A 72089-nucleotide genomic window follows, 5' to 3' on the forward strand; every position below is an offset into this window, starting at 1 on the left:
TCTGTTTACATGGGAGCTGCTTTTATGTCACTACTATCAGAATCCATGATTTGTTCTTACCATGGCGTACCTATCATGTTACATATACGGATTAGCTGGCAAGTATGCAGGTCAGGACCAGGCTCATCCCCTGGAAGGTGAATGCAGTTATGCTGTGTCATTCTTTCCTGGATACAGCCAATAAGTATCCAGGATGCTTAGGCTGTTTAACTGTTGGGCTCTAGCTCCCCCTACATTCCACCCCTTAAATGGCAGGTGTCTTAAGCGCTCACCACCACAGGGCCACACCCAGGGCCCAAAAGCCATGGAAACAATATAAGGCACAACAAAACATAACTAAGAAAGTTACAAAACCAATGCCATTTCCAACCTGATCCAAGATGATCCCACCACACTTTTACAGGGTCATCTGCCATGTGTTGTATGTTTAAGACCTAATGGTCCATTTCTTGCAAGACTGAATACATGGATTTTTGATTATCAGGTATATATACACAACATTGAACATGTATGAGAGCACATGTACCCCCATGCAGCTGTAATTAAATCTGAAGCCATCTGATTTTATAGAATTACCTTTTGCATTTGTGTGGTTTCATCCATTAGCAAAGCTAATGCATGTTCAGATTGATTGAATGCCTGTGTAATATGCTTAGCTAAAGCTTCTACCTCTAACTCTACCTTAATAACCCCTCCAAGTAGGAAAAGAGCTAGTGGGTAAAATCACCATGCTGCCCTTTTCTCCCAGTGCCAGCAATGGTATACCATATCCCAATCATGGGGGACTTCTGGGAGAGATTTATGCACATATACGGGGATCTAGGGCTGTCCCCATGTACAACGTCCAGTCCAATCGGCAGGCAGGTAATGGCCACCCATAATGCCCACACACCCATAAATATCCAGAGGGCAACCAATGAGTAGGTTTGGGTCCCAGGTATTTGGCACCATTCCACCAATTCCCAGTTCATCTACTGACTACAGTATGATTACAAAGAAACCGAGGGGTCCATCTTGGTATTCTCTTGGAATCATTGGCACATTGTTCAGGCACTGGGGTGTTACTTCTCTTAATGTTACATGTTCAGCTAGAAGCCACCCCCACCCATTATAGATAGCATAACCTACAGGGGGCAGGTATTGTCCATATCTCTGTGGAGCAGTGCTTCTACTTGTCTTCGTATTGTTTTCCACTAGGATGTGGACCAGTCAATTGTCTGAAGCCACATCCAATTAGCCTCAGTTACCAGGGCAATGGTCCACAGAAGGCCTTCTGCTCCTTCTGCTGGCAGGTCAGTGCATACGCAGCACTGGGTTATGTTGTGAACACAGGCATAAGTATGAGCCCATGACAGTACAGTATTGGCTACTGTTAACCTGGGTGGAAAGACAGTAGAGCCAAAGATACCATGAGAGGTAAATTACATCCTTCAGGCAATATACATATGACCTGTTCATCTTGGAACAATGGTGGCAGGCACTTGTGGCCACCTGGTCTGGAATACCATACCTTGTCTCCCCACACTAAAGTGGATTGCAAGGGGATATCTCCACTGGGAGTGATGGTATGGGCCACAGCTGTAAGACAAAAGTTCCCCTCAGAAGGGATCCCCCTGAGTTTTCAGCCTGTGCAACAAATACCTCAATCAGCCATTTACAAATCCATGGCATCACAGTCAATACCTTCTTCATGCCATCTCCATATGGTAACAGGACAGCTCTCCAAGTGGGGACTTCAGTTACAACAGTCCATGACCCTGCCCACACTGCTGTTTGTCCTGACCCCCAAGCAGTGGGGACAGGCAATAACAAAGTTCCATCTAAAACTTTAGGAAATGCAAGAGAGTCTGAGGTATTCATTATTACATGTAAGGGTAAAGCATGTCCCTGTACAACCAAGTCTAGGGGTGACTGCCCCAGGCAATGTGGCTGCTCATTTGGAAGGCTTACTGCCCATGGCAGACTGGTAGCCCACCCCTGCAAGGTCAGCTCCTTTGGAGATGTCATGCATAATTTGTCCTTTAATAAACCATTATAGCATTCAATCATGCCTGTAGCCTGCGGTCAATATGGAACATGTAAATGCCTACCAATGTCTTCATTTTTTGCCCAGGTTTGCACGTTGGAACTGTGAAATGGATGCCTCTGTCACTCAACACTCCAAAGGGATGCCCATACTGGGCACTTAAAATATTCAATGCTACAATTGTACTGTCTTGGGTGGCCATTCAGAATGGAAGGGCAAAAACTAAACCTGTATTTGTATCCATTGCTGTGAATAGGAACTTATATCCTTTATCAGAGGGCAGGGGTCCACTACAATCTACCTGCCATACCTGTACATGTCTATCTCCTCACTTTACAACCCCTTCTTTTATGGATACCCAATATCTACATGGGTGTTGTTTAGCACATAGCTCACAGGCTGTTACCGTGTTCACTGTATCTGCAGTTGCTAAAGGGATGCCATATCACCTGGCTATCTGCAGAAGGGTTCAAGCCCTCACACGTCCCATGTGCCTATGGAACCAGGCAGCCTATCCATCCATCGGACAGTATAAAGCTCTTAATTATGCTAGACTAGCTGCAGCATCAGTTCCTGGCTTATGAGAGGTTTATGACCAGCACCATGATAAACATTATGCTGCATTTTTGTCCTTTGTACCCCAAGTCCTTCCACAAATTTTGTTCCCAGAGAGTTCTTTTACCAATCCTCCATTCTTGCTGCTCCCACTGGGGCAGCCATAAAGTTAGTCCTTTGTACATGGCCCAATTATCTGTACACACAGTAAAGGGGCCAGGTTCATGCATTGTAATGAGCCACACAGCTCAGTTCAGCCCATTGGCTGCTTTGACTAAATTCGATTTCAAACCAGATATCTTCTGTATCCACTTGGATACCTACAGTGGTCCAAGACATCACCATGTCTTTGCTGGACCATCTGTATACCAAGCATCTGCTGGTATAGTGCCTGTTCCATCTTGTATGGTCTAGGCTCTAAAGCCCAGGGATCAGGAAGCCCTCTGCCTGAGGGGCTAACTTGACATTCTACCAGTCCTAACACTTCCTGCAACTGTGCAGTCAGGGGGTTAGTACTTAACATTGCCCACTGTTTCAGAAATGCACCCCACTTGGCTAATGTGGGCATCTGAGCCGCCCCAGTCCCCACCGCAGTCCTGGGGACATTCAACCATGAACATACCCATCCTGCCACAGGGAGGGAGATTCGTACTAGGACTCGTTGTGGTCCTGTAAGCACTTCACATGCCTGAAGAGCAGCATACACTGCTGCTAACTGGTGTCCAATGAGAGAATAGTGGGGCTCTGCCCCTTCCCAGAGTTGAGACCAGAAACCGATGGGCACCCTGCATTTCCCATGGTTCTGCCAAGGGCCCCAGCGATACCTGGCATCATGGCAAGTGACATCAAGTTGGAAAGGCAGAGAATGATCAATAATTTGCAAGGCCTGAGCCTGACCAACTGCCTCCTTGGCAGCTTGAAAAGCATGTTTATGGGTGCCAGTCCAATCCCAAACGCTTCCCTTCTTCTTGAGGGCATACAAGGGGCAGAGTATCTGCACCAAATGCGGTATGAACACTCTCCAGTATCCTAATAGGCCAGTAAATGCCTGTAGCTGTTTTACAGTAGTAGGTTGGGGGCAAGTTTGTACCTTATCTATTACTGTCTCAGAGACAACTTTTGTCTTACCTGACCAAATAACTTCTAAGAATTTAACAAATACTCCAGTACCTTTGCTTTGTTGACTGCCCAACCCCATGTCATCAGCATATCTCATAGGTTCTTTTTTTTTTTTTTAAGATTTATTTGTCACCCCTTCCCCCTCCCACCCCAGTTGTCTGTTCTCTGTGTCTATTTGCTGCATCTTCTTTGTCAGCTTCTGTTGTTGTCAGCGGCATGGGAATCTGTGTTTCTTTTTGTTGCGTCATCTTATTGTGTCAGCTCTCCGTGTGCACGGCACCATTCCTGGGCAGTCTGCACTTTCTTTCACACTGGGCGGCTCTCCTTATGGGGCGCACTCCTTGTGCATGGGGCTCCCCTATGCAGGGACACCCCTGTGTGGCATGGCACTCCTTGTGCGCATCAGCACTGCACATGGGCCAGCTGCAAACGGGTCAAGGAGGCCCAGGGTTTGAACCACGGACCTCCCATGTGGTAGGTGGATGCCCTAACCACTGGGCCAAGTCCACCGCCTCGTTGGTTCTTAACTGCTTCTTCTAAATCTGAAAGAGAATCAGAGGTTAACATGACATCATCAATATAATGAATAGATGAATATAGGGTTTATGTATCCAAGTAGAGAGATCCTGTGCAATCAAACCATGACAGATGGTTGGGCTATGAATATACACTTGAGAAAGCACCAAAAAGGTCCACTGGTGGATTGTACTTGACTCTGGTACATATCTACAGAGAAAAAAACCTTAGTCAAATCCACCACATAATGATATTATCCCAACACATAATAGCTGATCCATAACCTCAATCACTGATGGGGCTGCTGCAGGTAAAGGCGGAGTCACTTTATTCAGTTCACGGTAATCTATCGTCATGCACCACATTCTGTCAGGCTTCTGGACAGGCCACACAGGGAGTTGAAAGGACTATGTGCAACCTCCGGTCCTCCGACTTCCGTAATCGGGTGCCTTGGCCCATTTGTCAATTTTCATAGACATTGTCCTCTGGTTCTGCCTGTAAAACATCCTGTAAAAAGAGAGGACATCCCTTTAGTGGGGGCTATCCCCCCCACAACTTTATGTACTGCTGTTCCAGTGTCAACTCCTTCCAGAGGGCTAATAGCATCTCATTCAGGGGCTGAACTATCTTATCTGGATCCACACCAGCAGCAATGAAGTCTGCCCACATTTGTAGTCAAGACACTATCAGTAGCCCCAAGGACTTGCTCTCCTGGGCCCGAGCTGGGCTGGTCTCTTGCCCCTTTATATAGCCCCCTGTGCTGCTCCAGAAGAGGACGGGACCTGTTGGCATATTGGCCTTACTCCATGGTCCCACTTTCTGATCTCTCCATCCCCTAATTGGGCTAAAGCTATGGTTACTTCGTAGATGTTATGATCCATGTATGGGGCTAAGAAGCCTGGTAAGGAACCAAAAGTACCTGGTGGAGCTGAAGCCAGAATCATGTCCTTCATATGGGTGGAAAAGAGTTCACTGCCCGGCCCATATAATCTGCATTCATTTGATGCATTCCCATGTCACAAGCAATCTGAACCAGGTCCATATAAGTGGCCCACTTACTAATATTCTCAGGGAGCAACTCAGCATTGTGCCATATCATCCAACAGAGTCATCAGCCAGTTTAAAATGGAGCAATCATGGCGGCGGACTTGGCCCAGTGGTTAGGGCATCCGTCTACCACATGGGAGGTCCACGGTTCAAACCCCGGGCCTCCTCGACCCCATGTGGAGCTGGCCCATGCGCAGTGCTGATGCGCGCAAGGAGTGCCCTGCCATGCAGGGGTGTCCCCCGCGTAGGGAGCCCCATGCGCAAGGACTGCGCCTGTGAGGAGAGCCACCCAGTGCGAAAGAGAGTGCAGCCTGCCCAGGAATGGCGCTGCCCACACTTCCCATGCTGCTGACGATAACAGAAGCGGACAAAGAAACAAGATGCAGCAAAATAGACACAGAGAACAGACAACCGGGGGAGAGGGGGGAATTAAATAAATAAATAAATCTTTAAAAAAAAAAAATGGAGCAATCACCCTGTATGTTATGAGTTGGCATGGCTGAATACGCTGCCACAGCAAAGGGTGGGTGGTGTTAGTGCTCAACTGCTGTAACTCACCACTAGATAGGAAGATGCTCTCAGTGCCACCATCGCAAAGGCACAACAACCAAGTGGGTACAGTCTCAGAATATTGCTGACAAACCTTCTTAGCCAGATCCCTCTGCCCTTCAGGTATATTCGGCATATACATAGTTTGTTGATGGACCTGGGAAGCCCCCACCACTTCAACCAGCGCAAGTGGTTAATTATGCTCTATCTGCTCTTTCACAATAGGTCATGCCTGGGGATTGTGCAAGGACCCCGCCAAGGACCCATTGCAAGTACTCAGAGTACCACTGGCCTCTCTGAGAGCTGTCTTTTCCTCCAACGCAATCAGATGGGCCTCCAGTCCCTCCTGCTAAGTCTCTGCACACAGGCTCGCACAGCTAAAATTTCCTTGTGCTGCTCACACAACATAGTCAGGAACAACCAGGACACTTTTCCAGCCCATTCTTTCTGGGATGGGGGTAATGCGGCTCCCAAAGATTCTAACGCCTTTGCAATAGAATCTGAAGTGGGATGAACCATATCCCAACTCCCCGGGGGTGGGGGGGCCATTGCAAGAAAATTGCCACCAGAGAATACCAAAGACCCAAAGGGGGCCACATCCTGCCCCCATCATACACTGTCAGGTCCACTGGGGCTGGAGATCCACTCACCATGCTCTGAGATTCCTGCAGACTACACCAAATGTCAGGTCTGAGTTCTTCAGCCAGAGTGGGGGGTCAGGGCCGTTGGTGAAGAAAAAGGCATGCAAAGCCACAGGAAGTTTATGCATATTGAGTTTATTCCATGCTCTTTTCCTTTTCCTTTGTTCTCTCTGCCTTTCTGTTTACATGGGAGCTGCTTTTATGTCACTACTATCAGAATCCATGATTGGTTCTAACAGTGGCATACCTATCATGATACATATACTGATTAGTTGGTGTGTGTGCAGGTCAGGACCATCTCCCAGAAACTGAATGCAGTTATGCTGTATCACTATTTCCTGGACATGGCCAAGATATAGCCAGGATGCTTAGGCCATTTTACTATTAGGCTCTAGCTCCTCTTACAGATGGTATGCCTTAACCCAATATGGCTGAAGTCCTTATAAGCAAAGGAAATTGAATGTGGAGAGAAGTCATGTGGAACAGCCAGAAGCTAGAAGTTCATGGAACCTGGAAGAGAAAGAAGAAGCTTCTGCCATGTGCATTTTCATGGGACAGAAAAGCCAAGGAACTCTAACAATTGCTGACAAACCAGAAGATACCAACCCCAGAAGGAAGTAAGCCTTCTAGTCTCTGAAATTTTGAGCCAATAAATTACTATTGTTAAATCAGCCCATTGTGGGACATTTGTTTTTGCAGCTAGGAAATTAAAACACCAAGGATGTAGAGGAAGTATATATGGAAAACCATGAAACTTTGCTAAAAGAACTCAAAGAAGACCTAAATAAACAGAAGGACAGTCCATGTTCATGGATTGGAAAACTAAGTATTGTTAAGGAGTCAATGGAATATTATCCAGCCATAAGAAGAAATGAAGTTCTGAACATGGATGGACATTGAAGACATTATGTTGAAATGTTTATGAAATAAACAGGACACAAAAGGACAAATAATGTAATGAACTCATATATATATGAAATAATTAAAATATGCAGATTTGTAGAATTAGAAATTAGATTACAGGTTATCAGTTTCAACGGTAGGGTAGGAAATGGAGAGTTAATACTTAATTGGTACAAAGCTTTTGAGGTATTTGAAAACTTTCATTAATAAATGGTATCGATGGTAGCAAAATGTTGTGAATATAATTAACATCACTGAATTATATAATAGAAAGTGGTAAAAATTATAAATTTTATGCTGTATACATGTTACCACAATAAAAAAAATTTAAATATAGTAAAGTATGCCACAAAGAATGTATCCAAATGTAAACTGTGGACTATTATAATAATATTATTTCATCAATTATAACAAAGGCATCACACTAAAGCAAAATGTCAGTAACAGGGAAAATTGTGTGCATGAAGTGGGTATGTCAGAACACTGTACTTTCAGCACAATTTTTTGTAAATCTAAAATTTGCTTTAAAAATTTTTTAAATATGAATACGCACAGGAAAATATATAGTTTATAAGGACATATGTAAAAATGATATATACATTTTTTAAAAATAAAAAATGCCCTACTAAATACTTTCTCAGTGTTTGGACAATGTGTAGTAACTTGTCCTTTATATTGGAGCATATGTCCCAGCGTAACTCAGATCACCTGGTCCCCAAAACCTTACTCAAAATTCCAGGACCCTGAATATTGGGTTTCTTCCCATGCATGGTACATATCAGATTACATCTCACTTCCTGGTCACCCTAACTGATTAATATGATGTTACCAATATATCAGACCAACTTGATATTCTGTTGAATGTTGAGATAATCAAGCTCCCTTCACAATACACCTTGGCAGGGAGGATAGGAATTAACATAGCCCTGAGGCAAGATCAAGAATCAAACGGTTGTCCATTCCCAGTGACTGAATTACTTTTGAACATTAAGTGAAAGTTCAAAATCCATTCCAAGGAGGGAGAGGGAAGAATAGGTATAACATGGAAAAAAATAACTGTTACATTTTTGGGACATTGGAATTGTCCTGCATAACAGTGCAATGATGGATAACGGCCATTATATATTTTGTCATAACCTATAAAATTGTGCAGGGCAGAACCAGCAAGATGGTGGCAGAGTAAGGAACTCCTAGAGTCAGCTCCTGCTACAGGGCACTTAGAAAACACCCTGGGCTCTCTGGACCTAGGGAAGTACCTGTTTGGGGGCTCCAGGAGACCAGAAGAGCATCCTGCAACATCCTTGAGGAGCGGAAGGAGGAGACTGCCCATCTGCAGAGAAGACTCCTAAGCAGAGTGCTCCATGCCACAGAGGCCAGTACCCATCCCCCACTGGAGGTACAAGCCACCTCAGGAGCTGTTCCGTGGCTGGAATTGAAAGCTCCACTTCCCCAAAACAGGGGAGGAAGAGGTGGTTGGGCACCAACTTCAGCTACTGATGAGGAAATTCAGTAGGCTACAGTATAATCCTGAGAACCACCAAAGTTTGAGCCTGTCCAAGTCAGAAAGAGGCCAGGAGCTGCAATCTTAACTTTGCACCTGGCACAAGGGGAAACAGGGCGTACTGAAAATCCCAGTGCAAGTGGGGACCAGTTTCTTTCCATCCAGATCATATTGCAGGTCTAGCCTAGGCCCCAGTGCCAACTCCAGCAGGGAGGAATCTGCCAGGACCTGCACCAGCCTCTCCAGGAAATTACCGGCCAAGCTGCAGAGGCCAGTGATTATCCTGTTCTGGCAAAGTGAGCTGCCCCAGGGGCTATTCTGTGGCTGGAATTGGAAGCTCCATTTCCAAGAAACAGGGGAGGAGACAGTTGGCTGCTGATTTTGGCTACTGATTGGTAGACTTGGTTGGCTAAGATATAACCCTGGGAACAGCTGGGGTTTGAACCAGACCAAGTCAGAAAGAGGCCAGTAGCCGCCATTTTGACACTGCCCCCAGCCTGAGGGGAAGCTGGGCTTACTGAAACTCTCAGTGTCGGTAGGAACCAGTTTCTTTCACCCAGATCAGCCTGCAGCCCTAGTCTAGTCTTCAGTCCTGCCTCTGGCAGGGAGGAGGCTGAGGAGCCCTGCACCAGCCTATACAGGTAACTGCAGGCAACTTTGGCTGGCATAGACTGAAAATCAGAAGTCTACCAGGGCAACTGCAGTTATCTTGGACCCAGACTGCATAGATTGCTGCCCACACCTGCAGCTCCATCCCTGCCACAGATAGGGGAGAAAGGGATGTGAAGCTTCATCAGTATCTCTGGGCAACTACAAACTAGGCCTGAGCTTGGATTATTCCCCACAGCTGTGACTCTGTCCCTACCCCTGGCAAAGGAGAAAGTTGGAAGAAGCTTCATTCATCCCTGGTGCAATGAGGGCAGCATGAGCCTCCACACCTTATAGCACCAACTACATGCTTGGATCCTACTGCACAACCAGCAAGGGAGAGAGGATAGGAAGCCCTAAACGAAAGAGAAAATCTGCACCCAGAAAAAATACTCTAGTAAGCCAGATGCAAAGACACCAACAAAAAATTACAATCCACACCAAAAAACAGGAAGCAGAAAGTTATAGCCCAGTTAAAGGAACAAGATAAGCCTCCAGATGACATAAAGGAGTTAAAACAACTAATCACAGATGATCAAACAAATCTCCTTAATAAATTCAATGAGATGGCTGAAGAGATTAATGATATTAAGAAGACATTGGAGGCGGTGGACTTGGCCCAGTGGTTGGGGCATCTGTCTACCACATGGGAGGTCCACGGTTCAAGCCCTGGGCCTCCTTGACACATGTGGAGCTGGCCATGTGCAATGCTGATGTGTGCAGGGAGTGCCGTGCTACGCAGGGGTGGCCCAATGGTTGGGGCATCCATCTACCACATAGGAGGTCTGCGGCCCATGTGCAGTGCTGATGTGCACAGGGAGTGCCATGTCACGCAGGGGTGTCCCTGCATAGGGAGACCCACGCGCAAGGAGTGCACCCTGTAGGGAGAGCCACCCAGCACAAAAGAGTGCAGCCTGCCCAGGAATGGTGCCACACACACGGAGAACTGACACAGCAGGATGATGCAACAGTGGTTCATAGGATAATTTAAAATTCTTCATTGTATTAGTCAGCCAAAGGGGTGCTGATGCAAAATACCAGAAATTGGTTGGTTTTTATAAAGTGCATTTATTTGGGGTGGGAACTTACAGATACCAGGCCATAAAGCTTAAGTTACTTCCTTCACCAAAGTCTATTTGGAGCAAGATGGCTGCCAATGTCTGCAAGGGTTCAGGCTTCCTGGGTTCTTATGTTCCTGGGGCTTGCTTTTCTCTGGGTTCAAGGTTCCTTTCTTCTTGTGGCTGACTTCTCTTTCCTGGGCTCAGGGTTTCTTTCTTCCTCAGGCCTCTGTTTCCTCTGTGACCTTACGTTCCAGAGGCTCTAGCTCAAGTTTTCAGCCTCAAACTCCAACATCAAAGTGCCAACATCAGAAAATCCTCAACTCTTGTTCTTTGCCATGTCTTTTATCTGAGTCCCCACCCACCAAAGGGTGGGGACTCAAAGCCCTAATCATAACTCAGTCATGCCCAGGTACAGACCAGATTACAAGCATAATCCAATATTTCTTTTTTAAATTCATCCTGAATAGGTTACTTCAGTTAATTAATGGCCCAGGGTGGGTCTTAATGTTCTTACTGGAGTCTTTTATAAACAAGATGAAGAAAGAAAGAGAGAGAGAACTGTGGAAGTAAGAAGCTGAAAGCAATGGAACCCAGAAAAGAAGGGTGAAACCTGAAGACACCACAATGTTCTTTGCCATGTGACAGAGGATTCCAGGATTGCCAGCAGCCAGACATTAGGAAGAAAACATTTCCTGATGAAACCTTGATTTAGACGTTTTTCTCAGCTTCAAAAATCTATTAGCCTTGTAAGATAATAAATTCACACTGTTAAATGCCCATCCACTTTATGGTACCTGCTTTCAGCAGCTAAGCAAACTAAAACAATAACAAAAATAAAACATGTCAAACTTGTGAGATGCAGCTAAATCAGTTTATAAAGGAAAATTCATAACCTTAAGTCTATGCATTAGAGAAAAGAATCAGAAAATTATTGAACTAAACATCCACCTCAAGAAGTTGAAAAAAGAATTACAAATAAATCAAAAGAAAATAGAAATAAAATAGAGGGACTCACCAAGGCAAATAATTTGTTATTTCAAAAGGCTAATAATGTTGATTTAGGAAACAAAAACTGAGAAAGAAGAAAAGAAGGTGAGTGAGAGAGAAAATGTGAGAGAGGCTGAGAGAGAGAAAAGAATAAGGAGGAGGAGGAGGAGAAGGAAACGGTGTAGGAGAAGAGAGAAGAGAGAGAGATTTCTTTATAACACAGGAAATATTAGAACAGGAACCAAGAAGCATGTCTTTCAAGAACCCAAGCTGTGGGCAAACCAAAACTGGTTTGTGGGGGATGTCTTCTGCTTGTGTAACTTTTCCCTCTGAGCTTGTTTAACATTAGCATGAACAGAAACTGACTCTTGTCCTTTAGACAACCTTTGAGACACCAGGAACAAAAGTTACCTCCCTTGAAACTAAGATTATAAGGATAAGGAGACATCAGAAGCAAATCAAATGTGAGTGGTCCTTCAAATAAGGAAGATTTAGCCTAAAATTCACTCTCTGGACAGCTCTATTATCAACCAGTTGAACTATGCCTAGTCAAACCTCACCATGTCTGTCCCCACTTTTCACCTCCCATTCCCATAAAATCCCTCTTAGCTCTCAAATCAGAAAGCCTTGCCTCTTGACTCCTTTCTGGTTGACCTCACAATAAAACTATATCTTTTCTCAAAATCCTGACGTCATAACATTGGCCTCTGTGCATATCAGGCAGTGAGCCCCTGTTCAGTAACAGAATTATAGATAAATGTAGATCACCATGTTCATTTACAATATTTAGTGTTGTTTTGAATATAAAAAGAGAACAGTTTCTTAACTTCAAATGGGTTGCCATTTATAAATTAGTTTCTAATATCTGAAATTAATCCAAGAATATTTTGTGAACATAAACAGAAATCCATTTTATAAAATACTATTATACCTTAACACAGTAAGATACTGTGTTTGGGGTAGTAGGTGTGATTCAAGCAATTGGGAACCTCTCCCACATGAGAGGTCTTGGGTTGGGTTCTCCATGCCTCCTAAAGAAGATGCTACAACGAGGCACATCAAGCACCAGCAGAAGTGGCTCAAGCAGTTGGGCACTCACCCCCCACATGGGAGGTCCCAGCTTCGGTTCCTGGTGCCTCCTGAGGAAGACGAGCAGATAGATGAGGGAGCCATCTCAGGGGTGGCGGGGGGAATAAAAATTTTAAGAAAACAAAAAACAGTAGTCATTAGAAAGTTGAAAGACAAATTCTCATATTTAAGGGCTCTTGAGTTTCTACTGTACTCTGAGTCACATGGATGGTTTACAAATAGGGCCATCAATGAACATTTCTGAATTTTGGCAAATACTAACTGGTGTCAGGAAAAAAAAAATAGTTCAGCCTCCAAAATGAAAAAAAAGCATCACTTAAATATAGAAATAAAGACCCTTTATAACTATTTTAAAATAGTCTGGTGCAAAATACAACATAAAAAAATTTGGAAAATGTGTATGCCACTTTAGCATAGTGTTGATTTGGATATTTTCTTTCTAAATTAAAGTTTAATTGAATTTTTATGTTATAAAAGTAACATATTCCCATTATAGACAATTTAGAGAAAACAGAAACGTAAAAAAAAATGAATTGCACATATTTCATCTAGAGATAGCTATTATTATTGATTAAATTTTCTTGATAATCTTTCTAGTTTATTATTATTTGGGGGGAATTTTGGAGGGTTTAGTGCATGGTGATGATTGTATTGTTTAAATCTTTTAATGTTCTTTTTACCGCCTAGGTTTTTCCATGTTAGTTTTTCATAATCTTTAATTATGTGGCTTCATATTTCTTCACATAGTAAATATGCAACAATTTGATGAAGCATTGCCCTATTGTGAAATTTTTAATTTGTCTCTATTGTTCTCTTTATGCCTTAAAGTATTTTTTAATTTATTGAAATATATCACTCATGCATAAACATACATAAACAATAAAAGTATATTAGCTGTGAACTTACAAAACAAACATATATAACATCAAACAAACACATAACAACTCACCCTACCACCAATAACTTGCATTGTTTTTATTTTGTTGTTGGTGGTGTTTTTTTTTCTTTATTTCCTTTTTTTTTTTTTCATTTCTCTCCCCTTCCCTGCCCCAGTTGTCTGCTCTCTGTGTCCATTCACTGTATGTTCTTCCGTGTCCGCTTGTATTCTTGTCAGCAGCGCTGGGAATCTGTGTTGCGTCATCTTGCTGCATCAGTTCTCCATGTGTGCAGTGCCACTCCTGGGCAGGCTGCACTTTTTTTGCGCTGGGCGGCTCTCCTATGGGGCGCACTCCTTGTGTGTGGGGCTCCCCTACGTGGGGGACACCCCTGTGTGGCATGGCACTCTTTATTTTCTTTTAAAAGTTGGGTTTTCCTTAGGATGAATTTTTAGAAGTACAATAAATGAACAAAAGGGTGCAAATATTTTGAAGGCTCATTTTCTGTTGCCAATTTGATTTCATAAGGCTTGTACCAATGATGAATCACTTTTGATCATCCCCTCACCAGAATAATTTTTAATAATTTCTAACTGGGTAGTGAAATATAGTGAGATGTCAGTGTTCTGTTTTTCCATTTCACTAATAGGTGCTGGCTTTGTTAGAAAAAAAATTTTAAGAGCTTTTAGATTTACTTTTAATATTTGCTAATTTGGTAGTGAAATACAGTTCAATGTCAGTGTTATCCCTCAGTTGGCTTGATAAACTACTTCATATTAAAGAAAAGTGTTGAGAAAAAGCCTAATCATTTGAAAACAGGCTTCTTCTACAGGACACAGGTTCAATGCCCCGACTAGAATTTGCTCAAAAGTTCACTGACTGCCCTCAGTTAGACATTTAAATAGTCCAGATCCTTAAACAACTTTTGCAATTCATAAAATATTCCAACGATTTTAAGGAAAACACACATTGTTTTTGGTTCTGACTGCAAAAGCCAACAGTAATTATATCAATTGCAAATATTTTCCTCTGGTATGCTGAAATTGAAAAACCATTATTTATATGCTTATTTATAATACTTTTATTCATTTAGGTTATACCTACCTATTAATAAATTTTTTTTCCAACACATAATTCAAAGCCATGTAAAGTTTCTATTGTCCTTAACTGCATCCCATAGGGAAGATAACTATCTTGTTCTGTGGCAAAACAGCACATTATGCAGTTAGCATAACCCAGGTCTCAAAAGGATCCTATGAACTATTACACGTAAAATCTGTTTGCCTCCATTTTATGAGCACGCACCTGTTTTCATTTGTTTAATTGCCAAAATAAAATACTACTCAAATGATAGTACACTTTCAAATGAGACAGAAATGGTTAAACCCTTTCTTTTAAAATTGAAACTTGACATCTTTATGTGCCTTAATGCAATCATAGAAGAAAAGAAATTTCCTCCACTTACATTCAATAATATTTTATAGTAATAATTAGTCATCTTGAATTGGAATGGGTTTATGTGTGCGGTGTGGATGGCCAGCATGTATTTTAATCCTGTTTCCTGTATAAACAGTGATTCAGATTCTATGACAAGGAGGCAATATTTCTGTAGCTGCCCAGGTACTGAGCATGGTGTTCGCATAACCTCTGCACGTATCCTTCTTGGAGGGAGTACATCTCTTCCTTGTCTCATTAAAATGCAGGAAACGTTCTGATGTAATTTTGTCATTCCCTGGAGTTTACCTTCTTAATTGATCCAGACCGCTTGAGCTTTTCAAAATTTTAAGATTTTTTTTCATCCTGCATGTCCCAGTTTATTTTTCTTAGTTATTTGTGTATTTTCCTATCTGATGCATTTTTTTTTTAATAATCAAGGTGGACGCTGACAAAGATGGCGGAGCGAGACGCTTCAAGGCTCCAGCCTCACAGCAGCTTTTGAACAACAAACAAGAACAGGTTGAAACATCCTGCTCGAAGCTCCAAAAACCTGCGGTAATGAGGCGAGCACTGAATCGAGTAATAGCCATCTAAAAGCGCCCCCAGCCCGCCTCCCCGTGTCAGCTCCGCGGGGATCTGGCCCATAGTCACGGTGACGATCCCTGGTCCCGGTTCAGGTGGGAACAGAGTAACCTCCAGGCACGTACTGGAAGTAGGTAGATGGAGCCCAGTCTGTCTGGTGGTGAGGGTCTCGCCTCCCAGAGTGTGACCTGCCTCAGGGAACTGAAGGCAGCTCAGGGAACTCACCTACGGCATGCAGTGGGAGCGCACTCAGGTTGTGCTGCCGGGACAAGGGATTGCTGGCTATAGGACAAACAGGGCGGTGCTCAGAACAGGAGGAAGCTGTAGCCTATGCAAGAGGAGACTTTCAAATCCATGTAAAAGAGAGAATTTCTAGGCCTTTAGTGGCCTGCTTAAGAAAGGAGGCATGCGCAGAAAGCAGCAAGTCCACCCCTCCGCGTGGCCTGGAGCTATTCTCTAAAGGCCTTGCAAGCATAGCTCTAGTACCAGTCAACCTGGAAAGACTGGGAAAGGTGTTGTTTTTCCCTTTTGTTGTTGTTGTTGCTAGCTCCTGGCATCCAAGGAAAGCTATGCCATAACACTAGCTGGATACAAGCCTAAGGAACACATGGCTCCCTCCTAAATTCCAATGATAACACGACGAAGTATCAAAATGTCCAGGTTTCAACAAAAAAATTACAAAATATACAAAGAAGCATGACATATGGCTCCTTTGATGTAGACTTGATAATAACAATAATAGAATTATTGATTAAAAACTTTTCCAGGCTAAGTACTATGTTATCTGATGATGATTCGTTCAGTCATCACTACTCCCAAGTCAAAGCCACCGCTTTTCTCCTGCAGACTTGTTAGCCTCCCTCTCACCCCTACCACCTCTATCCCTGGTTAACCTCCTTCTCCCCCTGCCCCCCTACAGGCTATTGCCCGTTTGAAAAGAACAAATCAAGTCATCCCCTTATTTATGTAAATCCCTCCAAAGGTTTCCTATTATTACACTGAGAATAAAATCTCATCTCCTTACCCATGGCTAGCAAAGCCTAGGAAGTCCTGCTCCATTCTGCTTTCTGCCCCTCTCCATTTCACTTACCAAAAGGTGGACACTCTTGCCTTGTTGCTCTTTCTCAAACACGTCAAATGCCTTTCATCCAGATCACCTCAGAAAGACTCCCCAGACTACGCCATTTAAAATGGCTCCCCATCCTCCTCTCCCTGCACATGCACACTCCCTATGCCCAGTCCTGCTTCATTTGTCTTCGCAGGATTATCACTACCCAACATAGTATATGCTTATTGATTAATCGTCTATCTTTGCCCCCTACTAAAATAATCTTCCTAAGGTTATAAGATGGTTTTGTTCATCTCAGTATCCCCACTGCCTAGAGAAAATGCCTAATAACAATTATGCTCCCTGCAAATGTTTATTGAACAAATAAATAAATTCCTCTTGCATAATACTCACAGTTCTTTTAGCTATATAATCCTTGAAGGAAGACACTGGGTATTATTCATCTTTATAGCACCAGTATTTTAATAGATGATCTATAGCATATTGTGAAAATTTTACCAAAGTATAATAAATAAATAATTGATGTGCAGAAGTAGGATTATCCTCATTACATAGATGAGGAAACTGGGAATTAGAGGGTTTTCTTCAAGAGCCAGGAATCTGTAAGACTCTTCCACTGTGCCGTCCTCTCTCCCATCTTGACATCATAGCACACCCAAAAGACATTGCAACGAGGATGAGCAGATAGATTAGAATGGTCATGCAATACCTTTGACTACCAAAGAGCCCTGAAGATGAATCAGAATCCTTAGCTCCCTAAATTTCTGAGGGAATGTCTTTTCCCCCATTCTCTACCATTTGGTAACTGTTAGGGAGAAAATATAGCTACTCATTTGTTCAATATAGTCATATGCTCTTGTAATAATTAGGGAGAATGTTTCATGATGTTTTAAATTGCATTAAGAGATACTTTTGATTTGGGATGGTGATTTAAGTGCAGATGTTTAAGTCCTTGTCTTCCAAGTTCCATTGAAATGACAAATGCGAATATCTAGAAAAATTCTATATAAATCCTGGAAACAAGGGACACAGGGCCATATACATCCTAGGCATTTTGGGGAATTTCTGCTAGAAATATCACAGGGATGTCCAGATTAAGGAAATTGTAATTTACCTGTGATTCAGAACATGTGAATAAAAGGGATATATAATATAGGTATAAAAGGATTCAAGATCAAAGAGGAGCAATGTTCAAAGAAGAAAAAAAAACTCTAGACAGAAGATAGAATTACAGTCTCAGAAAAAATGCTTTGAGTCCAAAACTAAAGTCTTTCATTTTGTTTGTTTTTAATTGCGAAGTAAATTTAAAAATAAACTCTATAGGTGGCCGACTTGGCCCAGTGGTTAGGGCGTCCATCTACCACATGGGAGGTCCATGGTTCAAACCCCGGGCCTCCTTGACCCGTGTGGAGCTGGCCCATGCGCAGTGCTGATGCGCGCAAGGAGTGCCGTGCCATGCAGGGGTGTCCCTTGCATAGGGGAGCCCCATGCGCAAGGAGTGTGCCTCCTAAGGAGAGCCACCCAGCGCGAAAGAAAGTGCAGCCTGCCCAGGAATTGTGCTGCACACACAGAGAACTGACACAAGATGACTCAACAAAAAGAAACACAGATTCCCATGCCACTGACAACAACAGAAGTGGACAAAGAAGACACAGCAAATAGACACAGAGAACGGGGGCGGGGGGAGAGAAAAATAAATAAATATATCTTTTTTTAAAAAAAATAAATAAATAAACTCTACACACTTCCAAGCAGAAGGGAAAATTTCCCCTAAAGGAGAAGAATCAGTTTAGCATTAGAATTCTCCTCCTTACAGAAAAGGCAAAATGCTAGGAAAGAATAGGACAATGTTTTCAAGAATGTGCCACCTGCCTAAGAGATCATTTGTGAGTGAAAGCAAAAGGAAAAACAAAAAAAGAACCGTTATAAAAATGCTCATGAATCACAAAGTTGTAATATGGAAAATAGTGATGAGTAATAAAATTAATAAAACTAAGAGCTATATTTAGATTGTTCTTAGAACAGTTAGAAAACAGAAATTTCCTCCCAAAATTCTATAAAGAAAAGAGGCTCTTTTATAAAAGAAAAATCCAAATCTTGACATCATCTAGGAAAAGTGTTGAATAATAGGGAAATTATTTGCCCTCATCTCAATGGCTTACCTCTACCCTGGTTTGCTCTGTATTGCAGGGACAGATTCCTGCAGAAAGGTTTTCTTTCTAGCTTCAGCCAATTAAAGATGCTGAAAGGAGAATGGAAGTTTGGTTAAAAGGAAAAGCCAGGAAGTTTCTCCCTCCTCTGGGGGCCTTGAGTGTATTCTCCCCAGCAGCGCATTCCCTCCAGGGCTCCAGATCCCTCTCCCCCAACAACTCTGGCTTAGCCAGGTGACTAGGGCAAAATAAAAATATATTAGAGGGAAAAGATGGAAGGTTACCCTATTTTCCAAAAATGTAATTATCTAGATTTTTTAAATTCTGGTTCAAAATTAAATATTACATCTGTAAGTTAGTCATATCAATATAGGATATTAGATTTATTGCTGGCATTTTATAAAAGCTCTCATCCTAACAGAGTCTTCTCTTAGATTTTTATCTCTTATAACAAAATTTATCATATTTCAGATTATTTTTACACTAAATTAAACATTTCTCTATTAATATTTGTCTTATCACATTAGTTCTTGGTTTTTGCTACTATGAAAAATAGTATATAATAATGCAATAAGCGTCCTTGAGTACATATGTGTATGTGAGTGGACAGATCAGCACAGATTATTTTATTTTATGGCGTATATTTCCAAGGCTGGAATTGTTGTATCTAAAGATATATATATGGGGACATAGATGTGGCTTAAGCAATTGAGCTCCTGCCTACCACATGGGCAGTCCAGGTTTGGTTCCCAGTGTCTCCTAAGCTGACAAAACAAGAGACACAAGAAGAAAAACATAATGAGAGACCCAACATGGCAGGGAGTGGAGGTTCTCGGTGCATCCTAAAGAGAACGAGCAAGACAGTGAGCTGACACAACAAGATGATGCAACAAGAGACACAAGAAAAAAAAACACAATGAGAGACACAACAAAGCATAGAATGGAGGTGGCTCTAGTAATTAGGCACCTCCCTACCATATTAGAGGTCCTGGGTTCTGTTCCCAGTGTCTCCTTAAAAAAAACAAATAAGGAAGCCAAAAAGACATAGAAAGTGCAAACAACTAGGGGGGTGGGGAGAAATAATAAATAAATAAGTCTATTAAAAAAGATATATATAAATATAGGGGTGCAGATGTGGCTCTAGAGGTTAAGTGCCTGCTTCCTACAATGGGAAGTCCAGGGTTCGGTTTCTGATGCCTCCTAAAAACAAAACAAAACAAAACAACAAGCAACTCAGGGGAGCTGATGTGGCTCAGTGGTTGATCACCAACTTCCCACATACAAGGTCCCAGGTTCAATCCCTGGTACCTCAAAAACAAACAAACAAACAAACAAACAAAAAATATATATATATATATATAAAGTTTAACAGACATTGCCAGATCATTTTTCAAAAAGGGCTGAAATTTTTCACATTACCATCAGTAATGAATGAGAATATTCTTATTTTTGTAAGTTTGCAGCAATACGCATCATACTTTTACTTTTTGCCAGTTTTATGAGTGTAATATCCAATTTTTACTTCAATTTGTATCTATTTAGAAATCCCAAGTCTTTTATTAGAGAAGTGGTAGATTTACATAAAAATCATGCATAAAACATAGAGTTCCCATATACCACACTATCATTAACACCTTGCATTAGTGTGATACATTTGCTCCTGTGGGCTTGCTGGCAGTGATTAGCGGCCCACGAGGTCCGGGCAGCCTTCCACGGCTCGGCGGGAAGCCCCTAGGCCAGCGCGTAGGCCTAGGTTCTCCAGGCGTGGGGGACGCGCGGTAGAAACCACGGAGACAGCCTGAGCACAGGAACAAGTCTGCTTTATTGCGGAAATACACTTGGTTATATAGGGTTGGGTAGAGGGAGGGGCAGGAGCTGGGGCGGATTAACTACGGGGCGGTAGTGGATAGGCGGAGTTGTGCAGGCGGCTATGAGGTAGGCAGTAGCCAGGGAAGAAGGCAGATTATATGTTGGCAACGTGGGCGGGACTGGCGGGAAAGACAGCAATGGCTGGAGGAAGGAGATAACAAAGGCTGGGGGAAGGGATGCAGCAACAATTGCTCCTTCTGTTTTTTAAGGGAAAGTAGATGAAAACGGAGTATCTCTGGGGAGGACGAGGGGTGAGGGGGCAGAATTGACTGGCTAAGGGCAAATGACATAGCATTTGATCAGGATGCATGTATAGCCCTTAGGGTCGGTATGCGCTAGTGCTAGATGAAATATCTAACCTGATGTTGCTTTTTGGGGTGGATAGCACTGTGGCTAACTTAACTGCAAAATTTCTCTGACGTATAGCAATAAAGGGGGGCGGGGGGTGCACCCAAGCCCTTTACGCCGAGGGAAACAAACCCGTGCCGGCGGCTACAGTCAGGGAGTTCTACAGTAAGCAGCTTACAGGCAGGAAGTACGGTGGGAAGGGGGGCGAGGACGTGGTCGAGATTGAGGAATGGAATCAGAAGCAACGAGACGTTGGTAATGGATTTGGACAAATGAGGAGAATACATTGTCAGCATGATCTTTGGCAAGGCGAATAATTCGTCGAATGGCCCAGGGGCCAACTGTGAGACCTAGGATGATGAGCAGAACTGGGGTTAGCAACGGGAGGAGATAGGGGAGGAGGGGCTGCAGGAAGCCCCAGGGGCCGGCATTTTGGGCTCGTTCAAGTCGGCGTTGGTTGAGACCTTTTTCAAGTTCTTTTAAGCTAGAGTCTACTAAGCCGGTATAGTTAGCATAAACGCAGCATTCTTCTCCTAGAGCAGCACATAGGCCACCTTCTTTAAGGAGGAGGAGGTCAAGGCCTCGGCGGTTTTGCAGGACAACTTCAGAGAGAGAATTAAGAGAGTCTTTAAGGTATTTGACTGCATCACGGAGGTAGATGATATCAGAGTCTACTGCTTGTCTGAGGTTTTGGAGGGCGGAGGTTTGTGTGGCTAGAGCTGCAACACCAGTGGCAGCTCCAGCTGTAGCTAGGAGGGTAGTGACAGTGAGCACAGCAGTAATAGGTTCGCGTTTGTGGAGGTAGATAGCTTCTTGCGTGTGATCAAAGGCTTCAAAGAAATGTAGAGGAGTGCGATAGATAACTCGAGGCGTGAGAAGGATGAGAACACACGTTTCTTTGGTTTTGTTAAGTGTGGCAACAGATAAGCATGGAGTAAGTCCCGTGGAGGAGCAGAGCCATTGAGTGGTGTTTAGGGGAACTAAATATTTGGCAGAGATGTGTGGGGAGGTATAGTTGGCACAGACGGTAAGGCTAGGAGTGTGGGAGGAACGGGGGTGAATGCATATACCCTTGGAAGAGATGTGCGTAAAAGTGAGTGAGATATGAGTAGATTGATCCCAATTGCAGGAAGAGGGGGAATCATCGGTGGAGGAAATAAAGAGGGGCGCGGGAATAGCAAGTGGATCATAGAGGGGGAGGCTGGGGGAAAGACATAACCAGCAAGAGCGAGTGAGGTTGGGGTGGGAGGAGTTTAGAGAAACGTATGAAGCTTTAATCAAGTTGATGAGGGGGTTGGAGTACTTAGTGGGAGGCAACTGAAGGCTGACAGGCGATGAGGCGCGAAACGATGAAGAGGGAAGGGGGGACGCAAAAGGGGTGGCAGACGTAGGAGGTGGTGGGTTGAGAAACCGGTTTGGGCCGATGTTTGCTGGGCGACTGGAGGGGGGTCTTTTCCGGATTGTGAAAAAGGCTCCTGAATCGTAACCGGTCATGTATAGATGGATTCCTCATGTACGACCCACGAGCCAAGTGTCTGCGGAGGGGTCTTTGACGAGGAAAGAGACATTTGGGCGTTGGGGGGACAGTTGTCTACTGAGCAGGTAGAGGTTAGGATCTTTGTTAGAGGGTTTAGCCCAACCAACAGCCATGGTTTCACATCCCCATGAGGGACAGAAGAAATGCGCGGGGTCGTGGCAGGAAGTGGAGGAGGAAGCAATGGAGGAGGGGCAGATGTAGTAGCCAGAAATAGGGGGGCCCTGAGGGCCGGCAATGGCGTATGCTCCGCCACCATAACAGCCCTGGCCCTGGCATCCTGGATAGCAGTCAGGAGCTTGGCCAGTCAGGCTACAAAGGTGGAGTGAAAAGGAGGGTGCCCCTGCAGTGACATTGAAGGCGAGAACTGCATCTGATTTCCAGTCAGAGAGGGTCCAGTTAAATGGCTGATGGGATGAATAGCTCTGGGCAGAGGAGGCTAGGGACAACATGAGAATGAGGAGATGAATGAGACGAGGGAGGGTAGGGGAACAAGGGGTGGGTGTGTGAACAGAGCGGGCCTGTCGGAGGAGCTGGAGAACTTGGCGTTCGATGGGGTCATCACCTTCAAGAGAAAGTCGGCTTAGGCGGCGGGCAAAGAAGCGTTGTCGACGTCGTTCGCGGCGAGAGAGAGCTGGTGTGGTCCCCATGGGCGACGGTGTTGGGGTAGTAGGCTCAGATGAATGTACTTGGGGGCGCATAGTGGTCATGGGAGAAGGACTACAAGAGAGATGAGGATAGCAATTAGAAGCAACCAGGCAATAGCGAGGAGAAGACGTTGACGAAGGTTCCAGTCTGTTGGGGCTGTGGCTGCGAGACAGACAGCTGAAAAGATTGTTAGAAAAATGAAAATTGCAAGAAAAAAGCAAAGTAAGAGTGGGTGGGAGGGGAGCTTGAGGAGCATTTGCACGGTGAGTTCCCTTTATTGATAGGTTATAAGGCACGTTTTGGTGAAGGTCAGGCACTTGTCAACAGCGGGTTGCGGAGGTAGCAAAGGCTTCTCTTGTGCAGAGTTGGGTCCTTTGAAAGATCTGAAATGACAAAAAGGAAAAAAGAGCCCCCATAGAGGAGGGGCAATCAGCAGAGAGAAACTTAGAGAGAGCACTTATTGGAATAGAAACATTTTTAGGAGGGGGCTTGGCTGATGTCTCAATCATTGCCATTAGCATTGTGTTCTGGTATCAAAGGACGTGGGATGTCTTCGGGGTCTGGCGCTAGTGGGCGCGGGATATCATCTAGGTCAAGCTGCTGTGTTGCAGGCCGGATGTACCTTCCTGGGACCCAAAGAGGCTGTCGTTCTGTTTCTGGGAAAATACAGGTGAACCCTCTTCCTTGTGCTAGCAGAGGGGCAGGTTCTTCTTGCCAGCGATTGGAAGCTGGGTCTTTCCAGTAGACCACAGGAGTTTGAGAAGGCGGCCACATAGGTCCCCAATGCTTATGCGTGGGAGAGAGTCCTTGACTATCAAAAGTTAGGAGATTGTGATGGATGAGACAAGCTGTCACAACATCTGCTGGAGCTTTGTGGGGGGAAGAGGCTTTCTCTTTTTGAATGAGTAGCTTGAGCTGTTGATGAGTGCGTTCGACAATTCCTTGTCCTTGTGGGTTATACGGAATGCCGAAGTGATGTGTGATGTGATACATTTGCACAAAGTTGGCGAAGGAAGCACTGCGGTATGCTGGCCCGTTATCTGTTTTGAGGTCCCATGGGACCCCCATAAACAGAATGGCTTGGCGAAGAGCCTTGATGCAATGTTTGGCACTCTCTCCTGCGAGGGGCACCGCGTAGCACAGATGGGAAAAGGTGTCAATGGCTACGTGAAGATACTTGAAGCGGCCGAAGGCGCTGACATGAGTGACATCTAATTGCCACCGCGAGTTAGGCCGGAGGCCGCGAGGGTTGACACCTCGGGGTTGCAGGGGCCCCAGAGGGAGGAGAGGGGCGCACACACGGCACGAGCGCACTAGGTGCTTGCAGGTTTCAGCGGGTAATTCTGGATAGAGCTTGCGAATTGTCCGCGCTGAGTAATGAAACCGCGAGTGCAGCAACTTAGCGTGGTTGATGGGGTCTCCAAGCAGATTTTCATCCACAACATAATCTTTGCAGGCTAAAGGAAATACTTTAAAGCTTGACACTGCCGCATCGGCAAGGTTGTTGCCGTGGGCAAGGGGCCCCGGAAGGTTGGAATGACTTCGCAAATGTGTGATGAACCAGGGCTGCTGTCTCGTTTCAAGTAAGCGCTGCATGAAGGCAAGCGCTCGGTCAATGTTTGAATCGCCTGGCAAAAAGGTGGCAAGTGGCAGGCTGCGGCAAACTTGTAGCGTGTATAGGCTGTCTGTAAAGATATTGAGAGGCTGGCTTGGGTGGAGATTGAGGACCGCTGCGACCGCTAGGAGCTCGCCTACTTGAACAGAAAAGTCATTGGCGAATACTAAGTGCTGGGGCTCAGGTTTTCCAGGAGTGTAGATAACGGCTGCAAACGCTGTTTTTGAGGCGTCTGTGAAGGCAGTGATGGCTGATGGAATGGGGTTCCGCGCAGGCAGCGGGCGGAACGGGTTAGAGAATGCTAACTGAGACACCCCTTGCAGCAAACGGTGATGAGGATAGTGATTATCAAAGGAGCCGCGAAAGAGCTCTACTAAGCTCTGCATCTGGGTATTGTTCATAATAAGGGAAGAAACTTCTTTGGCATCAAGAGGCCAAACAATAGTGTGTGGTGGGATACCATACGTTTGTATGGAAAGGAGGACTAAGTCAGTGGCCAACGCAATCCAGGCCCTTAGGAAAGGGCAGATTTTTGGGAGTTTGCTCTTTGACGTGTGCAGAAAAAGAAGAGGACCATCTTGCCACAGGAGACCTGTCGGGGTGACCAGTGTCGGTAGAACCAGGGCAAAGATTGGAAGATCTGGAGAGAATCGCTCGAGGCGGCATTGCTGAAGCGCATCACTGACTTGTTGGACGGCTTCTTGTGCAGCGCGGGTGATGGTGATCTTTTGCCGGACTGCAGCAGGTGGGCTATCTTTGGTTTGCAGAAGCTCGAAGAGAGGCTGCATTTGTGCTGTCGTGATGGGAAGTGCTGATCGAAGCCAATTGATTTGCCCACAAAGTTGCTGAAGTTCAGTCAGTGTCATAGTGGGAGAGATGTGCAGCCGAGGGCTTGACGGTTGTATGGAGTGATGGAAATGAAAGCCCAAGAATTGAAAAGGAGGTTTGAGGTTTATTTTGTCTGACTGTACGGTAAGCCCGAGACTCGAAAGGTTGGTCATCACTGCAGAAAGCAGGTCATTGAGAAGGGTGCTAGAACTCGCTGCTAAGAGAAGATCGTCCATATAATGGATGATGTATGTTTCTTCAGGCTGGAAATGAGAGCGCAGCGGCTCGAGGGCACAGTTGACATAAAGCTGGCACATGGTGGGGCTATTCCGCATACCTTGTGGTAGCACTCTCCACTGGAATCGGCGTGCTGCGCCCTGGTTGTTGGTGCGTGGGACTGTAAATGCAAATCGTGGGCAGTCCCGCGGGTGAAGAGGAATGGAGAAAAAACAGTCCTTGATGTCGATGGTCGCTGCATGAAAATGCTGGGGGACTGCAGTAGGATGGGGGCAGCCTGGCTGAGGTGACCCCATCGGCTTGATGTGCTTGTTGATTTCTCGAAGGTCGTGGAGAAGGCGGAACTTGCTAGTGTTCTTCTTGTTAATGACAAAGATTGGTGAGTTGTAGGGACTGGTGGACGGCTCAATGTGCCCCGCTTGTAGTTGTTCCTCGACGAGGGCAGAGAGAGCCTGTAACTTGTGCACGGGCAAGGGCCACTGCTCGACCCAGATGGGCTCCTCTGTGTCCCATTCCAGAGGGATAGGGTCAGGTCTTGAGACAGGAGCAGTGGCCCCTAGAAGGGGGGGGCAGCGCGGCTGAGAAGGCTTCTGTGGTGATATGAGCTTTTAGCTGGCTGAGGACATCTCGTCCCCACAGGATGGTTTGAACTGAGGAAAGGACGAGTGGACGAATTTGGCCTTCGTGACCTTCTCGATCGTTCCAATGCAAAGGCTGTGATGTCTTCCAGGAGGTACCAGCTCCCATGGCGCCAATGACTTGAGGGCCGGTTTCGAGGGGCCAGTGGTTGAAGGCAGCGATTTCAAAGGGAATACAAGAGATTTCAGCACCAGAGTCTAAGAGCCCTTCAAGCCACTGCCCGTTGATTTTGAGCTCGAGGGAAGGTTTCTGGTGACGTGTGATAGGCATTGTCCACATTAGGGCTTTGGAGCTCTCTTGAAGGCCTCTTGGGAGAGGGGCTGAGGCCTGCCCCGTTGGAAGTTTAAAGGCTGTTGCGAGGAATGGCAATCGCGAGCCCAATGGTACCCTTTTCCACAGCGCGGGCATGGTGTGGGGGGGCCTCTCGGTCGGCGCAGTGCCTCGGCAGGGCGGGGAGCCGCTTGTTGAGGGCACTCGCGGATGAAATGACCAGATTGACCGCATCGAAAGCAGGCAGAAGCAGAGGCAGAGGACACAGCCATGGCGGAGGAGAAGGCAGTAGTAAGCGCTTTAGTTTGAGGGTCAATATCTCGGCAGGCTAAGACCCACTCGTGTATCTGCTTGTCGCGAAGAGGGAGGATGACAGTCCGGAAGGGTGCGAGGCATCCGTCAAGAATAAGCTCTTTTGCTAACATAAATTGGGCGTCTTCATTGGTGATTTTCCGCTGACAGGCTTCTAGAACGCGTGCGACAAACGCGGGAAAGGTCTCTTGTGGGTCTTGAAGCATTTGCGCAAATTTGGTAGATTGCTTGGAGGAGACTAGCGAAAATGACCGCTGGACAAGGTTCTTTGCTCGTTGCCAAAACCCTGGATCTATATTGACATAAGACTGAGGATTAGCAAAGCCGTTGATTCCGGTGTAGGCATCCGGTGGATCTCTGACACCGATGCGGGCGTTCTCTGCTACTTGTTGCTCAACAGCATGCTGATAATAGGCACGCCATTCAAGAAACTGACCAGGTGGAAGGATGGCGCGGGCTAAGGAAATCCAGTCATAGGGGAGCGCAAGTTGAACTCCCAGTTCTTCTAACAATTGTTGGACATATGGGCTACCTATACCATCTTCTTTCACGGCCTTTCGCAGTGTCTTGATCTCTTCGGCCGTAAAGGGAAGCCAGGTCTGAGGGCGCTGTGGCGTAGGCAGCGGGTTGAGCGGGTAAAGCTGAGGGGCGGAAGGGTGCGCTCTTCCGGAATCGCCGTTATATGGTGGTGGCGAGGGATGAGCGGTAGCGGGAAACAAGTGAGGGAGTGGCAGCTTAGCAGTGTCAAGGCGGCAACAAGCTGGCGGCGGGACCCTTTTGAGCATCGGACAAGATGGCGGTGAAGCCACGTCATTTCCGGGAGCCGGCCAAGATGGCGGCGAAGTTACGTCATTTCTGGGGGCCAGCCAAGATGGCGGCAGAGTTACATCATTTCCGGGGGCTGGCCAAGATGGCGGCGACGAAGCTACATCATTTCCGGGGGCCGGCCAAGATGGCGGCGAAGCTACATCATTTCCGGGGGCCGGCCAAGATGGCGGCGAAGCTACATCATTTCCGGGGGCCGGCCAAGATGGCGGCGAAGCTACATCATTTCCGGGGGCCGGCCCGGGGGATGACGAGACAGGAAGGGGCGGGTAAAGGCGAGAGGAAGCGCCTTTGTTCCCGCCGGCGGGCTCTAATCCGGGTGAGGAAGAAGCAGGAAGCACGCCATCTTGGGCAGGGGTAGAGGAAGGAGGAGGAGGTCCGCCATTCTGAGGAGCCACAGAAACGGTTTCTGTAGGCGGCGGGGAGCGCGAGCGGGGAGGCTCGCGCTCGAGAGCTGCGGCGAGCTGGTCAGACAGAGAATTCGTGTCTCTAAGATCATCGGGCTCATAGTCATTGGGTTGTTTGATCGATTTGTCCCGGATGACTTCGGATGGCGCACCAAGGAGGCAGGCACGAACGGCCACAAGAGTAGGCAGCAGGCCGGGCGGAAAAGACCGCCTTTCATGCTCTATGGCAGAGGTAACTCGATCTATTAGCCGTGAGTACGTGTCCGGGCTCCAGAGCTGGCAGGTGGCGAGCCCGGATTGAAGGGGAGTAGTAAGTCCCAATATTTTTGGAGCTGTTTCAGGGAAATGCGAACCCCATTGGTATCAAGCAGGGCGGCTAAAAGCCGAACCTGAGGGGTATGGTGTGAAGAGAGGGAGGTGCCCATAGTGGGAGAAGAAAAGACGGTGATGGGGTCCCTACCTGGAGAGCTGAAATGGTCGCCAGTAGACAACAGCAACAACAGACAACAGGGGCCGTAGGGCGGTGGAAGGAAAGGATCCCGGACGAGCCCCCAAGTGTGGGCTTGCTGGCAGTGATTAGCGGCCCACGAGGTCCGGGCAGCCTTCCACGGCTTGGCGGGAAGCCCCTAGGCCAGCGCGTAGGCCTAGGTTCTCCAGGCGTGGGGGACGCGTGGTAGAAACCACGGAGACAGCCTGAGCGCAGGAACAAGTCTGCTTTATTGCGGAAATACACTTGGTTATATAGGGTTGGGTAGAGGGAGGGGCAGGAGCTGGGGCGGATTAACTACGGGGCGGTAGTGGATAGGCGGAGTTGTGCAGGCGGCTATGAGGTAGGCAGTAGCTAGGGAAGAAGGCAGATTATATGTTGGCAACGTGGGCGGGACTGGCGGGAAAGACAGCAATGGCTGGAGGAAGGAGATAACAAAGGCTGGGGGAAGGGATGCAGCAACATGCTCCAATTCATGACTGGAGACATTTTATATTGGCAATTTGGATTTACAATTCTGTGAATTATCTTTCCTATCATTGCCTCATTTTTCTATTGAACTGTTATCTTTTTCAAGATATTTCACAGGAGCTCTTTATGTATTATAGAACAGTACTTCCCAATGTTTTTCACTTCATGGCACTCAGAAAACATCATCATGGGGTAATTGGACTTTGAGGCTACCAATGGCTCAGCAGGACCAGACTGAGTATTCTACTTCCCTCCTTGCTGAAAGGAAGCCTGAGAAAATGAACATCTGGGCACAGCTGTAACCCAAGTCTGGTCCAATCACAGGAGCTGATTTTATAAACTTTCCCCCCAAATTTTTCATCTTATTCTTGACTTTGATCTTCACCTATACATATTTCACATTGTCTAGAATTTTTATGTTTTGTGTTATGGTTTCTGGATTTCATTTTATTTTGAGAAGTTCCCTTCAACCCTTGAATTTTACTGTAGCTTTAAAAAAATTTTTTCATCCAAGATTTTTGTAAATCATGTGTTATAAAACTTAAAAATTATTTTTCTTGCACATAAACATTTTAGGTGACACCGGAGTAAAAAACAAAATGAAAGTGCTTCCTGGGAAGCAGATGTGGCTCAAGCGATTGAGCTCCCACTTACCACATGGGAGGTTCCAAGTTCACTTTCTGGTACCTCCTAGAGAAGATGAGCAAGACACCGAGCTGGTGCAACAGGATGGCATTATGGGCTGATGCAACAAGATGATGCAACAGGAAGACACAAAGTGGTAAATGAGAGACACAGGAAGGCAGGGTGTGGAGGTGGTTCAGGTGATTGAGTACCTCTCTCCCATACAGGAGATCTCAGGTTCAGTTTCCAATACTTCCTAAAGAGAAGATGAGCAGACACAGAGAGTGCACAATGAATGGACAGAGAGAGCAGACAGCAAACACTAACAATGACAGGGGAGAGAAATAAAATGAATCTTGAAAAAAAATAAAGTGCTTCCAGGTTCTAACTAAACATAGATATCTGTGCTGGCTGAAGCAAAACTAAAATGAAAATATTCTCTGAAAAACTTTAAATATTTTTAAGGATTTTTTAAAGGAAAGGACTATGGTGTCATCTTAAAATCTCTGCCCCTGGAATTAAGAAGTCTTTGGTCAAGGCACATCTTACTTCTAGGTGTGAGTCAGTTCCGGCCTTGGCAAATCTCTCAGATTCTTTGGCTCTCAATGTTGGTATTACTAAAATGTATTAACCTAAACAATGTTGGAGACATTTCTTTCTGTTCTAACACTCTACAGTTCTGCTATTTTGTTCAATTGCATGTTAATCCTTCAGAAGTAAGTAAATGAAATATAATTTTCAGCATATTGGTGCCATTTCCTTTGGGGAAGCCTGATGAGAAGAAAATATCATGATGAAAGGTTCTTAAGGACTACTTAAGTTCATTGTTAAAATGACTAAATAGTCTTGCCCTCAGGGAATTCACAATTTATAAAAATTACTACCACAAAGATAGGAGCTATAAAAGGAATACGGAAGAAACAAATGAATTATGGAAAACTAGGCAATTTTCAAAGGAATTCTGTCAATTTTTTCCATGTTATGCAATAGAGTTACATGAGTCAAGGTCAGAGTTCAAAATAAAATGAGAGATCAAAGCCATACAAATGTAATTAAAACTTCCATAGGGCCTTACAGGTTACTGGAACTTGGGCTGACCGAAAAATAAAAAATAGGTTTAAAACACTGAGAGACTTCTGCAAATTTGACCAGAATCTAATCCTCACCTGATTCTGATATTTGACAGCTTATTACCCCAAAAGGTTCATTTATTTGGTTGAAAGTTAAAATGTATCATTTTATTACATGATTTAGAAGCATGGTAAATGGAACATTATTCCTAAAATAAAATTCAGCTTTACATCCTTCAATATTAGCTACTGAACTAAGTCTCCTTGCTACAATCGTAAATGAGAGCTGCATTCCCTCCCCTTCCCTGTTTAAGACATGTCTTATCTGTCTCTGAAGGATCTTTCTTAGATCTCTCTCCAAATAAAATTATTTTAGCAACATCACACAGATGACTCCAAGAGAAAAACTAAAGATGTCTATTTTTCAAGGTCCAATTCTAGTCTTATCCTCTCTCTCCTTTCAGAATCACCCATGCCACAATGTTTTCCCTTTCCTTTGAATTCATGAAACTCCTTACCCATATAACTCATTTGAAATCAATCACAGAAAATCTTATTTCATGCTTATTTTCATTTAAGGCTTAGATTTCTTTTTAACTTTCCAAATCTTTATATGTTTTTCCTCCCAAGTAGTCTCTAAGGCAGTTGAGGACAGAACTTTTGCTGCAGTATCAAACCCGGCTCCCATCAACTTAAGAGCGCCAGAGCAGCCCATCTGGTGCTCTGATAGGCTGGTAGATCTGCCCCCATGGGCATTGGAAGCAGGAATTGGAAGACAGCAGGGCTTCTTCCTTCCACCTTTTGTCTCTTCTCTCTGATTGGCTTTTATTTTTTCCTGCTGCAGAGAATGAAAGAGGAAGGGAACCGTGGAAGGGAAAATTTAACCACTGAGAATTCCAGAGTTACATTTTTTTAAGCAACTTAACCAGAGACAAAAGAGATCTTGCACTCCAGTTCCAATTAGAAAAAACCTTGGGCAGAACACTGATTTTTCCATCTTTAGTAGCATTTCCATTTGTGGATGGACTTTTATAGAGTAGACCCCTTGATGTCTCCACTGCAGTGTCCAACCCATGGTTAGCAGAGATGTGGTAACCCTTCCAACTTCTCTGATACGACTAGAAAAGAATATTTTCCAGGAAGTTGCTGTTCTGGACATAAAATCACTTGTTTCACCATCATATACTAGATTTTTTAAAAAGCTCTATTGACATATAATTCAGATAATATAAAATTCAACCATTTAAAATGTACAGTCCAGTGGTTTACAGAGTTGTGCAACCATCAAAATCTAATTTCAGAACATTTTCATCATCCCCCAAATACAATGATTTTGAGAGAAATATTTGCCACCTATTTGGTGTTTGATGTTGAGGAAGTAATATTTTAATAGTCAAAATAATGCCCCTGCCCCAAAGATGTCTACACCCTAATCCCCCAAATCTGTGAATATGTTACTTATGTGCAAAGAGGACTAGGCAGATGTGTTTGAGATGGGAAGTTATCCTGAATTAACTGGTGAGCCAAATGTAACCACAAAGGTCCTTATCAGACCAAGGCAGGAGTGTCCAAGTCAGGGAGAGATTTGAAGATGCTACACTTCCGGCTTTAAAGATGAAGGTAGATGTCAGACGTCAATATGACTTTCCCAGAGGCTAGAAACAGAAAGGAAATAAATTTCCCCCTACAGCCTCCAGAAGAAACACAACCCCTCTGACACCTTCATTTTAGCCCAGTAAGACTTCTGACTTACAGATCTATGAGATAATAAATTTATGTTGTTTTAAGCCACTAAATTTTTTATATACTTTAAAGAAATTTTTTAAAGATACTTAGATTATATAAATGTTACATAAAAAATATAGGGGATTCCCATGTACCCTGCTCCCTACCCCTCCCCTATTTTCTCACATTAACAATATCCTTCATTAGTGTTATACATTTGTTACAATGGATGAACACATTTTGGAGCATTGTGTGCAGATTATAGTTTACATTGTACCTTACACTCTCTCCCACACAATTTTGTAAGTTATGACATGATATATAATGGCCTGTAACTGTCATTGCAATGTCATTCAGGACAATTCCCAAGTCCCAAAAATGGCCCCATATTACACCTATTTTTCCTTCTCCCTCCCTCAGAACCTTCAGTGGTCACTGCCTCCACATCAATGATAAAAGATCTTCCATTACTTGAATTGTAATAAGTCTATAACAGATTAACAGTAAGCCTACTCTAGTCCATTGTTCACTCCCCAATCCTGAGGATTCTGGGTTGATGATACCCATTCTGCCTCTTTAAGAAGGGGGCTTAGATCAGATAGATGGGACTATCTCACTTGCAGTTGCAGACTCTCTCAGAGCCTTGGGATCATCATTGTCCATCATCATCCCCTTGTTAATTGTCCTGGGTGAGTCCCATGAACTGGAGAGCAGGTAATGTGACTCTTGAGATTCAGGGCCCAACTGACAAAAGGACAACCCAAAGATTTAAGTCTCTTGGACATATACCTATCAACTCTAATACTAACTATAGGTTCAAACAGAAGGGGTAGAGAAACCACAACTGAGTCCAACTCTGTCACACTGAGGAGTATGAATTCCAAATTAGGACCCACTCACAGGGCTCCAAACTTCTGAGCTGTCTGCCCTGCCTATAGTGTCTGGATGTCTCCAGAGTCCTCAGGAGCCCTGCTATTTGAGGCAATATTTACTTTGGCAATCAATAAGATCCTGCTAAGACATGCATAAGTGTAATATCTGGAAAGACCTCCCAACTCACTATGAAGTTTCTTAGCCATATAAACTCATTTGTCTTTACCCTTTCCCCCTTTTGGTCAAGTTCTTTTTCCAGTTGCATTGCCAGTTGGCGCTTGGTAATAATCCGTCAGTGCCAGGGAGGCTCATCCCCAGGAGTCATGTCCCACGTTGAGGGGAAGGTAGTGCATTTATATGCTCACTTTGGCTTAGAGAGAGACCACATTTGAGAAATAAGGAGGTTCTCAAGAGTTAACTCTTATGCATACTATAATACTAGGCTTTTAATTTCAAAAGTAAAGTTTCATAAGTATAATCATCAATATCAAGGGCCTGTGAATGGCCCATCCTCCTTCAGTAGTCACTGCCCCCATTCTCAGGGGATTCTTGCTGTCCCATTAGAGAATGTGGCAGGGCTCCCCAGGATGGCAATTCAATATTCTTTTAGTCATCGAAGCCACTAAATTTAAAATAATTGATAAAGCAGCAATAAGAAACTCATGCAAATTTAATATTTCTGAGACTCTGTTTTCTCATTTTAAATTGGGCGTAATTAAGCCTACTTCATAGTGCTTTTATGAAGATTCAGTATGATAATATCTGTGGTTCTAAACCAAAATCTCAGTACTTATGAATTTATAATTTATATATTTTAACTTTAACGTATCGTATTAAAAACATTTTACCATTCTCATATTCCAATAAAAATCCTATGAAAAGATTGCACAAAATAAATCATTTGCCAAAAATTATGCTCAACTGAGCTTTCAACCACCTTCAAATAATGAATCATTTCATAAGTTGGTGTTTGGCTAACTGAGGATTAAGAACCAACCCATTTTTAAGCACTGTAAATGTTTAGAAGGAATAATTTTGAATTGAATCATAAACTTTTAAATTTTCTTAAATTGAATTTACCAAACGTAAATCAAAATATTTAGTGAACAAGGGTGGTCATAATCCATATCCATTATCACGTTCTGCTATTATCTTATTATACTTTCAGACTCCATTGAGTTTTGTAGTCACTCTTTTCTCCTACACTAAGTAAACCCAAGACTTCTGTGCTAGTCAAAGTTTCCACATCTGCTTTTTCTCCCTTCCCCCGACTTCTATGAGGTTATCTGTAGTCAAGTGTTAATTGCCGTAGCGTGTCTGCTGCCAACAATAATAGCTAACAATTACTGAGTGCTTACCAAGTGCTGTCTAAGCACTTTACAATATTACTTCATAAATCAACCCATTTGATGGGTGCTATTTTGCCACCATTGCACTGATAAAGAAATGGAAGCACAGAGCAATGTGAGCTCTTATACACTATGCCATGCTGCTACCTGTAGCAGCCCTTTCTTCCCTTCAAATTTGCTCTTTATAATTTTCTGTGGGTTTAAAAGTCAGATAATAAAACGGGAGAGAATTATGTGCCAGATATGAATAAATAAGCATTGTATGAGGAGGGGAATCCTTATCTATGAAGGAAATGTACAAATTGTATGGCATATACTTTAGGATCTCTATTCAGAATCCTCTTCTTTATTTAGTCCTGGACTGTGTTTATGTTTAAAGTGCTAGAGGACAAAATTCTAACTTTGTGATTGTATGTAGCCTGCTCGATTTCTGCTAAGGTTTTCTTTACTTAATTTTCACTGTTTAATTTTCATTATTTAATTTGTTCAAACATTTTAAGTATTAATCCATCTTGAATATAATTTTTGGAAATGATATGAAATGGGCACAATTTAATTATTTTTCCGTATGGAAGGCCCCTTTGCTACATCGTTTGTTTCTGTGCCATTCTACTCAATGGAAGGTCTGCCTCCGTCATATTTGAATTCTCATCATACATCATCTATTTCTTATGGGTTATGATATTGATTTTAGTCGCTTAATAATATACCCTAGATCTATAAAGAAAGATTACCCTCATTCTTTTTCTTTTTTTTTTACATGTTTTTTGGCTATTAATGTCTTTATCATTCTATATGAAATTTAAGATCATTTTATGCATTTCTGAAAAAAAGTCCTATTGATATTTCAATAGGCCTTACAGAGAAAAAGCATTTTTATTACATAAATTCTTTAAGAAGGTAGTTTTGACCTTAGATTTAGTTCGATTTTTATTATGCTCACTGGAAAAACTCAAACAAACTGTCCTACAGGGAGATGTCATGATTTGAAGTATGAAGCATAATATAAATCTTTGGAATAATTCCGGCAATGTGACATTTATTCCTCTGTGTACACAAAGAAAACAGACGGTTAAGTTTCCATAGACAACAAAAGGAAAACATTGAGTTTTATTACTCTCCTTGCATCTCAAGAGAACAATTCTTCATAATGTTTTGGGGTCAATAATGGGAATACAGAAGAACGAAATTTCTTTATTTTTACAAATAGCCTTTAAATTTAGTGATACTTTGGATCTTTGGAAAAACTAAATTTATTAATAATTGCAATGAAGAATTTGATCCTAACAGAAAAACCACAGAGTTGGCACTTTACAGACCTGGATTCAAATCCTGACGCAACTGCGTGACTTTGGGCTAGTTATATAACTACTCTGAGCCTCATGTTCTTCATGTATTAAATAATGTCAACTTTATAAATCTTCTTAGTAATTGCACAACCTAAATGTGACTAAAAGGTCAAGTACAGTGCCTGGCAAACATGAAATTCCAAATACTACTACTTTTTTTTAAATTTAGAAAATAGCTAAGCCTTTATTCATAACAATTATGCTATGTATCTATATTGTTATTACATATAAGTCCTCATCTATTTCTTCTTAACAGGCTATGTAATGTGATTTCTTAAATTCCTTAATTGCTTCACCAGAAGTAAATTATAGTGAGTAACTATGAGCCAATCACCATCCTCCAGGCACTAAATATATAAAAGTAAATTAGACAGGTAGGCTCCCTTCTGCAGTGAGAAACATATATAACATATATAAATATGCAAACAAAATAAAAATTAATTACATACTAAAAGTTAATTACAGATTTTTGAAAGTGTTATAAAGGAAATAAACAGCATTATGTGTCAGAGCAACTCAGAAATGTATAGCAGTTACAGGTTTGAGAGTTGCATCAATGTGATTAAGACTATGTTAGGGATTTTCATAAGGTGATATTGGATCCAGGAGGAGAGTGCTTGAAAATGTAACTGTACTCTCTTTCATAAATAAGCATCTATAGCAATATTACTTAAGTGTACAGAATCTTAATGACAACTGCTCATGATGAAATAATATCTGTACTACGCTTAAGTACCAAACCAATGAAATCCTTAGAGTAGTATTTAATGAACCACAGGGTTCTCCTTTATTGAAATTTTTCAAATGTATGATCTATATAATTTTTATTTTTTTTCTCTTATACCAATCAAGTGAAAAAATTTGCTTAAAAGCCTAGCTCTTGGAAGAAGCCCTGACTTGAGGGTACATTTCTCTTTCACTCAAAGATATGAGAGGAGAAAGTTGTCCTAAAAAAGTCCAAAGAAAAGTCCCCTACCTGATCCAAATCTGCTTCTGTTCACATATTCTCTATTTTAATTAGGGAATCACCGCTCACTTATTTTCTTAAACTACAAGCCTTACTTGAGTTTCCACCAGCATCTCAAGGGTTCCACCATCCCTCCATTCTCATAGCAACTGCCTTAGATCACATCCAAATCACCACCAATGGCTGCCTAATTAGTCTCTCATAATTTCAATCTATACTTCATAGTCTACTACAGTTAATTTTTTAGTGACAAAATGTGAAAGTCTTGCTCAATCTCCCCAGTTCCTTCAGGAAAACAAAACAAAACTAACAAAAACTCCTTTCCTACCTTATTTCTGGCCACACGGTCTGTCTTGTTCTAGTATCCAGCCACAAACTACTTACCATTATTCCAGAGCATCCCAAACTCTTTCACTTTTGTATGGAATATTATTAACTTCCGTAGTCACCTGAAAGTCACCTTCAGACTGAGCTGAAACGTCACCTCTTTGGGATGTCTTCCTCAGAGGATCATACGGAGCAGTGACTGCTTCCCTTGTGCCGACATTGTTGCACACAGCGTTTAGATCTGTGAGTGCTTTTACCTGGTTCCACCTCTAAACTGTGAGCGCCTTCTTAATGGGAACTGTAGTGTAGTCATCTGGGTACAGTGCTTACCAGAAAGGGAAATGTCCAGAACTTTCACCAACTTGAAAGTCCACTCCAATACAAAAAAAAAACGTGTACTTTGACCCAGTGTGGTGACCAAGAGGTGGAGAAAATGGCTCTCACTGGTGTTACTGCTAACTATGAAGACTGACTTTTGCCATCACTAGAAACAGTGGAATAGTGAAGTCCTCTGGATTTGAGACTATACCTCCAAATAAAAAAAGAAACCACTAGATGGCATTACACAGTAAGATGGTAAAGGGCTTTTCTAATACATTATAAATTTCCCAGATGGGATTTCAATTAAAAATTATGTTTACAGGGGTTAACCCCCTTAGCAACATAAACATTTTTGAATATTCTAGAACAATAGCATCATTCTAACTTTAGATATCTAGTCACAGTCAGTATCTTTTCATTTCCCATTGAGATTAAGAGTAGCCAAGGACATTAAGTGGAAACATTTTTGCAAGGTCTTAGATGGAAATTCACTCTTGGTGGAATGTGGTTGAATTATTACCAAGGAATTGCTTCATTAGTCCACATACAAAGGAGAGGGAATCTCTTCTTTATTCTCTTTTCATCATGTTAGCCTCAAGGGATAATAGAAAAATAAAGAATGCTCTCTTAAATTTACATCTCAGGCTCATGATAAATATTATAGTAAGAGGAGGATTTTTCTGAAGGTAAAAATGTTAGGAAACATTCCATAAAGCAAATACAATGAGAAACATATATTAACACCCTCTTATTTTCCAGAATTTAAATGTACTTTTAAATGGAGAAAGAACAAAATGTTAAATGTTTAGCAATTCCCCTTCTCTATTTTATCTTTCAAAAATCTTACTTTTTACTATATATTTCCTCAATAATAACTTCTTCCTGCATCTGAATTTTTTACTACTTTACAACTTTCCCCCTTGTCTCTTATCTATCAAGGACCCGACAGTATATTATTAAAATCTTCCTGTGCTTTTCTATTTTTTTTTTTAATTAAAAATCCTCTGTCTTCCCAATTAAAAAGTAAAACAAAGCAACTAAACTTTCTAACTCTGACAAATGCACTTAGTCCATTGGCTACCTCAATTTGAAAAACCCACTCACCAATCTTTTTTCTTTTTAATTATAAAGGAGGGTAAAGAAACAAGAAAATTAGCAAATAAAGCTACTTTGATAATTGCTATTTTTAAAATACCAAGATATAATTTGACAATTGCTGTTTTAAAAATACCAAGATATGCAATGACCCTAGCGTTGCTTATTTCCCAAAATCCCACTCAAACTGAAAGTAAGGTTTTCATTGTCCTGCCCATTACACAATTTATGGTACTTGAATTGCCCTCCCACACACTTAATAGTCTTTCAGATATTTACTGTTATAAAAAATCTGGCCAACTTATTGTGCAGAATGGTTATAAGAATAAAAGTCAGTTTAACTGGGCTGCCTCATCAGTTCCTTGGGTGATTTTAATGTGGAATCACATTGAGAACCACTGTTCTACAGGAAAGAGTTTTGTAGTTGGCAAAGTTCTATGTTGAAGTATTTGTGTGACTTAAAGTTTTTGTCTCGACAATACTTAAATATAATCTCATATCAAAGGCACTTAGTGAACGATAAAATTTTTTAAAAAATATTTTTTCATTATAGCAAAAAGGAAAATGTCCAAATCAGTTTAGTATGAAGAAATTTTTAAAGATGGTGATGGATTGGAAATTTGGAATATATTTCTCATGGGGATATTTGACATATCCTTTTACAGCATTTGCTTCTTGTTCAATTCTAAGTATTAATAACATTTAGAATTTTTTCCCAAATAATTCTTAGAATAAGTAATAATTACTTGCTGAATTGAACATTGTTGGAGGAAAAATGCATTTGATTTTCTGATGTATTTGGATTTTTAAGGTAAAGGATCTGGGGAAGGAATTAAATGTAAGCATACTTAACATACTATCCTTTGAGAATTTTCAGCTTTAACTTTAGCATAGTTTTCTCTAAAACGTGTTTCTATTACATGTGCCCCTCTAGTTACAATCAGAATAATTATTTTCTCACATTTATCTCTTTGAATGATCAAACTCAACAAACATTCACTGATTACCTCCTGTGCAAGGCAGTTTCTGATACTTTTTTTAGCGATTTGAAATATAATGTTCTGTTAAAGAATATGTTAATAAAAAATACAAATCAGTACTTCTCACAATGAGTTATTTCTGGTTCACTATTTTAATCAGTTCTAAGTTAGCAAAAATTACTATGCGGGTCTGAAGTTTAAAAATGAGTTAATAAAAGAAATGTAATTCTGAGATTTGAGATACTTGGGCTGATTCCCATTGGATGCAGTATTCTATGGATTATTATATTAGAGCTATAACTTGAGTGATTTAGAATGATTTGTTCAAACATTTACTATTTCATATTGAGATAGAAAACAAAACAAAAATCTCCATCTTCTTACTTTATCACTTTATCATTCTTTAGCACAGTGTATGTGAATTTTTCTATTTAAATTGTGTATATTCATTCACTCTTTCAGAAAACTTAGCACCTATTCAATGCCAGAAACTGTACTAGGCATTGAAAAATTAATATAGTATAAAAAGAAAGAAGATTATTTCAATAAAATCAGAAGTCATTTAATAAAATTCAACATCTATTCATAATGTGTAATTATTAGCAAGCAATAATTAAAAAGGTAACCACCCAAATAATCTATAACAAAAATTATGTTTTATGGTAAAATATTGGAAGCATTCTCTTTATTTTTTTTCAGATTCAAAATGTGCTTTATCTCAAGAAGCTTAAATAGAAGCAAAGACAATATTCTCTGGAAAACTCAGACAATGGCCTCAAGTAATTATGAAGATGAACTTTCTCAAGGAATGAATATGAAGGATTTGAACAAAAATATTTCAAAAACTAAGAGTTTACATCTCCAAGTTAAATGACCAAAGATGGAATAGAGTAGATGAAAGTGTGCTTAATCTATGGCTTCTTTCTTCTTTCAAATTTTAATTTTATTTTTAAAAAAGCTTTACATTACATATATGTTAATTTATATATATAGGGGGTTCCTATATATTCCAAATCCCCCCCACACACTCTCCCACATTAACAACATCTTTCATTAGTGTGGTACATTTGTTACAATTGATGAACACATATCGAAGCACTGCTACTGACCTGGTCCATAGTGTCTGTCCCTCATAGTTTATACTTTGCCCTGCACGATTTTATAGGTTTTGACAACATGTATAATGGCCTGTATCCATCATTGCAATGTCATGCAGGACAATTCCAATGTCCCCAAAATGCCCACGTGTTACACCTATTCTTCCTTCTCCCACCCCTCAAAACCTCAGTGGTGGCCACTGCCTTTATACCATTGATATGAGTTCTTCGACTGCTAGAATAATAATAAGTCTATAATAGAATAATAAATCTACTTTAGTTCATTGTTCATTCCCCAATATTGAGGATTTGGGGATCGTGATGCCCACTCTGTTTCTGGTTGTCAGGGGGCTTAGACCCATCAGGGATATGGATGGAACTGTCTTGCTTGCAGTTAGAGATACTCTCTGTTTTGGGGGATAGGCATTGCCCATCATCATCCTTGTGTTAGTAGTCCTGGGTGAGTCCAATGAACTGGAGAGTAAGTGTTGGTTGCAACTCTGCTGAGATTCAGGGCTCAACTGGCATATGAACAAACCAAAGACTTAAGTCTCTAAGACCTACACTTAAATCTTCAGTCTGTCCACATGCTGGTTGAGCCCTGAATCTTTTTCAAGTAAGGAAGGGGACAAGACAGTCCAATGTCCTTCCTTCCCCTTCTCCCTTCTTCCGCCACCACCCATTGCACAGGAGATCCATGGGAGCATGATTGGAGTTTTGAATCAATGTATAAAGAAAGAATAACCCATAGAGATGGACAGCATTGTACAAAGGCATGAATGTGTAAAAAAGCATGAAGCCATTTCAGTATGGTTGGGACATAAAATATGAGACAGCAGGAGAGCGAAATACAGGAGACAAGACTAGAAATGTAACTAGCAGGAACCAGGTCTATATTATAGAGCTTTGTGTGGAGGTTGGGTTTTATCTTTTAGATGAAAAAGAGTCCGTTTGAAGCCAGAGAAAAATGTATCCATATTTTAGGATGATCTCCATGGTAACCAGGTAGTTTGGAAAGGAAAAGGTTATAAATATTTTTTTACTCAAATCAGTGAAGCCAGATTTTGTCTTCTTTACTGTGTATCCATCCCCAAGTGCTCGGCACAGTGTCTAGCTCACAGAAGTCACTTGAAATTACTCGTCAAGAATTGAACACTGTGCATAGAAAAGCAGGGCCAATGGAGAGAAGGTGACAATTTTTAGAGATAACACATTAGCATCTAAAGGACTTGGGGTGGTCAGTTCAATGACACTGACTGCTCTTGCTTGGGTGACTAGTGCTGCAATAACTGAAAGGAAATAAAGTAGGAGAATCCAATCTGAGGCATAAGAGAGTGGCTCCAATTTTGACAGAATGAGTCTGGAGTGCTCCTGAAATATTAGGGGAGGGAGTCCCAGGAAAGTTGGAAATATGCCTCTGGAGTGAAGGAAAGAAGTCTGGGCTAAAGAAATATATCTAGTAAAGGTTTAGTAATTACTTCAAGGTCCCAGATCAGTAATTCTGGTTGTTAGAAAAGACGAAATTCCCTGTTGTAAAATTTAAAAAAAAAAAAAAAAATCTGCCTTTCCTGTTCAGGGAAAATGTACCACATAAGCTTATAGGGAAATGTCAGCACATCAGGGGTTTATTCGCATTAGGGGGGTTTGTTTTGTTTCTACATTTGTTTGGTCCGTGTTTTAGCAGACACAACTACTGTCCCCTTACCTCAAAAACAGCAACACATTAAGAGAGAAGATTTTAATGAAAAATGCTTGCCTGGAGCTATTCAACAACCTTATTGAAATTTGACTGCTGCATTATCTAAACTAATGGGAACTGGAAATAACAATAGAGCATAACTGAACCATTGGCACATTGCATCTGTGCTGTGGAAACAAATACAACCACTATTAGTGAAATCTGTTTCAGTTTTCTCAGCCTCTCTGCCACATATTTTAATAACTTTTTCACAGATATCTTGGAACCATCATGGCAATTGAAGCACTTTTGTCAAAGTCTCCACCTTAGAACAGTTGCTTTGAGTTGGAAAATTTACGGTGAGAGTAAGCTGCTTTCAGGTGGAAGAATAATATGTTGTATCTGAAGCGTACCTTTTCTCAAGTAACTATGATATAAACGCAAGCAAACAAGTGGGTCTATTTGGAAAGATGAGATGAAAGCAGTAAAACTTGACCATCCTGTTAGCCGGTTCATTCTTCTGTCTATTTTTATCCTTTGTCTCTCTTACCAAACATCACGTACCTAATTGGGTTCTTACACGAATCTCCGAGTAATCAAGTAGACTATACCATGATGGAGTTTTTCTCCACTTCACTTGCAATTGCTAATCAGGCTTGCGGGCATTGAAGCCAGCTCCATTCTCTACTGCTGCTTGAGAAGCTGCTGTAGAGGTAAAATGTTCTGAGCATCCCTCTGTATTCTACTTAGGCATTCAGTCCAACCCACCTGGGTTTTGTAAAGCTTTCGCTCCCAAATCTGTAAACCCTCAAACTTGGTTCAGAAAATCGGGTTAACTCATGCCAACATTTGTTGTTTTTTAAGTTTTACCTTTTTATGTTAGTTTTTTCCAGAGGCTTTATAACAATAGCTGTACAACCCTACCTTTTTGCCCCCATTCAGAAGCTTGGGTTTTAAAAAAATAACTGAAATATTTTAGTATAACTATATACACACACATGGGTGGGAAAATAAGCATTTCTCACAAGTGAACTAGAATTCACAGGCCAAATAAATAGTGATGTACAAAGTTCATTGAGAGTTGCTTGTCACTGACCATTTGAAAGGTCAACATTTAAGCAGTGTAATTATCATCCAATATTTGTTGATATTGAACAATGTGCCTGGGGAGTACATGAAAATCTACTTGTGAATATTTATATAAAACTTACCAAGAAATTATTTTTGGCACTTGACATTAGCAAGTTGTAGGAATAAAAATTAAAATCTGAATATACAGGATGACATAATGTTAATGGGAAAACTTATGAAAATGCCCAGGATAAAAATTGAAATAGTAATCAATACTTACATCTAAGAAAAGGAGAGGTTCATGATGGGAAAGGAAGAGATAGGGAGAGAGAACGAGGGTGAGGCAGGTGGTGGCACAATATTATAAGAGGCAGGGATGAGCAAAAGATAATGAAAGGTGATAGCTTTATTGTAGAAGAAGAAATTAGTTATCGTATCAAAGGAAAGTGCAAAGTGGAAAAAGATGAAAGAGACATAAATGACACAAAAACATATTACAACTCCAACCTAAATTTATAGCAAAATTTGAACTATCCTAAGCCATTCAGAAACATTCCGGGTATTTGATGACTAATCACCACTTAGTGTGAAGAGAATGGGGTGATATGCTAATAGATAACAGCATTTGGCTTCTAGTTTAAATTTTATGAAGAATATCATAGTAAGATAACAGAGACAGTTTGAAAGTAAGGCCATGAAAAGAAGGAAAAGTCATAATCATTAATGGGCCTGAAATAAGAACAAGGCCTAGAGCAGCATTGTGCCTGGGAATTTCCTCCTGTCAGCCTTCATGTTACTCAAATGTGGCCAGTCTCGAAGCCAAACTCAGCATGTAAATGCAATGCCTTCCCCTCAGCGTGGGACATGACACCCGGGGATGAGCCTCCCTGGCACCGAGGGACCACTATCAACTACCAACTGATGATGCAATTGGAAAATGACCTTATACAGAAGGTTCAATGCGGATCAGCAGAATATCCCTGTCTACATAAAATAACATGACTTTAAAATGCTGTTTGACCTAATGTAAGGGGGAAATGGAAAGGAGAAATGAGTTTATATGGCTACGAGTCTCTAAAAAAGAGTCTGGAGGCTGTCAGAAGGATTGCCCTTGTGCACAACTGAGCGGGGTCTGAGAGACAGATAGAGCAAATACAACCCCCAGGTATTGGTTCCTTTGAGAGCTAAAGAGACCCATGGGAGTTATGGTCATGGCCGATGGGGTTAACTACCAGGTCAGATGGCCCCTCTTTGGAATGGTGTTTATGTGTGATGAATCTGGACTCAGATGGGATCTCTCTTCATGGGACTTTCATGCTAATGTGCTGAAGGTGCAGTTGGTGTTGGGGTTTGGGATATATTTGGGGGATTTGAATCTCTGGACTGACAGTGTGATGGCCAGGTCCTGAGCCTCAGCAGACTTCAGCACCTACAGTCTGATTCATTGGACTCACCACACTCAGCTAAGATGGAGTTGAGGAGGGACAACCACCACACCATGGAGCCTAGAGTGATTAGAAGTGGGAGGATTGCATCCAGCATCCATGTGGAATCTGAGCCTCCTCTTGACATAGAGGTGCAATGGACACAACCAATCCAGTGTCCACATAGAAAAGGTGGCATTGGATTGGGAAAAGTGGACATGGTGGCTGATGGGTATGGGGAAAGGCGGGAGGAGATGAGAAGTGGAGGCGTCTTTGGGACATGGAGCTGCCCTGATGGTGCTTCAGGGGCAGTCACCGGACATTGTAAATCCTCACAGGGCCCACTGGATGGAATGGGGGAGAGTATGGGCCATGATGTGGACCATTGACCATGAGGTGCAGAGGTGCCCAAAGATGTACTTACCAAATGCAATGGATGTGTCATGATGATGGGAATGAGTGTTGCTGGGGGGGGAGAGGTGGGGTGGGGGTGGTGGGGTTGAATGGGACTTCATATATATATATTTTTTTAATGTAATATTATTACAAAGTCAATAAAAAAATAAATGATAATGTTAACCAAAAAAAAAACAGATTTGATAAACTGGAAAAAAAAAAAAAAAGACTGGAAATTGAATAAGTAAGGATTTTAGTCACCAAAACAGATTCTGATGTACATTGTTTAAAGTGAGAAAAGACTGAGAAAATGTTAATAAACACAAATAAATATGTGTAAAATGTTTGTCCATTAGACATTTTCCCTTGCAGAAAGCAATCCTGAAGTCTGGATTATGGCAATAGTCTTCCATTTCTTTCTCCCTGTGTCAGCGGATATGCTCCTTAAGTCTGCTAGAAGCCTGTTAAACCTAAGTGAGACTGTACCTCCACGTAAGGTACAAAGGCAAGGACGGTCCTCCACGCCCTTCAGGATCCAGCTCTGGCCCCTGTGACTCTTCCTTTCCAGCTGTTCGCTCTGCCCCTGCCGCAGTGGCCATGGCTCTTCTTTAAGCATTCCACCCTCGTGCCTACCTGGGACCTGCATGCTTGCTGTTCCATTATCTAGAATAGTCTTCCCTCCAGTATGCTTGTGATTTTCCAGAAGACTTCCTTGACCATGCCCTTCCTCTCCTCCTTCCCCATTCTAATTCTTTCCAGAGCACTGGTTGTATTTTGTTTATCAGTTTGTTTTAACTGCCAGGATTTTTATTTATGTCGCTCACTGCCATATCCTGAGGACCTAAAGCAGTGCCTATCCCACAGTGGACAGCCCCAAAATATTTGTATGACTGAATAAAAACCTCACACCATCAATGAATTGCCTATCCGTATACAGCACTTCTTGTGCACCAGGCCTGATCTATGTAATTTTTGCCTATTTAAACATCACAACAACCCCATGAGGTAGAGTTTTATTTTGAGCATTAAGTTTTGTTTTCTGCCTTTTTTATTTTCTACACCCACACTAGCCACTAGCAAGGAAACTAAACCCATTTGGCAGTCAACAAAATTGAGGCACAAAGCGATTAAGTATCTTGCCCAAGTTCACACAGCTAATATGTGATGAAGCCAGGATTTCAACGCGGGCAGTCAGCCAGAGTTCTATACTCTTAGCCCTTAAGGTTTACTGCCTTTCCATGAATGAATGGATCTGGTCAAACGAAAACACCTGACACTTTGGCAATGCCTTAAGATATCTAAAGTGTATTCATATACATAATCCTATATGCTATAAAGAGAAAGCATAGCATCCTTGTTATTTCACCAGTAGAAAGAGTGTTTTCTCTTTCTAATAGGTTCAGTGAAAATTTTAAATCACTTTTATTTAATATTTAGGAAGTATCTAGTACATAACTTGTACCAAGTCAGTCAGTCCCTACGAAACAAGAGCTCTGTCTTCAGATGCTTACATTCCATTGGGTAAAACAGAGATTAACACATAAATTAACGAATATTATGATAAGGGTTCTAAGAGAAGTTTATGCATTGTTCTAAGGTAGTATAAATAATCCTTCCTTAAGGCAACTGAAGAAGGAGGAAGGAGTTAGGGATGAGAATATGAATAGAAATTTGCTTTTCAGAGTAGAGAAAAAAAGACATTCTGGCAGAGAGCTTAGCCAGAGCCAAGGCTGAAGGCATGAAAGTAACAGCCTGGCACACGTGGGTAAAGCAGACAGTTCTGTATGGAAATTGTTGAGTGGATAGGAGAGAGGGGCAAGAGAGAACACACAAAGAGGAGAGTGGGCCCAGTGACAGGATTGAACTCTCTCCAGTATGCTTTGGGAAGTCATCTAAACAGGAGCATCAAAAGCCACTCTTCAGGGTGTAGAGGACTGGAATGAGGCAAAATCTAAGAGACAAAACTGCTTGCAACTTTTGGAAAGTCCTAAATAGAAAGTGACACGGGTATCAGCAAGGAAGCCCAGGGCCATCACCGGAAGTTCCTTGGCCTTTGCCTGGAGTTGGCTTCACAGCAACTTGGAACAGCACATCAGCCCCCAGAGTGCTGTGTGTCCCCTCCCTGGGAGCACTGAGGGAAGAAGGGGAAGCACAGAGGAAGTCACAGGCTGTGATGTACAGGCCAAAGTAAACTATTTGATCCCAGAGGGCCTGGGGACACTGAAGGACGCTCAGAAGCTCACATTTGTAAATGCTCCAAAGAGGAGCGGTCTTTTCCTTTAGGCATTAAGTTCGTTCTTTGCTTTTTTCCCCTTCGACATGCACACTACCAACCAATATGGAAACTAGACTCTTTGATAGTTCATTGAATAAAGGACTCCTAAAGTATATAGTTAGGAAGCTTACACCATCAAATAATTACTCTACATTTTATTCTGACTCAAGTTAACATTTTAGGTCAACGCAACTGCTCAAAATTGCTGAATATTTTTAAGCGTCATGCATGAAGATAAGATATTGTCTTTACAGAGATCTCCAAACCAGGGGGAAATGACAGCCATGCATTATATTGTCAATAAATCTTTTTTGGCTTGATACTATTTTTAGAGTAGAATCCTTATTTCCAGGATAAGGTTGTTGCTGAATGCCACTAGAAAACAAAACTAAAGGATAATAGTAATACCCTATAGCTTGTAACAAATTTTCTTTTAAAATTCTTTTATCCACTTCAACTTGTTTAATCCCCACAAAAACTCCATGAGGTCAGTAATCTGTTTCACAGATGAGAAAACTGGTTCAGTCTTCCAACTTGTGCTTGAAAACTATTTTCTAATGCCTACAGGTATTTCACTTTACTATAAAATGATTTTAAAAATCTCATTTCCCTATCAACTCAGCTTGATGTACAGAGGTTTAAGTGGCTTCCCCAGTCACAAAACTGGTAGAGAGTAGCACACAAATTTATAGCTTTTGAGCCTAAGCCTGTTGTTTTTCTCCTTTATCATAATGTCCCAGAGAAGGGGAGCAAATTTAGCAGTAATTTAAGCCAGCCCCACAGTCCATAACAGATGATACTTAACATTGATACTTTAATCATTCTTATTAAATAGGAAATAAACATGGACAGTAATGGTTATTTTAAAAGTTGAATTTTTTAAAATCTCATTAATTCAGGTCCCTTTCACTTACATAATCTCTACCTAGATACAAGTTTAGATTGAGCTTTACCTATTTTATACCTGGAAAAAATAGTTTTCCTTACACAAACTGTTATAATAAAAAAAGGTAAATTAAACAAGCTTTTTATGCCTTATTTCAAAGAGAATCTTTTAGTGTAGTCAAGGCAATATTGTCCATGAAGCATTTAGCAATTCCTTTGATCTGACCTCTCTCAGAATTCTTATAGAACAATATATTAATAGAATTACAAACCATCTTTTATTCTTAATTAATTTTTTCTTACAAATAATTTCCCAATAAGAACTTTAACTCCTATAGAATAAGGAAGATGTCTTTGTTTTCACTGGAATTCTCCACAACTTCTAGACTAGTAACTGGGAACGGGGGTGACCTTTACTGCATGCTTGTTGAGTTCTCAGCAAATGTTGAGTTCTCAGCAAATGTAGGGGGTCAGTTGACCAATGACACAAGTCATAAATTATACATCTAGTAAAAAAATAGTCAATCATAACTTGGACTTAGAAATAGCATTCTAACTGCAGAGATTACTTTTTTTCATTGTAAAGTAACAAAGCCACATTTCCTTATAATATGTGATCCAGAAATATGACTAATTCATATTGTTCTTGAGTCTAATTAGTAGATTTTATTATGTTTTCATTTTTATTCTAACATATGTACAGCAAAACTCCAAAGAGAGGTTGTTTTTATTTTTTAACATCCATTTAAATGATTCTCTGCACATCACTGAACTCAGCATCTCATAATTCTTGTAACTATTATGAAGTATGCAATTGACTTCTTTTATGAAGAACTGAAAATAGCGAGTTATCCTGGCGGAATAAAGATTTGAAACTCTGGAGAGAGTTCTGTCATTGCTTTCCGTTTCAGTTGCTATCTTTACATTGTAGTGATTAGGCTGTTTGAAAACTTCCAAATCAGCATAAAGAAACCAAAGCATTCTATGTTCTGTCGGAGACATTTATAATGCCTCTCTGATTTGAACAGTATACCCTGAGGGCAGAAATAGAGTCTTTTCTGTCCTGGATAAAATATATCTCAGGCACGAAATAATATATACTAAAAGCAACAGCAGTGCTTCCTTATCTCCTGTTAGTGTTTGAAACATCAAGAGATGGTGTCTTGGAGGTTTTTATCCATATTTATTGGTCTTGAAACACATTGCATGTACTCTTTCTTTAGAACATGTTATGTATACTTTCCTTCTATTTGAGAAAATACTATTACAGTGCTTCTAAAATTAGAAATCACTTGGGAAATATGACCTTTAGGTAGATTACTTATTTCCCAAGGACTTTTTCTTTCCCCTTTACAAAAAGTGCTAGGTAAAATCTAGTGGGGGAAAAAATGTACGTATGTATCCAGACCCTGACAGTATTCCCCTGACTCACACAACTGCAGTTTTTTCTTGGTTGAATGGTGTTTCTGTTCCTATTGCCGAATAACAAATTAAACCCGAATTTAACGGTATGAAATAACAACCACTTTGTTGCGCTCACAGAGTCTGCGGGCTGGGGGCAGGGCCCTGCTGGGATGGCATGTCCCTGCTCCCCATCTGCAGCTAGGAGGAATCAAAGGCCAGGAACCCCTTCCAGGGCTAAGGATTGCCATCGTCTGAGGGCCCATTCTCTCGACATGGCTGGTGCCTGAGCCAGGATAGCTTTAAGTCTAGGACTGTCAACCACAGCACTAGGCAAGGTCTTTCCATGTGGTTTGACTTCCTCACAGCATGGCACCTAAGTGTTGTTGGATTTCTTTCCTGGTGGCTCCAGGCGCCCAGAGATAGTGTTCCAGTGACCAAAGGGACAGCTGCTTAACCTTTTACAACTCAGCCTCAGAAGGCACACAGCATCACTCTGCTGTATTCTGGCGGCCAAAGCAGTCACAAGCCCACCTAGAGTCAAGAGGAGAGGGATCAGACTGCTGACTGCCCCACAGATGAGTGAGACAGAAGCTGTGGTTGTGGCTGTGCTGACAGTCTTTCACATCGGTCCACTAACCGCATGAGTGAAACTTGAACTTGGGGGATGAGAGGGTCTCGCTTGGCTGGTTTGCCTTTTTATCTCCTATATCCATCAGCACTTACTACATTTAGCATTCAACAACTGTTTTTTCCTGTCCTGAATCTGAACTAATCCTAGTAGTAGTATCAATATGGCCCTAGAAAAGTTCCACTTAATATCACAATATGATACTTTTTGTGACCTTATGAAAATAATAATATTATTAATGTTTTAGTCATCTTGGTTGCAGGCATAAAATTGCACTAAATTCTCTTAGCTTCCTAAAAGGCAGTGTTGCTTAGTGTATAGAGCACAGATACTCACATTAGACACATTTATTGTTCTCTGGTATGCCTCTTACAGATGCATGCCCTTGATCAAATTATTCAAATTCACTGAGTTTTAATTTCCTTTTGAGTAACATGAAGTAAACACTGGCTGACTCACAGCAAAGCCAGGTTGGAAAAGCCATGCCAAAGATGATAGAGGAGTCAAGTATAATAAATGCCAATCAGGGGTGTGTTTAAAGAGGCTGTCTCTTTGTAATTTGTCCACCCAGAAGAGTGTCTTTTCTAATTTACGCAAAAGCACCATATATGCTGTGAGGCCCTGGCAACAGTTGTAAAACGAAACCAAGAAAGATCAGCACCAATATGAGATGACTGTTTAGCGTATGAGCTTCTAACCGTTTTGCCTCTATTTTGCCATCTAAATAGACAAAGAAGACTGCAGTCATAAAAACTCACACTTGTTTAATAGCAAATTTGGGTATTACATTGAGTTGACACTTGCTATTCAGTTATATTCCATATACCGTCTACCATATTAGACTACGAATTGTTTAGAAGGGCATCACAGTGTTCTCTTAGGTATGAAATGTAGCATCCGTGTTGGAGACTGTTTTCTCACAACTTTGAGGTAAATGTAAAAAATGGACCCTCATAAAAAGAGTTGGAATATAGGATTCTTTACAGTGAATTTACCTTTTCAGGCCAGGGCAACATTTTTCAAAAGTGTTTAAATTCTGCAGGTGGGAAATTGAGATAGCCCCTGGCATTGACAGAAGAACACGTGGCCCTGCATCCCATCTCTGTCAGGTGTTTGGAGGCAGCTGGCTCTGATTATTCTACTTGCACCAATATTAAAAACTAAACTCTATCAGAACCCAAAATGGGTCCTTTTGGCGCCTATTATAGAGCACTGGTGCAGCTTGAAATCATCATCTAATGGAACAAAAAAGCATTCTGAATCTTAGGCTTATTACTGAACTGTCTCATGTGTGTCTTAAAAGAGCTAAGGGTTTGCTCAAAAGGAATTACAAGTGGCCATTTTCCAAAGAAGAATTCGCACATAAACCCATGCACTGCTTTTGTTCCAAATGAGAAACGTGGTGTAACTTAGCTAAAAAGTATTTCCTCCCTGTGCATGTTGATCTTCTTGCATTTCTAATTTGAAAATTACATTAAATTATCAAGTTAGCTTGAGGCAGCAGAAATGCAATCTTTTATGTCCTATACTTGAAATAAAAATATTTCCAATAAGAATCAACATACACTTTCTTCTCCTATAATAGTTGTGACTAAAAAGGCAAACCTCCTCCTATATCTGCGTTAAGCTCTCCATTCATGTTTCTACTTTTAAAGGTGTGTTTACATTTATTTGGCCAATAAAGGCCTTTGTCCTTGGGGTTCTGGGAGTTTTGACAATGTCACATGCATAGCCGATTTATAAAGACATGAATGTTTTCTTGTTAAACTACTTTAGGTCCCTCTTCTCTTCACCCTCTCTCAAAATTAACTTTCTGATAACCTGATAATCTGTTCAATTATAACTGTCTTATTAAATGTACTTTAGCTACCCCTTTTCTTCCCCCTTTCAAAATTAATTTTTTGAGAATCTGTTCAATAATTAATAACTCTCAATTCATTTTGCTGCCTCTCTCTAACCTTTAGAAAAGCAAAGGCAGAGAAGTGTTGTGATGCCAGTTTGTCAGGCCTCTATTCCTTTCTTCTGTATCTGGATGACAGGCACTTGCTCCCCTTCCTTTCTCTTGTATGTCTTGGTGGAGGGGTAAATCAAGCAAAGTACCCCCTCTCTGTCCCAAATTCTGCTTCCTGCTCATTTCTTGGATCATAACCCTCCAGCCCCCAGGGAGATCTAAACTGTCAGTGTTCCAGCAAGAATCATGAACCTGTTGACACTGATGGAGGGAAGGCCACACCTATAGTTTAGCCAATGTCCTTTAGGCCTCACAAGGGTCAAGGTGCTAATCTCACACGTCTTCCCTTATTCATAAGAGCTTCCTTTCCTGCCTCCTCCAAAATATTACCCTGGAATCCTTTCCCAGTCTTTCTTTCTTGTGATGCACCTGCCTTGCCCTCAGGACAATGAACATCCAGTTCACTTGGTCTTGCCAGTACCTTTTCCCACCTCACAATTTTGTAGACAGCCATAGCTTGCTCCTCCTTTCAGTACGAGAGATGGAAAAGAGAAATATATTGATGTGCTCTCACTTCTAGCTAAGGCTGACTTTCTTCTCAAGTGTCTGAAAGAAAACACAACTTGCCACCACGAGGATTAATTTCTTCCAAGGAGCATCTTATTTAGTCTTACATTAAATTCATGTTCTTCTACTGACCATCACCTCATGCTTTATAAGATAAAAACTGGCCTTGATGTGCTTCTTCCCTATCATGAATTTTATTTAAAACTTTCCATATTTAATGAAAATACCTCATTGTGAGCCATGCAGCCATGCAGAAAAAAGTGGCCCGTACTTTTGCTTTATAGAGTTAGTAAGATTTTAAGGCTGGTTATGGCTCCTTCATTTTCAGTGTGTTTTACATCTCTCAAATTGGACTCCTACTTCTGTCAAGTTGATAAAAAGCCCATTTTTCACATAATTCAGCACCGTGCCCAAAGCTTATAATAACGATGGGAGTCCTGGTAATACAAGAAGCCCAACAAATACAGGAACCCTCAATTTTTCTAAATGATCTGTCAAGGAAAGTTTGGAGGAGGACTTTCTAGAACAGATATTAGTCATAGACCAAATATGTGATAAGATAACCATAGGGTCTATCTTAACTTTATTTTTTTAATTTTTTTAAAGATTTATTTATTTATTTCTCTCCCCTTCCTCCCCCACTCCCGCTCCCATTGTCTGTTCTCTGTGTCTATTTGCTATGTCGTCATCTTTGTCCACTTCTGTTGCTGTCAGCGGCATGGAAATCTGTGTTTCTTTTTGCTGCATCATCTTGTTGTGTCAGCTCTCCGTGTGTGCGGCGCCATTCCTGGGCAGGCTGCACTTTCTTTTGTGCTAGGTGGCTCTCCTTATGGGGCGCACTCCTTGCGCATAGGGCTCCCCCATGCGGGGGATACCCCTGCATGGCAGGGCACTCCTTGCACACATCAGCACGGCACAGGGGCCAGTTCCACACGGGTCAAGGAGGCCCGGGGTTTGAACCTTGGACCTCCCATGCGGTAGACGGACACCCTATCCACTGGGCCAAGTCCGCTTCCCGCATGTAAGTTCCCTATGAATATGAATATGTTTAAAGCTACAAGAAAAATAAGTGCAATTCACGAAGTTCCTTTATATGCACATTTCACTTCTCAGAGTCCAACACCATTCTCTAGGCAAAAGACAGAAGGAATCAGGGAGGAGAAGAGTTTAAACTTACATAGTTCAGTAGATTCCACCTGGCATTCCCCTCCAAGAGTGGGTGCCTGACATGAGCATGGAAGGAAGATGAAAAGCAGGGATATGCTCCATACTCAGTTCTGCCTGTAGGGCTGTGACCTGATTGCTCTTTCAAGCAATTTAAAGCCCAAGTCTCAGCTTGCCTATGTATGATTTGTCCCTTAGGCCCAGGAGACCTCCACTCCCAGACGTGATAGGGCTCCAGATCCCTCTGCTCACCCCTCCCTTGCCTAGCCGGCTGGCTGACTCCCAGATACCTGAGACCCTTTCCAGAGCCTCCCACAGGGCCCACCATCCCTCACCAGGGATCATCTCCACGTTGTCGTGAAACATCTCTCACACCAAAAGTCTTCACTTTGGGGAAGTTTCCTAAAGCCTTGACCGTGGGGATATGTTTATGAAATATTTGAAAATTAACTGGATTTTCTGCATAGAAAAATAAAAAGGATAGAAATATGTTAAACTATAGATCTTTTGAGTGTGAGACTATGGGTGACCTTTTTTCTGTTTAAATTTTTCTGAAATTCTCAAACTTATTAATATTTGATAGGAAAAAAGAGAGTGGGGGAAAAAAACTTAAAAATGATTTCCTGGACAAATCTAAATGTTTGTGGCTGTGTTATATATGATATTCCCTGACCTAAGTAAAATCAATCCCTATGAGTTTAACAAAGAAAATAATGTGTAAACTTACTCATTAATAAAATTTCTTACAGGGATCAGGGCAAGTTAGTCATTAGTGACAGAGAGAGAAGAGATGAAATTAAAAAGTCAGAATTTTTCCTTACATAATTTCATGCCTAATTCTAAGTTAACAGAAAAATCAGAGTAACTGATTTTTAACTATAAGAATTCCTTTAGTTTAAAATGCAGCTAAGAGTAGATTAAAATTAGCCTGTTTGTACTGAGCTGAAATTGGCTTTATTCTTGCCAAAGTCATCCTTATTTTCAGATCATCATTTCTGAAAGCTAGGAAAAAGAAATGACAAAGGAATAATTAGTTAAAGAGCACTTCCTATAGGCTAGGTTATGTGTTAGGTATTTATAGTCACAAATTTCTTTGATTTTACCAACAACCCCAGGAAATAAATAACATGCTCACTTTATGGCTGAATGAAAAGAAGCTCAGAAAGATTAACTTGCCAAGGTTGTATGCTGTAACTAGTAAACAGAAGCAACCAGATTCAAAACAGATTATTCTGATTTCAAAGTCTCTCCAAGAAACCAAAGTGGAAGCAAATGGTATATAAATTGAAATGCAGTCTGAGATAGAGTGAAGAGATGGAAGCCACTTAATACATGTTGGCTTTGTTAATATTTTAGATTAAGTAATTTGAGGAGAATCCTGCTTCATAACATATGCGTCTTTTCAGTTTTAATGGAGGCACTAATGATAAAAGCAACTAACATTTTAAAAATTTTGCCATGTGCATGGCACCATTCTAGCCACTTTAAATTAACTAAATCATTTCATCTTCATAGTAATACCATGAGATAAGTACGATTATAATTTGTATTTAAGGAGAAACTGTAAGATTGCTAAAGCCACAAAATGGCTGTTGGATTAACAGATCAAAATACCAGGGCAGCTAGAAAACTGCATTTACAAAACAACTTGAAATTTATGGGGAAAGACTGCTAGGATTAGTATCAGCTGCAAGATTAGCTAGGCCTCCTTATTCTAGTTGCAAGGATAGGGGGATATGGCAACCAGCTCAAAAGAAATATAGGTAGTAGTCTATGTCTCATGAAGGATCTGATCACTAATATACACATTTAAGAAAGACAGGGAGCGGACATGGCTCGAATGGTTGAGTGCCTGCTTCCCACAAGGGAGGTCCCAAGTTTGGTCCTCCTCCTAAAAATAACCAAACAAAAAAGACAGACAACAAGCGAATAAGTGGAGGAAAAAAAAAAATCTCATGTGGTTCAGTGGTTGAGCTTCTCACATGCAAGGGCCTGGGTTTCCCACCCCTATACCTCATAAAGAAATAAAGCAACTACATTTTCGTCATTGTTTCTTTTTACCTATTAGATTTCTTTCTCGAGGTCAGCAGCGTTTAACATTCTCATGTCTATAAAGGCAAATTACCCTTCGAAGAGGATCATAACTATTGCTCGGTTAAAACTTATGAGTGTCTTGAGATAGGATGTTGCTTTATTCTTGCTCTTGTGGGGTAATTCAAGAAAGTGCTTTCATTATTACATTTGTGTCATCTGGGCCTCTGAAATAGTCTAAACCTAATAATAAAATCACTCAAAAGGTTTTAATGTGAAAAGAAATGAAATTGAATTTCATACATGTCAAGCACTGTTTTAGAATTATAAAATTTTATATGTTGAGATTTAGGAAAATGAGTTTACTTACGTAAGAGTTTGAAGAAAACTCTTAAGTAGATATCCAATACCTTGCAGATGAAATAATTTTTCTTCCAGTCACAAAGACCTGGCTTGATATTTGAATGTTTGGTGATTATTTATGTAAGGAATTTAGAACCCCCACTGTATGCATTAATGATAATTTTTATAGGAAATTTTTTTTCAACTCTAATTGATATTGAATCCATAAATCTAATATTGGGGACAATGAAAAATTAGAAGCCAGTCATTGGAAGTGGAAATGGCCTTCATATTATGTAAGAAGTGATGACATCAAATTTCAGGAAACTTCTGAAGATTTCAATAAGTTCCATTAAAATATATGGGCACATATATCTCTTAGTATGATAATTTGGGGATAAGAAAATTAAATTTTAATATATGATAAATTACAAAAGTAATTTATGTATATGAGTGGATTATTTTCACATCTATATGAAAAGGTAATATTTATTTTTTTGCTATATTAAAGGAATCTTTATGCCTACCAGACATCAGTTTTATTGTCTTTTCTTAGAAACATTTAAAACATTGAATTCATATTTATAAATGCCTGATATAAGTTGTCCAAACAGATACTCTTTGTGAGGAACAGTATGTTCATTTTCTTACATTTACACAATTTCACACTCTTTGCTCACTAGCCAGTCATTGGAATATCAGAATATCCAAGTCAAATCAATGGCAGTACAGTGCCTATGTGTACCAAATCTTGTAATAGATAAAAGAACAGGGCATTTAGGGTCTACTATATGCAAAGTACATTAAATATGTTTAATTGCACTTCAGTAATAATTGCTATGATATGTGCTACTCTGCAAACGATAAACTCATTTAAGATTTCCTCCCCAAGCTCTATTAGGCTTTCTAGAGCTTCTCAACTGGGGCACCACAGCTAGATGATGTAGCCAAATGAAGTCAAAGCTGTGTTGTCTCAAAATACAATTACTTATAGTGCTATAACTCGATAAAGATACTGAAGTGCTATTCTAAAACTTTCTCTCTGTATTCAGGGCAGCCACCACCAAAGGGTATTTTCTGCTTGTTAAGTCATGTCAACCCTCAAGCTGTCCTCGGGGTTAAGAGGGGTCCCTTGTTCTTTTATTTTTAACTAAACTTTCTTAATTTGAGATAATTGTAAATCTGCATGTAGTTGAAAGAAATAACTCTGAGAAATCACTTGTATTCTTCACCTAGTTTTCCACCTAGTAATATCTTCAAACCTATAGTGTCATTAAATAACCAAAATTTTGGCATGGATACAGTCAGCCAAGATACAGGACAATTCCATCACCTCAATGAACCCCCATGATGCCTGCCACACATCCCCTCTTCCAGGCACTAACCTATCCTCCATTTCTAAAATATCGTTTCAGCAGTGTTAATCAATTGAATCATATAGGATGTAACTCTCTAGGATTGGCTTTTTTTCACTCAGCACACTTCTCTGGAGATTAATCCAGGTTGTTGTTGCATGTATCAACAATTCATCCTCTTTTACTGCTGAGCTTTATTGGACAGTACCACAGTTTGTTCAACAATTCACCCGTTGAAGGACATTTGGGTTGTTTCCAGTATTTGGGTATTACAGATAAACTTATGAGCATTCATGTACAGGTTTTGTGTGAACATCAATTTCCCTTTTTTTCTAGGATAAATGCCCAAAAATGTAATGGCTAGATCATATGGTAGTGGTAGTTGCAAGTTTAGTTTTAAAAGAAATTGCCAATTTTCCAGACTAGCAATACTGTTTTCCATTCCCCCAGCAATGTATGAGTGAACTAGTTTCTCTTCATCCTTGCCAGCTTTTAGTGTTGTGACTATTTTTTATTAACCATTCTAATAGCTGTGTAGCGATCTCTCAACATGATTTAAATTTTAATTTCCTTAACGACTAATGATGTTGAACATCTTTTCATGTGCTTATTGCATAGTCTCTTCAGTGAAATATCTCTTGATGTATTTTACCCACTTTCGAGTTGGAGTTTTTTTAACAACTGAATTTTATTGAATCCATTGTCAGATATGTAGTTTGCAAATATTTTTCTCCCATCTGTAGCTTATCTTACCCTCCTTTTAATGAGGTATTTCATAGAGCAACTGTCTTCAATTTTGATGAGGCCTAATTTATCAATTTTTCCTTTTATGGATCATACTTTTTGTGTCAACTTTAAGAATTCTTTGCCTAGGCTTAAATTGCAATATAATATGTTCAACATTAAAGTCACCCGTTAAAATGTACATCTTAGTGGCTTTTAACAAATTCAAAGAATTATGAAACTTTACAATCAATATTTAGAATTTTTTTTTCACCTGAGCAAGGGATGCTGAGGTTGTTGATTTGTGTATATGGTGTGAGGTTAGGTTCAACTTAATTCTTTTGAAAGTGGATATCCAGTTATCCCAGAACCATCTGTGGAAAGTACTATTCTTTTCTTTCGTAAAATTGTCTTGGCACCGTTGTTTAAAGTATATTGACCATAAATGAGAGAGTATATTTCTGGACTCTCAAGTCTACTCCATTCATCTATATATCTATCCTTATGCTATTACCATACTGTCTTTTTTAAAATTATATTTTTTTTATTTTTTAAAGATATACTTAGACTACAAAAATGTTACATAAAAAATATAAGGGATTCTCATATGCCCTACTCCCACATTAACAACTTCTTTCATTAATGTGGTACATTCATTGCAATTGATTAACACATTTTGAGCACTGCCACTAAGCATGGATTATAGTTTACATTGTGGTTTACACTCTCTCCCACTCAATTCTGTAGGTTATGGCAGGATATATAATGGCCTGTATCAGTCATTGCAATGTCATTCAAGACAATTCCAACTCCCAAAAATGCTCCCATATTATGCATTTTCCCTGTCCCGGCCTTTAGCACCTCCATTGGCCACTGTCTTCAGACCAATGATATAATTGCTCCATTGCTAGAATACCAATAAGTCTGTAGTAGAATACCAGTAAGTCCACTCTAGTCTACATTTTATTCCCCAGTCCTGAGGATTCTGGGATGGTAATGCCCACTCCACCTCTAATTGAGAGGGGGCCTTGGTCTCATATGGCTGATGGACGGATTCTCTTGCCTGCAGCTGTAGACTCTCTTGGTTCCTTGGTATGGTGATTGCCCATCCTCACTTCCTTGTTAGTTGGCCTGGTATTTTGTTATTAATATAAGTTACAAAATCAGAAGTGTAATACCTCCAACTTTGTTTTGCTGTTTTGACTACTCTGGATTGCTTACATTTTCATATGAATTTCAGGATCAGCTTTTCAATTCCATAAAAGAAATTCAGCTGGAATTTTGATAGGAATTGTGTTTGATCTTTGTATCAATTTGGAGAATTTTTTCATTTTAACAATATTAAGTATTTCAATCAATGAAAATTGAATGCCTTTCAATTTATCTAAGTCTACTTCAATTTCTTCCAAAAATATTTTCAGAGTTTAAGCATTGTTTTTTGTTAAGCTTATTCCTAAATATTTTATTGTTCCCAAGTAATTGCAAATGAAATAGTTTTCTTCATGACATTTTCAGATTATTCATTGCTACTATATAGAAATATAGTTGATTTTTGAATATTGATCTTGTGTCCTGCAACCTGGCTGAACTCATTTATTAGTTCTATTAGTTTTACAGTAGATTCCTTAGGATTTTCTACATATAGGATCATGTCATCTCCAAATAGAGATAGTTTAACTTCTTCCCTTCCAATCTGGATGTTTTTATTTTTCTTGCCTAATTGTCCTGGATAAAACCTACAGTACAACATTGAGTATACATGGCCAAAGCAAAAATCCTTGTTTTGTTCTTTATCTTACAGGGAAAGATTTCAGTGTTTCCCCATTAATTGTGATATTTTTTGGTTGGTTGTTTTTGTAGATGCCTTTTATTAGTATACAGAAGTTCCATTGCTCATTTGTTATGTGACTTTATCATGAAAGTGTTTTGGATTTGTCAAATGCTCTTTTTGCATATATTAGGATGATCTAGGTCATCTTTGATCTTCAGTCTATGACTATGTTGTACTGCATTGACTGAATTTTGTATGTTGAACCAATCTTGCATTCCTGGGATAAATTCCACTTGGTCATAGTATATTAATCTATTTATGTTTCTGGATTCTGTTTGCTGGTATTTAGTTGGAAATTTTAGTGTTTATATTCATAGGAGATAATTGCCTTTCATTTCCCTGTTTTGTGATTTCTTGATCTGGTTTTGATGTTAGGGTAATCTTGGTCTCATAGAATGAGTTGAGAAATGTTCCCTACTCTTCTAATATTGGATGAGTTTGGGAAAAATTGGTATCAATTTTTCTTCAAATGTTTGGTAGAATTCACCATTGATACCATCTTGTCCTGGACTTGTTTTGTTGGGGGTAAAGGTGAGGATGAGGGAAGAAGGGTTGAAATTACTAATTAAATCTCTTTATTTGGATATATCTGTTCAGGTTTTCTATTTCTTCTTGAGCAAGTTTTGGTAATTTGAGTTTTTATAGAAACATGTCCATTTTATCTACATTATCTAATTTATTCGCATATAATTTTTCATTGTGTTCCCTTATATTCTTTTTCAGTTCTGTAAGGTAAGTAATAATGTCCCCTCTTTCTGATTTTAGTAATTTGAATTTTCTTTCTTTTATTTTTGGATAATCCAGCTAAAATTTGTCAAATTTTTTATATTTTCTGAAAACTTTTGCTTTTGTTGATTTTTTCTATTGTTCTTTTTTTCTGTTCTCTTTTCATTTATTTCTACTCTAATATTTCCTTTTTTGTTTTTTTGTTTTTGTTTTTGTTTGTTTGGTTTGCTCTTCTTTTTTCCAGTGTGCGTAAGATGGAAGGTAAGATTATTGATTTTAGGTCTTCTTTTTTAATATAGTTCTCAGTAGCTATAATTTTCCCTTCACACATAAGTTTTGATACACAGTCTTCATTTACATTCATCTCAATGTATTTTCTAATTTCTCTTGTGATTTATTCTTGACCCATTGATTGTTTTTCTTATTTCCATATGTTTCTAAATTCCCCAAATATCCCTCTCTTGTTGATTTTTACTTTAATTCTATTGGGTTGGAGAACATACTTTGTAAGATTTAATTCTCATTTTTTTTAATTTATTGAGGTTGTCATATGGTCCACCATATGGTCTATCCTGGGGAAAATTCCATGTGCACTTGACAAGAATGTGGATTCACTGTTTTTGGGTGGAGTGTTCTATTGATGTCTAAATTTAATTGATTCATAAAGTTATTTAAGTCTTCTATCTCCTTGTTGGTTTTCTGCCTAATTGTTTTCTTCATTATTATGAGCAGTATTAAAGTTTCCAACTCTTATTGTTGAATTATCTATTTCTTCCTTCAATTCTGTCAGTTTTTTTTGTTTTTTGGTATTCTGTCATTGATATATATGTGTTGTATAATTGTTATATCTTCCTGATGGATTGCATTTTTATTATCATAAAATGTCCCCCTTATCTGGGTAATTTTTTTCTAAGTATAATTTGTCTAATATTGAAATAGGTGCTCCAGTTTTCTTATGGTTTCTGTTTCTATGATATATCTTTTCCATTATTTTACTTTCAACCTATTTCTGTCTTTGAACTTAAAGTGTGTCTCCTATAGACAACATATAGTTGGATTTTGTTTTGTTTTGGTTTTAGTCAGATAATCTCTACCTTTTGATTGGATTGTTCAATCTAGTCACATGAAATGTTATTATTGATACCTGGATTTACATTGGCTATTTTACTTTTTATTTTCCATATTTACATTTCTCTTTTCCCACTCTATTTCTCATTTTCTGCTTTATTTTACATTAAGTAATTGTGTGTGAGTATAGTCTTTTAATGATTTTTTTCACTGTATTTGTGGCTGAACTTTTTAAGTGATTGCCCTAGAGTTTCATATACATCTTAGTGTATCATAATCTATTTTAGATTTGTACTGTTTTAGTTCTAGTGTAATATAAATATGTTACACCTATATAGCTCCAATCATTTCCCCCCTATTTTTGTGAACGTAGTGTTAAACATTTTATATTTACATATACTACAAATGCAATAATGTTATTATAATTATTGACTTATATAATTTGTCTTTGAAATAAGCTGCCAGAAGAAAGGAAAATAAGTAAACATCTATAGTTTTTTACATTAAATTTGTTAGTTATATTTACTGGTTGTTTTATTTCTTTCTGTGGATTTGGGGTAACATTTGATATCATGTCCTTTCTCCAATTTAACTTCGTTCCCTTTCACTCCTTTGCGTTGCTATTGTCAAATATATTACATTTTTTGGGATTATGGATCCAACAAGACAATTTATACATACCATTTTAAACAATTGCTTTTCTAATTAGTTATACTTAGCCTTTTAAAACAGCACACCTCGTTTTGAAGAGATTTAGCAGTGGGTTATACTGCCTATCTCAGATACTTCCACAGGACTCCCAGGCTCTGGGAATAAAACAAGGATATAAAATCATCCTTGCCTTCAACAAACTTATAGACTCCAGAATTATCTTTTCAAAATGGTCTTTTTTTCCTAATAAAAAAAAATTTAAAATAATGGTCTAAATATCTTTCTATAACTATGTTTATATATTCACACACACAAATATGCACATAATCATATACGTGCACACATACCAGAGAGCAGTCAATTTTAATGTTGTGTCATAGGCTCCTTTGAGAAGATGATGGGGCATGATGGCAGACTGACAATTCAGCCTCCTCTTTTAGCACCATTGGACCATATCTTCTGGGAAGACAAGAGAGGTTCGATTTCTGGAGGAGAAACTAGGTTCAGGGCTTTGTTACCTTTTATTTTTTTTATTTTTTTATTTTTAAATTTTTTTTTCATTTTTTAAAAAAAATATTACATTAAAAAAATATGAAGTCCCATTCAACCCCACCGCCCCCACCCCCCACTCCCCCCACAGCAACCCTCTCTCCCATCATCATGACACATCCATTGCACCTGGTAAGTACATCTCTGGACATGGCTGCACCCCATAGTCAATGGTCCACATCATAGCCCACACTCTCCCACGTTCCATCCAGTGGGCCCTGGGGGGATCTACAATGTCCCGTAGTTGTCCGTGAAGCACCACCCAGGACAACTCCAAGTCCCGAAAACACCTCCCCATCTCATCTCTTCCTCCCATTCCCCGCACCCAGCAGCCACCATGACCACCCTTCCCACACCAATGCCACATTTTCTCTGTGGACATTGGATTGGTTGTATCCATTGCACATCTATGTCAAGTGGGGGCTTAGATTCCACATGGATACTGGATGCAATCCTCCTGCTTTCAGTTGTAGGCACTCTAGGCTCCATGGTGTGGTGGTTGACCTTCATCAACTCCATGTTAGCTGAGTGGGGTAAGTCCAATAAATCAGAGTGTAGGAGCTGAAATCTGTTGAGGCTCAGGGCCTGGCTATCATATTGTCAGTCCAGAGATTCAAATCCCCTAAATATATCTTAAACCCCAACACCAACTACAATTCCAGTAAAGTAGCATGAAAGTCTTGTGAAAAGAGATCCCATCTGAGTCCAGTTCCATCACGCAGAAACACCAGCTCCAAAGAAGGGCCATCTGACATGGCAGTGAACCCCATCTGCTATGAACACAGAACCTGTGTGTCTCTTTATCCTTCAAAAGAACCAATACCTGGGGTTGTATCTACTTTATCTGTCTCTGAGACTCTGCTCAGGTGTGCATAAGGGCAATCCTTCTGACAACCCCCAGACTCTTTTTTAGAGACTCACAGCCATATAAACTCATTTCTCCTTTCCATTTCCCCCTTACTTTAGGTAAAACAGCATTTTTAACTCCTGTTATTATATCTGGACAGGGATATTCTGCTGGTCCACGTTGAACCTTTAATTCAAGTTCATTTTCTAGTTACGTCATCAGCTGGTACTTGGTAGTGATCCCTCGGTGCCAGGGAGGCTCATCCCCGGGTGTCATGTCCCACGCTGGGGGGAATGCACTGCATCTACATGCTGAATTACCTTTTAGCCAGATAGGAGCCAGGACAGGAAGAAGCCAGGGGCAAGGTTTGTAGTTCCCAGAGGGACTGACCTAAAAAGCACGTTGTCCTTCACAAGGGAGAGCTGTTCACGCCAGCACGCATGTGTGTATGTGTGTGGTGCATTGAGGGGCAGGTGTTGAAGGAAGTGCTTTGGTCCAGTAGGAACAGTGAGAGAGTCACACCAAGGGCTGGGTTCCTTCTCCTTGAGGATTGTGGACAACATTCACCACTGGGAAGATGTAGCAGCACAGCATTCTCAAGAGAAGGATGAAAATTTCCCATCTTTGGTCCACAAATGTAGAGATCACACATTCCTTCCAGGAAGGAAGAAAGATCCAAAAGCTTGATATAACCTCTAACAGTAAACGGTCATGAGTGGGTAAGGAAAATTTTTTAAATCTCCTAAGGGAAACTGGCAACCAGAAGACTAACAAGAAATCCAGAAGGTGTAGTTCCCAGGAAAATAGAACTTTTGAAAGGCACGGATGACAAGCGCAACAAAAATGACAATAATAGGAGCAAAAATTCAAGGAGAGTTGATTGTAGCATAGAAAAAAATGTTTTCTAATATTAAAACCAAAAATTTCAATCTGTCAGCTGAAAGTGAGAAGAATCACTTGTTGAGAAAACTAGTAGCCTTGGAACTCAAGCAGAATACATATCTGATACCACTGTATAGAAATATGAAGTGATTACAGTAAACTACATGAACCTCTCTCAAGAAAACTATACCTAAAAATAAAATTTTGTGTAAAATTTCATTGATTTTTCAGATGCTCCTAAAGCACATTTGTCAACCTATGACATATTGAAAAGTAACTGGAGATAAAAATACAGTTTAATGCATGGATTTAATTTTCAAAACTAAAGACTTTCTAGGCACAAAGATGCCTCTCATTACCAAACAAGCTATACCCAAGCCCTCACGCTTTTCGTTCTGGAGCTGACCAAGTGTGGAGAGGCCTCTACTTACCATTCGGTCAATTATAACTAACGGGACTTTCCCACCAGAAAAGAGGAATAGTGAAACATTCTTTTCTTCTCCCATGGGCCCCTGGATAATGCTTCTCCCCAAACTTTGGTCTGCTTTCCTGCTCCTGGCTCCCACCAATTCACCCAACATGGCAGCACCCACCGCTGCCCTTAACTGAGCAAAAGTCTCATCAAGAAAAGGTATATATCACTATCCCTTCAACTTCACACCCGAGCTTCTGAGCTCTTCATAAATCTTTTATCATCTATATTTCTCCCTTCCATCGAGTTTTCTTACAAGAGTAGGTCAACTTTACCTAAGCAGTGGCATCTTAACCCTCAACTGTTACCTAAGCAATTGTTTTTAAAAACAAAGCAAACCAAAATATAACACTTTAATAGACAAATCTGAGAAAAGGAACCAGTTTTTAAATAAGTAGTCGATTTGGATTTGTATGTTTTCTATTAATCTTGTTGGCTATTGCAAGTGATTTTACAGACCCAGGATATTTTTTTGCCTTGTTTTGTTTTATTTTGCTTAGCCATCAGCTTAACCACCTATTTGAGGATGGTAGTGTAGGGTGAATCCCTGAACTTGGCTTAACTTACCTGGTTCTCAGATTTCAGGATTTCACAAACCAACTTTTTAATTGGGGTGGGGGAGACAGGCTGAAGGCAACTATTGTTTTGCAAATAATCATCTTTTCAAACTGAAATACCATAAACCATCCAAATTTGGAATGGCTTCGTGTCAAAAGAGGACAGATTTTCTCTTTTTTTTTTCCCTTCACACCTGGCAAAGTCTTTCTTTTTAGCTTCACTCTGGTTCCACGCTGTGGTGGGCCATTGCCCTGCCATGTAAATGAGCCTCAGCAACCGCAGCCCCCCAACCTCTGCATTTCAGCCCCTTCTAGAAATTGTCATGGCGTGGAAATCCTTAGGAAGTACCACACCTGCATTCCTTTGATGAAAAGGGCCATTGAGAAAGAAATAAAACTTTCCAGAATGTTCAAAAAACTTAAACAATGATACCAATAAGTAACTGCCTACCAGAAGGTTTCAAGGCTCACTATCAAACAGGAAGAGCCCTTTATATGTATAATGAGAGTCACCTACCTGGCATAATTTTTCTACTTTAATTATTAATTTGAATTTTGTAAGGTGATTGCCTTTCATCCACAATAATGACATATATGGTCATAAATATATGATAAGCAGATTCATGTATATAATAGAGATACAAAGTAAATGATGAAAATGGGGAGAATGTCATTAATATCAGAATGTTTGATAACTTCTAAGTCCTTATTCTGTATGCCTAGAACATACAAAAGGCGCCTTCACATTTTTTGCCCTTAGCACGGGGCTCCTAATTAGCAAGGGGCATTTTACAGGCAGTGCTGTTTTTATTGTTGTTGTTTCCTAAATGACCACCCATTTATTGTGTTCTCCTTAATTTAAGAAATAAATTTATGATTCTCGTACCAGTGTTGAAGAATGGAAACAATTAATTTCAAACATGTTATACTTAAAAAACTCAATTTTTAAAAAAATGTTTGCAATTTTTAGTTACAAATTCCAGAAAGGGGCCAAAGTTCAAATACTGAGTAGGAAATTAAATAGTTATTTATACTGAAAATTGTCAAAATACATGATCCAATAAAAGATAATTTCTCCCCACACATTAATCTTATTTATAGATTAAGACAAAAAGAGCAACCCGAATGACTTTGAAGAGTGAGGCATAACGTTTTATTTTAGTACTATAACTCTGAAATTTTTTGAATGGGAAAAGATTTTTTAAATCCTATTCAAATACCAATAGCATAAATGACAGTGTAGCATTCCCATAAATAGGAATCCAATAAATTTGCAGGAAACTCCATCATTTATTTTGAAGAATATATTATATAGTGAGAGAATATTTTTAAACATATATACATCCAGATAAAATGCAGGGACACCAAATGATTTATCTGCCTTTCTGTCCGATTCAGTCACAAGTTGCAAAATTGTAGGACGATAGTATCCAAGTTCAAGTAGTACATGCTTTTCATTTTTTCCTTAATCCAACCCTGTACTATAAGTATGTTTAGCCCCATTTTAGAATTGAGAAAACTGTGGTACCAAATAGTTAAGTATCTCAAATGTATATAGATTTTTCTGGTGTCCATTTGTTCTTTCTTATATAAATACACTTGTTTATTTATCCCATTTTACTGATGATTTCTGGAAAGATTTGCAATGGAGGTCGTATCCATGTGGCCCAGCTGGTATTCAAACCCTGACTTCAATTCCAGATCCTTTTCATCAAATCTGTCAGCTCCCAAGTCTAGTTTCATATTTAAGGAATAAACCAGAAAAAAACATCTTATAAGGTTAACTGCCAACCACTTTAAGGCAACAAATTTTAATTGCATCCAATATAGATTAAAATTTAAAATGGCAAGTAGTGGGGGGGAAAAAATCCAGAGTATTTGAAGTCAGAACATCTGTATTTTAATCCTTTCTCTGACACCTATTAAGAAATTTTTTTTTAAATCCCTTGACTTTTCTGAAATTTTCTTTCTCTTTTGTAAAGTGAAGATAATACATCTGGAGTTTCACAGTGTTGTTTGGAGGAACAAAGGACGTATATTAAATTTCTGTATAAATTGGAAAGAATTATAATGCACATATTTAGTAATTTTCATAAATTAGTCAAATAATCCCTCTGACTCTCTCCATCTTGCTCTCTCTTTCTATCTCACTCTCTCTTTCTCTCTCTGAAAGTAGAGAAAACATTCAAAATTTTACTAGCAGTAGTTCCAAAGATCTAATTTAGATAAACCCTGTAATCTGAAATGTTAGTTATACTATAGGATTTATTTTGTATTAACATAACTAATTCAAATCCACTTGGTATTTGTTCATTATAGATTACAAAGTGCATTATTCATATAACATATATACAGAGTATAGAAAGAGCCAACTACTTACTTAGCATCTACTATGTGCCACGCCTTGGCTTTACAATGGCACTAGGTTTATAATGACACTAGGTAACATTCTGACATTCAAAGGTAAATAAAATACAGTCTCTATCCTTTAGAAGATAGAAATCTAGTGCATAAAATAGACCAATAGCTAACTCTAATAAAACATGAAAAATTAATATAAGAAATGGAAAGCTCTTTGGCTTGACGCAGTTCTAAATCTATTTCCGTTTTATATTCTTAAGCTATATAATTCAGTTTGACCCCTCAGAGGTCATTATTCTATAACTGTTACTTATTGATTCCTAATTAACTTAGAAGTTAATTCATTGATGCAAATTAATGCAGCATTCATTGAAAGAAACATCTACAAACAGGGACAAATATTACTTGTTACAATCGACAATTGACTAGACAGGTGAATTTTCTAGCAACTAGATGATTTAGAATGGTTCAGGGTCATCAGATTTCTGCCTTATTTCCTTCTGCCTTTCATACATCATAAATCCTGTGGACCACACCTGTAATTTCTCAGAGTCAATAACTCTCTGAAACATTTTTATATCTGGAGCTGCAGAATGACCTGAAAACTAGATGGACATTTTCAACAGCCCAGAAATTTCCTGCCGTAAAAATAAAGCTGCACGCAGTCACCACCACCTTAAGGGCACATAACAAAAGCTGGGACATTCTGTAATGCAAATATCCATTCGCACCTGGGAGATTTCCAAAGCAGATTTAAAATGGTCTTCTACTGTATACAAAGGTCAGAAAAATAAAGACAAAATCAGAATGCTTTTATTCAATTTAGCTTCCATTTGAACACAGATACTCTGTCTGCATGAGAAAATTGAAGAAATAAATCAGGATTCTTTCTCTTAATAGTTGTTCATTGGCCATCACTTGGCAATAATGACTCAAGGCCCAGATTGAATTTTACTCGTGGGCAGCTTCATTTATCATGATTCCAAAGGCTGCCATTTGCTTTTGGAACACACACAAAAATTCTAGTCCAATTAATTTTGTTTTATTTTGGTGGTGGAAGAGGGAAAATTACAATAATGTACTCTTCTAGAAAAGGTGCTTATATCCAGATTTCTAATTAGTAATGAAATATTTAGCCAGATATTGCCTGCAGTAAAAATGGGACATTTCAAAAGGCACTAATTCATTCGATACCAATATTTCTGAGGCACCATTGCGGGTCACCACACACCAAATTCATATTCATGGTGAGAAAGAAAGAAGTTCAGTTAGAACATTGAGTGAAAAGTTTATGATTTTACTTCAACTTTGAGAGTTTTCATTTTGAAGCCACTTGTTCATCGCCCTGTATTGAACACCTACTCCATGCCAGGAATTGTCTTAAGTGGTAGAGATAAAAATGAATAAGACCAAATGCCGACCCTCTATCCTGTCCAGACTATTTGGGAAGACAGAAGCAAATAGTTAACCATGCAATATGGTTGATAGGTGGCTAACGGGAGTGAAATGAATAAAGTATTACACATAACATTTTTTTTCTGTAGCCTTGGTCCTTTATGTGGCAGGAACACTGGATGCCTTTGAGGGTCTCCAGGTTGGTGCTAATCTCTCATAAGCGTAGTCAATTCTAGTAAGACTGCACTTTCCCGTTTGGTATTCAGAAGCTCCACTTACTATATGAATTAAAGCAACAACTTCAACTTTCTGGGCTTCAGTTTACATCTGAAAATGAGAAACGTCCAGTTCCTACCTCTATTGGGTGACTGTGAGGATGAAATGAGACAATGTATAAGAAATTGCATTGTAGAAAATAGGGTAGACTATAAACTGATAGACAAATACTCTTTGTTTTGGCTATTGTTAAAATTAATGAATCCTCTGGGCCAAATAAAACCTTTATAAAAAGTAAGCCATCTTTAAGGGGAAAAAGACATAAATCACGTAAAGCAGAGCTTCCTGCCTGCTTTCCCATGAGAAAACCGTCTGAACATAGTTTCAATTTATCCCTAACCATGTAAAGGCAAATAGACCTGACCCAATTGAAAATTAGGAAATTGGAGAAGCCTCTCTCCCAGGCCACTGCTTCATAATTTAGGACAAGTTTTTTAATCTCTTTGAGTCTCAGTAGTCTCCATATCTGGAAAGTAGGAGTAAATATACAGACCTACAGAGTTGTAGGGAGATCAAATGAAATGGGGTATGGAGACACATGAAGCACTGTGCCACTTTCATAGTAGGTCCTTTGTAAACATTAATCAGCTCCATCACCAAAATAATAAAGGCTCCTAAATTTTCATTAACTCTAATTTAATTAACCAATTACCCTTTACTATTGATGAGTTTTGCACAAGTCAACTCAATCAGCATTTGCATTTTGACAGTTTTATTTCTAATTATGTATAATTTGCTCCCTGTTAAAGGAATTTCAGGCACCGGCAAGCAGATCAGGAGATAATTTGTGGACAGAGAAGGTCTTCTTTAAGACTGGTTCCAAAGTCATATTTCTTTATTTCTTTCAGTGCAGCTTTCAGGACAGCGGGCAGGGAGAATGGATACTTAGATGGGACCCATTTGTTTATTGGCGATTTAATTCATAAGAGTGACTCTGTTTTCACTGATTTCTTCTAGGACTTAGAACCATACACCCTTGCTGAGGACCCTTCTCTAGCTCTAGATTTCTTTCCCTTCCCTAAAGCAGGTCCCTTATCTGAATCATGGCCCAATGCCTCCTTTCCTTTCTTAGCTCCAGACCCTCAGGTACCTATTTCCATATTTTAATATATTTTACACTAATCTCTTAAATCCTGTAATCCTGTGTTGGTTAGGGTTCCATTGAAGGTAATAAATACCACTGTAATTAGAGATTTATCATCAGGTCCTGGTGGGGTTGCAGGAGCAGACTCCAGCGCATCCTTCCTGGTGATACCCAACCCTCAGTATCACAGGAGACTTTTGTGCTGGGGTGAGTGGCCCAGCCGAAGCAGAAAGCTGCAGGCTACAGAAGCAAGCTGCCTCCATCACAACTATGCCTTAAAATAGATGCCTTGCCCCTTGCCTCTTTCCCTGCATAACTCCAACCCGAATCCAGGTCTTCCCAGAATACACCTGATTGACAGAATCTAAACACATCTGGAAATCTACCCAGAGGAAGTCCTGGAAACGCAATGTTTAGCTTTTGGGCCTCTGCAGAACAGGGAGAGTACTAGAAAGGACCTAGTCTATATGTAAT

At 40.4% G+C, this 72089-nt stretch overlaps 1 long non-coding RNA gene across 3 annotated transcripts; it reads right to left on the reverse strand.

The window, feature by feature from the left end:
• Positions 1-3494: 3494 nt before the first annotated feature.
• LOC139438859 (uncharacterized) lies at positions 3495-38049 on the reverse strand. Of its 3 annotated transcripts, none has more exons than XR_011648571.1 (4): positions 37860-38049; positions 29900-32594; positions 6463-6963; positions 3495-4723 (listed from the first exon to the last, which is right to left on the reverse strand). It is a non-coding gene; the product is annotated as an uncharacterized lncRNA (long non-coding RNA). The 3 variants fall into 3 exon arrangements; XR_011648570.1 differs by having other exon boundaries at positions 37652-38049; XR_011648569.1 differs by having other exon boundaries at positions 37587-38049.
• Between the last annotated feature and the right edge of the window lie 34040 nt (positions 38050-72089).

The sequence above is a fragment of the Dasypus novemcinctus genome, chromosome 4 (assembly GCF_030445035.2).
Source record: "Dasypus novemcinctus isolate mDasNov1 chromosome 4, mDasNov1.1.hap2, whole genome shotgun sequence".
In the NCBI taxonomy this organism is placed as follows: domain Eukaryota; kingdom Metazoa; phylum Chordata; class Mammalia; order Cingulata; family Dasypodidae; genus Dasypus; species Dasypus novemcinctus.